The following is a 72,089-nucleotide window of genomic DNA, read 5'->3' on the forward strand; positions in this document are numbered from 1 at the left end:
CTTTCCTTATTACATAATGTCATCTCTCACCACACAAAACTGAGAAGTAGAAAGCCAAGTGTCACGAGTGTGCCAGAGGTCCTCGAGAATGCAAGGGCTTGAAGTTATATATGTCAATATGGCTTCAGATACAATGTGAGCGTGGTAAAAAGGAAGAAGACTGGTATTTTTCCACATTCTACTGCAATGGATTCTGTCCCATAGCTTCCACTTACTAATTTCTGTATTATGATGTGCCACTGGAACACGCTGACATGCCTAGTAAAAACAGTTGTTAAGGAATTATGTTTTACTCAACATATCCAAAAGTTTCGTATCTTCTGGAGTTTTTGCAGACAAATTAATTGCATCTTTATGTCACAGCGAAGGATAACTTCATATCCCTATTCTGTTGTCAATGCAAAATGTTCTACGATAATATATAATTATGTCTGAATTTGATGACTGAAAATATATCTTCACAGCAGTTCAGCTGTACGAAACAAAACTGGGACAACTCCTGAAAGGTCGGGAGGGACCACGTGTGTATTAGTTTTGGCAGGAATTAATAGTTAGGATAAGGAAGATCTTTTTAGGAGCTGGATGACTGCTTTTCCTAATTTGGAAACAAATAAACCCACAAAACAAACAAACAAAGATTTGTTATTTAGATTTTTACTCCTGTCAGAAATGGAAAAATAAGGAAGGATATGTGCATGTTCTCAGCAGATGAGTTGGAATTATATTTCCATGTATGCTGCCAACATAAGGAGATACAAAATGCCTTTTTCTTCTCCAGAACTTCTTCCTCTTCCTTCAGTGAAGCTTTACAGTCATTGCCTATGTATTTCAAAGGAGCATTCTTCTACCTGACTGCCCGGACACCCAGCATTGCCTGATGGTTACCTCAGGATGCCCAACTATCACCCTGCGTTGTCCCGATCGATTTTGCTCTCTCCTCACCAAGAGGAGATAACCATCATGTTTTCCTACTCAGCAGAAAGGTCCTCTCGGCAGTCCCAGCCACACCGACACCCACCCTGCGGTGGTTTCGGGGCTGTCCCGACGGCAGACCCGGCGCGGGGCTGTAACGAACGGCCGAACAGCCATGACGCACGCGCCACACCACCCGCCACTCCTTCAGCGCCTGCGCAGTGCCGGGAGAGCGGCGCGGCCGGTCGGGCTGAACGGCGCATGCGCGGCGGCAGCTGCTGAGGCGGGGAGGAGGCGCGGGTAGACGAGGCGGCCGCTTCCTCCCATTTAGCGGCGAGGGAGCGGCGGGAGCGAGTTCGGCTGGCTGCGCTGTGACGCCGGGCGGCCGGAGGGGACTGCCGGCGGGGGGCGGGGGGAGCCGTCTGCGCCGCGGCCGCCGCTGCTGCCTGCTCCTCCTCCTCCTCCTCCTGCTGCTCGGCGGAGCGCCCTCCACCCCGCCCTCTCCCCGCCCGGGACCGAGTGTGGTGGCCACAAAATGGCGGATGGGGAGCTGAACGTGGACAGCCTCATCACCCGGCTGCTGGAAGGTGAGCGCCGCGCTGGGCCGCCCCGCGGGAGAGCGGGGGGCGCCGGCGGGAGGCGGGCGGGCGGGGCGCGGCGGGAGCCGGGGCAGCCCCTCCCTCGGACCCGGGGGGCGCATGGGGGGCTCGGAGCTGCTCGGGGGGCTCCAGCGGCCGGGTCGTGCCCCTCGCGGCGAACAGGGGACGCTGCGGGGGTACCCGGCGGGGTTGGGAGGGGGGAAGCCCTGCCGGCTCCGGGTGGGGCGACCCCCCGCCTTTAAAGAAAGGCGGAAAAGCCGCGGAGGAGCCGTTCCCGCCGCCGCAGCTGCCCTCTGGGGGAGGCTCGGCTGAGAGCGGGGGGCCGGCCGGGTCGGCCGTAGCCTTCCGGGTCTGAAATCGCGTCGGGGAGCGGCGTTAGGTGTGGGGTTGTGTGGGAGCGGCGGGCTGGCGGCCCTCTGCCTGCGCTCTGTGCGGCGCTGCTCAGGGCTGCGGGGGGTTTTGTGCGGGTTTCCCTCCGAATGAGGAGGGAAGGTGAATCCGTCTTTGCGGAGAAGCTGCGATACTGTTATTAGCGTTTCTTGTAAGTTGTCTCGAGTGTTCGGTGTCCGCAGGCCTCTTCTCACGTAGCTCATCCATCCCGCACGCAGCCCGTGCCCGGTGTGCCGTACGTAGATACGCGCTCTTCTCTCTGGCTCGCCACAAATGGAAATAGAGCCTCGGGTACTTCAATCGCTTTGCAGAGGGCTTATATAAAGAAATATATGGAGTGCGTACTGTCCTGGAATGGAAATGAGTCTCCTAAGTGTGAAAATTCTTTTTAGCCAAGTTACTGCCAAGCAGAGTTTGTAGGGCTCCCAGTTTTTATTTGTAATTCTATCCCTTTTTGGAGGTGAAACTAGACATTAAAAACAATAAAACCCATGTTTTAAAAAACACGAAGGCGCTGGGCGGTTGTACTCGTGTTTGTGTTTCAAGATACACAGTGTAGTGTAGTATGGAAAGAACCTGCAGCTGTTATCAGTCGGAGTTTATCTCTGATCACTACTACAGATAAACTCCCTATTTTCTGCGTGTTGAAACCCAGATTAGTAAGTAGGCGTAAGGCAAGCTAAGCAGTAACCTACTAAACATTGACTTTTATTGTACTTTTATTTTTGTCCTTCGTAAGGTGTGTGCTGTGTGTATGTATGCTGTTGTGGTTTTTTAGTTGCTTTTTTTGGTCTTATTTATGGAAAGAGGCTCTTAAGAATAAAAACGAGAAGTACTTTTCCTCTCTGCCCATCTGGTTGTTGCTTACAAACAGAATGCTTTAAGGTGATCAAGACCTTTGAAATACTTACTTGTTACCTTTTGTATATACCATAAATGCTTGTGTTGCAACTCTCCAGCTCTTTGGGTTATGTTTGGCTGTGCTGAGACCAAGCAACCTTGTGCTTTTTGTTCCATGGCAGTTTAATTTCTAAGCATATGTATATGCAATTTCAGAAATAAGTTTTTGTGACGGTTTTGCATCTGTTTGTCAGCCAGCTCAACTCTTTGAGCAGAGATCAGGAAGGTTCTTCATGAAAACAGGGTAATTTTTCTTGGTTTGTTTCTTACTAACAGTAGAAGGAGCACTTTGTACAACATATTGCGTCTGAAAAGGAATCGTTTCTTCCAGGTTTTGTTTGAAAAAAACAAAAGCACATTGCAGGTGGATTTTCATGTACCATCTTTTGTTTTACTGTTAATATACAGTATTTCAAGCTGCAGTTGGAATAGTAGTGTTCCACAGCGAAGCCTTTTCATGCAGCTGGCAGCTTGTGTTACAGAGCTGACGCTGTTGCTTAGCTGACCTGCACCAACACACAGTGTGTGTCCCTCCTCACACTGCTTGCGCAGAGCAATTCCTATTGGCTTTTATCTCTGGAGCAGTCTGTAAAAAGTAAATTCTTTGTCCCTGTTCCTATGACTTCAGTTTTGACTGTAACAATGAGGAAATGTGGCTTTTGAGCTGTTAAACCAAAAACTGCATTAACATAATCAATAGTATCTGTAATGAAATGTAGGTGTGCAGCAGGCCTGTGGTCCTTTTGGTTACTTGAGGCGAAATGGGCAGTGTTCAGTTTCAGCAGCAGTCTGCAATTGTCTGAGGCTGCACATAAATTTTAAAGACAGTAAGTGCATATCAAAAGCTGCGGCCTGAATCTTCCCTAGTGACCTTGGCCTCCTGGTTTGTGACACCTGTTCCTGGGCTGTGAGGCTAGCTAGCCTGTGCTCTTAATTACATTTCTTGGGACTGTTTTCACTATGATTGCTCAAGACCACTTGTCTTCTGGATTATATAACACTTTAAACTTGCCTTTTGATTGCAGTAGATCATCTTACCCTGCATGTGATTCTTCTTGTTTGAGACGTCAGTATGAGGCGGCCTGTGGCTGGGCTGCTTGGGAGTTTTCCTCAAGGACAAAGTATTAACGCTCAGCAGATGTGCATGCATGCTTACTCTGAACTTGTAGATGGGATCCTCGGAGTGCTCGAGGCCAGACTGTTTTGCTCTGGAGTTAAATTGGGGATAGTTTTCAGAGAGGCTCAGCTGAGCCATAGTCTAATGCTTGATGATAGTATCCCAGGATGTTGGTTTATTTCCATGTTCTTGCATATACTGAATACTAATCCTTTTTAGTCCTGAATTCGTTGCTGGTTTAATGAATGGTAAGAGCTTGTTTTGCAGTGACTGTTAAAATATGTCTGGTACTTGTTTACTTGTTAGAGATGGTGCTTCTAGATATGTGCCTGATTGGTTTGGGGGATACTTTTGGCTGATTACAAGATAAATTTCGATAACAGAAATAGCTCATGAAAGATTCTGCAAACATTTAGAAGTCATTCAACCATAGTTCTTTAGCTTAGCTGAAACACTTTGCAACTGATGGGGAACCACAAAAATGAACACTGAATTAGTTTAGGGTTTCTCTTAAGCAGCTATTCAGAATTCTGGGCATGGATCAGGCTTAGTTACATTACAGCATACAAAAAAGATGGTTGTATATATATTTTTTAAATATGTGTTCTGTTTTCTTGGGTATTTTTGTTGCTTTTTCTTGCTTTCTCAGCTATGCCATCTGGTGGATGGATCTTTCCAGCCCATTCTATCTACAGTCAGTCCAGGATTAAGCATGCATAAGACTGTCATCTGTACAAAAGATGTGGAACATGCTGTATTGTGCACCATCTAGGTACACCATATGTCCCTTTGTGGGAAATGCCATGACATCTGGAAAAATACTGGGCTAGCTTGGTGTACCAGATTTACATTTAACCTAGGCTCTAAGTGAGCTTATGCTTTGGGTATGTACAGAGAAGCTCGTTCTGTGGCAAAACAGAGATGCTGGGGTAGCTGTGCCTGTTATAAGAGAGCTGTGGGTGGTGGTTATTAGGCCACCATGTTTATTGCTGTGTTGGGCTTCCTGTTTTTGTGCTGTAAGTGTATCTGTAGGTGACTCCAGTTGGGCTGGACTTCAGCAATTTCTGTTGCTGGATCACTGTAGAGGGCTTGCTTGTGAAATGATTGTACAAGACCAAGCCCCTTGCTTACCTAAGTCTAGCAACATATTAACAATTAAAATTCATTTAATGGAATTTAGCGTAAATTTGCTCTAAGACATATTTGTTTTTGATGAAGCTAGCTGGGCTGCTCTTTTGGATAGTACTTAGTCTGCTCTGAGGAATGGGACATATCTAGCCAAGAGGAGAGTTGTCAAACTTCATGTAGATGTGGGAACAGTTATAGCTTCAGTGCTCAGCTAAAAGCATGATTTTTACATCCACCTTAATAAAAGCTCTCTCGTGACCTCGTCATGTAAGGTGATGCCTTTAGGAAAGCTACAAGCTTTGGTTTCTTGTTATTTCAGAGATCATACAGATTGTGACAAAGACTGATATTTGAATGAGTCAGTTATTCAGGTGAAAGGTAAATTTAAATGCTTATGAAATAATTGGAGCATTCTTTATTACTGTTAAATGCTACGGAGTTGTTGGACTAATATGTTATAATCAATGAGCTTTGGTTAATGTCTTAGTAGTTTACCCTACACAGGCAGCCTGATGGGCAGATACAATACTGTAGTGGTGCCACAGTTCTGTGGGCTTCATTGCTGATACTGAAAGAAGCAATTGTAGAGAAGAAAAATGGGTATTAATGGTAAGATCACACCATGGAGGTGAGTCTTGAAGGGTCAAAGGTTATTGCCTGGTTTGCAGTGGGATCATTGGACAACTTGGTATTAGAAAAAATAAATGAGAACAACATGAGGAGTTCTTAGCAAAGGAATTATTTTTGAAATATTCTTTGTCTCTTTGGAGAGAGAAAATTGTTGGTTCTCATTGTGTGTTCCTTGGAGAATGTATATCCCATTAAATGGGAAGAAGGGATACAAGAAGAGTGGTGTTTGCTGCTGAGTTTGTACGGCAGTGCAGATATGAGCCAGCTCGTCCTTGTGAAGTGCAGGATAAATGAGATAGTTGACTTGAAAAATTGTACTGTAGGCCAAGAGCTTAGTGTCAAAAAAGGGATGTTGGTGCTCCTTTCTTCTGTCTGGTTATTTTCCTGTGTTAAACCTATATGATTCAGTAACTGTTTCATTTAACACTGCTGAAGAATGTTTGTCTTTGTCTTGTTCAGAGGTACAGCTAAATTATAGCATAAAAGAAGGAAGCAGTGCTTTATTTAATGCAAACAGGAGGATTTTTTAGCCTGAGTATTTTGTCAAATGCTTGTGAGTGGCCATTACAAAAGTAGGTTTGTAACTTAAAAGACAATAAGTAGTTTAGCAGCGTGAAGTCAAGCATACTATATTTGGCTACAGCTTGGTGAGGTCAGATGGTGTACTCAGGGAGCGGGGTGTGTGTGTGTAAGGAAATCTACTGTGAACTGCAGCCTGGAGTACTGCTGATGCCATCTGTATCTCGCTTGTGAATTTCATGTTGAAATGGCCCTGTTTACTGCCTTCACATAATGCCCAATGATTTGACTTTTAGCATATACTACTTTATCTTTGTTTTACAGCGCAGACTTCTGTCTTTTGGCAATATAATACCAAACTTACTTGATACAAAGCTTTTGTTTGTCTAGAATCATAGAATTGCCAAGGTTGGGAAAGATGGATCATCCAGTCCAACTGTCTGCCTACCACCAGTATTTCCTCATTAAGCCTGATCACTCAGTACAACATCTAAATGTTTCTTGAATGCCTCCAGGTACAGTGACAGGGAGGTACCACCTCCCTGGCAGCCTATTTCAGCATCTGACCACTCTTCATAATATCCAACCTGGTATAGCTTGAGGCCATTCCTTCTAGCCCTGTTCTACACAGCAATTGTGGAATTTAAGGATCTTGGGAGTGCAAAAGTCATCTTAAACTGTAGCTTTCTTAATGCATCTTCAGCCATTTTCTTCCTTGTTACTCATCAGGAGTTAGAAAGCAACTCTGTAATCTGCCCTCACCTGTCTCCAGTTAGTAATTTTGTTAACACTGCTTTAGAGGAAAAATTAAGTTCAACTTTGAGAAAGAATCTGATGTTCTGTGTTGCATGAGATTTTAATGCTAGTTTAACCTTGAAAGTGATGTGGAAAAAAACTTGCCACCCCTTTGTATGTTACTGCACAGTGAGAAGTTTCTACCTCACACTTTGCTGGTTAGGTGGGATTTTGGTTCAGGTGTAGCAAGTAAACATAGTAAATATAGAGCAATAACAAGTATTAGGGTTACATATTTTCCTTATGGAATGGAGTGACTGCTGTGATTTTTTTTCTTTACCTTTGGATCCAGTGATGATTGGGACTGTGCGTGATTAAGAATGACTGAGACCTTAAGCTGCATGGAACCTCTGTATAAATAGGTGGCCCATGAAGAGTGAATGCAGCTGGGAAGGGTTTTGGTGTAGGGTAAACTGTATATTGTGGTGGGCTGATTTGAGCATCCCCTGAAGCAATTGGAGATAGCTTCTAATGATGCTTCTCCTTGAGCGTTATTTGTGCTGGGTAGTATGAACTTCAGGAATGTAATTTCAACTTCTGGTGAAAGAGGAATGCTTGGTTGTTTGGTTATTTCCTTTGTTATAAATGGAAGGCTTTTACTTTTGAACTCTTTTACTCTGCATTGATTTTGTATTATGTTAAAGAAATCTTTTTAAAGTGAGCTCATGTCCAGTGCTGTGTTCTTCAGGAAAACTCTTCATCTGGAGGGCACCTAGTGAGGATGCACGTGATAGTGGTTTTAGACCTTTTGGACTGACAAGTCCAAGGTCTTGAGAAAAGACTCCCTCAAAAGCTAGTTCTTCTGTTGTTTGTGTAGAGTCAAGATGCTTCACCCTATGAAAGGTGCAGAGCTTTCTTCACTGTGTAACGTGCTCAGTAGCTCTTTGTTCAGCTGTGTGCTGCATACTCCACTGAGCAAAGCTGTGGCATTATTTTAACAGCATTACTGTTGTTCACAGGCTAGTATGGGAATGGAAGCCATTTGGACCTTGGGTTTGTTGCAGCAGTTTAGAATCATAGAATCACCAAGGTTGGAAAAGACCTCGAAGATGATGTCCAACTGTCTGTCTGCCATCAGTTTAACTCCCCTAAACCGTGTTCCTTAGTACGCTGTCTAAATGATTCATCATCACCTCCACGGACAGTGACTCCACCACCTTTCTGGGCAGCCTGTTCCAGTACCTGACCACTCTTTCAGATCATGTATCTTTTCCTGACATCCTGGCTGAATTTCCCCTAGCACAACTTGAGGCCATTCCCTCTTGTCCCTCTTGTCAAGTTGTGTGGGAGAAGACGCCTACATCCCTTTTTTACCACAGTCTCATTGCAAATAGTTGTAGAGAGCATTAAAGTTTCCCCTGAGCCTACTGTTCTCAAGACTAAACAGTTACAAAAACTTGTACTGTTGTCCTGACTCCATTTTGCTACAAAATAGGGAGTAGATGCTTCTGGCGACAGCTGTACAACTGAACTAAAGAAAATGTTTTGAGGGAATAGAAGCTTTGCTTTCCAAAGTGAAAGGTGTTCTAATCTAGGATTCTGGACATAAAAACCACAAAAACCTGTAACTTAGAATTGTAAGAATTAGCTGGCTGATGTTAGAGCATATTTCCAAAGCTGTTGGAACTTTTCTTTAACTAACAGTACTAGTACCTTTAGCTTCCAAATCCATTCTATTCCTGCTGTTCTGAAACTGTTCAGGGTTCATCAGATGTTCTAGAATACATTGTTGTGCAAGAGACAAGCAGTTGAGTGTTCAGTTGCTTGTTGTCAGTCACTAAATGTTCCAGAGGCTATCGTGAGAGAATATACGCTTGTGGGATATTGGTGGTTGCGTGCTTGCAGTTTTATGCTGTGCTTTTTGTTTGCTTCTTATTTAAGATACACTTTGGCAAATGGAACTTGCACATGGTAATTTTGGAAATACCTTGGCTGGAGCTTCTGCCAGAAGAACAGCTGGCTGCTTAATCCTTGGCTTATCCTCACCCAAGTTCACAGCGAATGCTTCTTCCAGCCCGGGGAGCTGTGTAGATTAAACTTGTTTGTTGTGTCTTTGTACTAGAAGGAAAAGGTGCACTCCCTAGTACAGTTTACTGTGGCCTTGCAAGTGTGCATGCAAAATGGATGTGCGGGGTAAGATGGAAGTTGCTTCATAACAGTGATGCTGGCACCAGTATTTTTTCAAACTTGGTAGAAGTGTGTACAAGATCTAATGATGTGCTGAAAGTGTGAGTGTTGTCTGATAAACAGGGTGTGTATGGTAGTAGAACACAGTCGTGTTAAGGACAGCTGTGTGTACTACAGCTGATTCAGTAGTTGAAGAAACTTCTATTAGTGATACCAGAAAATGAGAAGCTTGGTTACTTAAAGTGAGAGGCACATCAGAGACAGAGCGACAGTCTGACTTAAATGTGTTTGCTCAGCTCCATGGAATAGTATGTTAGTAGGGACAAAACTCACAGAACCTCCAGTACAGTTCTTAGACCACATTGCTTGGAGTTGTAATGCTAGAAATTGTGGCAGCCTTACAAAATCTGCTGGTCTCTGGCATGAGTTTGGAAGGGTGCTGGCAAACAAAACCAACAAACAACAAGAACCCTTCTTAGTGCGGAAGTTTCTTTCCTGGCACTGCAACTCGCATCTCAAATTACTGGCTTCTATTGTTAGACTTAATAAGGTTGCTTACCAACAGTTGTGTAGGTGCTGAGACACTTTAATAGTAATTAGAGTAGGTTTGGATTACTGTAGGAGCTATTGGGCTCAAACAGTAGCTTTGAAATACAATGTATATAGTGATATTTACTTCCTTGTTCTCCACTAGGTTAAGGCTTAAGCTCTCATCAGTAAAGTTTTATTCTGGCGCAGTGCTATGCATGCAGGATTGAGAGTTAGGAGAGGAGTGGTTGTCCCTGCCACAGATTTTTGTTTCAGTCAATGCTTGTTTACTGTGTCTGCATCATAGAGAGCTAATTGGTACCTAATGCTGAGGTACCGTTCTTCCTCTGGATAAACAGCAACCATTGGAAGTGATTGATTTTTTCCCAGTACTGTGAGGCCTTTTTGAGGTGCGTGCACTGTGAAATTTGTATCTGTGGCTAGCATATTTAACAGTGCTTTCCTAGCATAATTCGCGAAGAAGTCTGTGAAACACAACTTGTACTCTTGATCCAGTTCTCATAACTTCCTTTTAAATCAGTTCTTGAGGAGTTCTCTTTTGAAAAACTAAATATGGTGAGAGTTGCTCTTACTTACATTCCATACAATGCCTGGCTGAGCCAAGGAAACATAAACAGAATTCTAGTTGTAGTGTAAGTGGGTGAAATATGTGCTTAGTTTTGCTTGCCTGTTTGTGCCAGGCCAGTGGCCAAGCTCTTCCAGAAAGGGTAACCTTTCAGCACCTTTGAGTCGGAGTCCAGTGATGTGCTGAGGCTTCTGAGGTCACAGTAGCTTCTTATTTTTTGCTACTTCATTTGTCTTATTGACTATGGGGATTATGGGAGAAAACTTGCCTCTCTTGAATGTATTATTGATGATGATTTCTCCTGAATACCCAGGCTCTGCTTCTTCAAATGTAAGTGAGCTTGTTTGTTCTGCAGAGCTGCCAGTGATTCAGGTGGCCAGGCCTTTATAAAGGCCCAGTGGCTCAGGGCTGTTTCCTTCCCCGGAGCAGCCTGTAAGTGCATTCACCAGGCATTTTGTCTCCCAGTGACATGCTCAGCATAGTTTTAGAAGCTGGGTTTATTTGGAGAAGCAGCGTCTAATAACGAGTTGCCAATCTGTTGGCTTCCTTGTTAAGGAGCTGCAGCATGTGAGGCTGTATTGTAAAAGGTCAGGATCTAGCACTGTGACTCTGGACGTGCTGTGGCAGTTGGCTGATTTGGAAGTCACAAGCTGTGTGTTCAGTATGTGTTCTAGCTCAGAAATCCAGCAGCACTTAATGGCTTAATCCGGCAAAGCAATTGTTCCATGTTTAAACCTCTCTTTTTCAAAGGGAGTCAATGTTGCTGTTCTAGGAAATACTGATTGGATCAAAGTTAGTGGTATGAGTGCCCTCCTTGAACTACAGCCTCAGTTTTGGTCTCTGTGCTTTGTCTGGGGCTATTTGTGGAAACATTACTGTCATCTATGGTGGGATTTCCTGGGTTTGAGTTCCAAAACTAGACTGGGTGTAATAAGTGTGCAGTTAAGTCACTTCTTGGTTTTAATCCTTATTACATGGTTTCATTTTGGTGCTGCAAAATATTGGCAGCAGTTAAATACAGAAGAAAACTTAATTCTTACCAGAAGGGTTTAAAGGAAAGCAGATAGTGGAGTAGAATGTGGCAGACAAGCTAGTTAGGCTGAAGAAGCATGCAGTAGGACCTTGATGTTATAGGCATCAGGCAACCATGGCTTTAAAATGCAGCATAACTACCTCAGAAAGAGTAATGGGAACTGTTAAGACTGTGCTCTTCTCAGGTGGGAACTTTCTTAGGTATAGTGGCAGTTTGTTGTGTCTAGCACAGTGAGTTTCAGGTCTGCAAATGGGAGTTGTATAAGCTACTGGAGTGCAAGTATTTGAAAAGCATGGAGGTGTTGAGAGGATTTTGGTACCTGCAGATTGAGTAGTCAAGTCTTGTGAAAATCTGTCAAGATTTATTTCTTGCCAATAACCCCTTTGGGGATGAAGATGCATCAAAGTGCATCATGTTGTAGACATTTGAGATGCACTGCAACTGAGGCCTGTGTGCGTTTATTCTCTGATCACTTTGTGTCTTAAAAAATACAAGGGCAGACAATTAACTTGTCATTCTTCCTGCATTAAGATGTTAGATTATGAAGAGATTAGTAAAAGCTGTCTGCTTTCTCTAATGTAGTTAGAGGAAAGTGTGTGACTTACCGTATGGTAAATGTCACATGGAGTTGTTTAGAGTCACATTTCAAGTTTCGCTGAAAGAAGTCTCCTTATGGTGCTTCTACAAGCCTTGTTCTTGTGGGATTCTAGTGAGCAGTATATTATCACTGAAGATAAGCTGACCTTCCTTCTATTGTTGCACTCCCGCTGGCTGCCCCAAGATGTAGTTTCACGTCTTCTCTTCCCTACTTGAAGTACTAATTATTTTTTTTTTTGCCTCTTCATTTCTTCTGTGGCTGCTTAACCTTAGTTAAACAAGTGATCTGGTTTCTATTTATTTTAGTTAAAAGAAACAAGCAGCAGTGTTGAACTGATCAGATGCATTCTGGGGGAAGTATGCAATGATAGGCAGGACAGAGCTTTCTGATCTTAACTCTTTGGAATTCTAGTCTAGTACTTCTAGTACTAGTAGTTCTAGTTCTAGTAGACTTCTGGTACTAGGTGTCTTAGGACAGGTTGTTTCCCCTTATATCCTTTCTCCCCCATGTAGATGGCAGTGATTTACTCTGCCAAGTATGTTGGCTGAGAGCTGAGCTGCAATAAAAAGGAAGATGTATTCACTTTGCTCTTCTGTTAGCAAGTTTCGTAAGACTTACTGAAGCTGCAGCAAATATTTTTCAGTCAAGTCTTACTGTGTTAGAGTTTGAAAACATGATTTGAACTGCTAAAGGTTCATACCACTTTTTTTTATAGCTGCTACTGTTGTTTAAAGCTGAGTGTTGCTCCATGCAAAGCAGGGGGCAGAACACGATGCTAGCCTGTCATAGACACTGCTGTGTTCTGCTCTATTAGTTGCATCTGATTGTTAGTTTATACTGACATGTAAAACTGAATCACATCAGCCAGAGTGTAGACATTTGTTCTGCCTCATGTACACATTAGAGCCTGAGAGAAGAATCAGGTAGGTATTCATGGAAAGAAGCAGCTGCGGATAGGCTTGCCAGAGGATGTTAGTTGGAGTGCAGTGTGGATGTTTTTGGAAACTTCACTCCTAAGTATGGATTGGAATACTTGGCTTGTGGGTATAGGAATTCAGTTTCAAGCTCATTGAATGTCTGTTTGGTCGCTGAGGTTCCTGAAACTTGAGATTCATTATGTATGAATGAAGATTTTTATCTGCACAGACACGGTTTAATGTGATGTTCCTGATAGGACAATTTCAGCTGCAAAAAGTACAAATGTTCCTTTTTATTTAGCTTGCCTTGTTGAACTTAGTTGGCCTAGATCATTTTGTGTTAACGTATTTGAGATTTCCATTCTCAAGGGTTTTTTTGCCTGCTGCAAATTCTCTAGCATAATCTGATAATTCATTTAAACACTTTCTGAAGTTGCTATTTATCCAAATATAGACAAAAGCAAGATCTAAATTGCTGCTTTCTGGGACTGTGACTTAACAGGGATGCATTTGGAGCTTAAGCACAGGTTGTCAGTATATCAGAGTTTAACTTTAGAACTGGCTGGAATATGCAGTTCCCACGTTTTGTAGATAAGTTGATGTGCCAGATACAGACTTCAGACACAGCTCATCTGCACTTACCTGTTGATGGCTTCTGTGTGCCAGCTATCTTAATTGTTAAACTTCTCCTTTCAGTACGAGGATGTCGTCCTGGGAAGATTGTTCAGATGACAGAAGCAGAAGTTCGGGGCTTGTGCATAAAATCACGAGAAATATTTCTTAGCCAGCCTATTCTCCTGGAACTAGAGGCACCGCTGAAAATTTGTGGTATGTAAACTTAATTTGTGTGTCTATTATGTAGGTGTGTTGATTTAGTTGTATGCTAACTGGAATGAGAAGGAAAGTTGATGAAGAAGATGCTGAGATACACAAATGACCTTGATTTGAGCAATACAGATTAGTGATTGAGGTCTTCTCAGTCTTAAACATCATTTTCAACTTAGATTGGATTAAGTCAAGAGAAGGCAGCTAATGTTTGCTCTTGGTGCTATTTAGGAGCAAGTGCTGATGGCAGTAAGAGCTGCATGCACTTCTAGTGCAAATTTTGCAGCCTGTCTGTTGTCCTAAGGGCTTCTTGCACAGAGCTGCTACTGTTTGGATCATTATCTCAAAGCATTCTAAAAACACCTAAATAGTAAATGTTTGTTGTTGTTCCCTTTGTAGCAGAAACTGAAGAAAGATCTTCATATAAGATGAGATGGAGTACTTACTAGTCTGTTTGTAAATAGCATTGAAGAAAGCATTGTTATTCTTTCAACTTAAAAATAAATAAACTCATTAACATGGGAAATGTACCTCAAGCTGTATATCAAGTACCGTCAAACACTGCTATCAAATATAACTGCATCCTTTTCCTCCATAAGCCTTTAGAATATGCTAGACTCCTTCAAAAATACAGTTAATAGGTGTGCATGCATGTTTAACTGTTACTGAAGTATTGTAAATGCTAGCTTGTAATCATGCTTCAAGTTATTAACAGCAGGCATATGCTTGAATTTGACTGCTTGAAGTATTTGACTGCTTGAAGAACTAAAGCTTTCTGTCAGAGCAATTGTAGTGATATTGCCATGCACTTAGAATATCAGCAGTTATTAGTGTTATGTATGTTCTAAAGTAGCAAAGTCACTTTTAAATGAGTGATAACTTGCTTGAGTATGGAGGAGGGGATGAACAGGACCAGCTTGCCTGACAACATAAATTTGAAGGTAAAAATCTAGCTTTACTACATTTTATTTGTTCTGTGATGAGAAAGACTAGTGTCACCTAATTCCTAGAAAGAAGAAAATTGAAAGACTTGCATACATTCTTAATATTAAGTTCAATCTGCAAAGTATAATTAGACTCCTTCAAACAAAGTTAGTTTCTCACTTGTTTAAAACTAGATTGCTCAGAAGGCTCTTAGATGTACAATAGTAGGGGTAGCAAATGCACAGTTATGTAAGAGATTTGTTATTTTTAAATTACATGTTAAACAAAGCGGTAGCACCTGGAAGTGTCAGCTGTATCTAAATTAAACATTAGAGAAATTGTCAAAGTTGTATTTATTTAGAAGTGGAAGAGAGGTGATGGCTTTCACTGAGAGCACAATATGCTGCTGTACTCCTTTGAACTACTGTTTTAATGTGTTCAGGTAGTGCTTGAGAAATGGTTGTAGAACTGTCTTTTCTTGTAATCAGTTCAGTTCAAAATAAGCTTTTAAGTCTTGAACGGCTGTGTTCTAACATAAGATGGGAGATTTTCTTATGTAAATGTCCATTTTAAAATAGCTGTAGTTTTTACTCTGATAGGCTTCAACTTGTGCCTATATGAAGTTGTATTTTAAATTATCAGGTGCCTGCAAAGGAATAATTTGAAATGCTTTGGTCACTTCACAAAATAGTTTCTACAGAACGTTCCTTCATTCTTCTATGTCCGTTAATCCCTTTAGCTCATGTGTGTAACTGAAAGTAGTTTCAGACAATGAACATAAAGTATTTCCATAGTATATTTATTTTGGTGATGATTACTTCTGATGGTGATGAAGTTTGAGTACTAATTGAATAGTTCTGGAGTACTAGATTCAGCACCGTGGTGACGTGTTGATGAAACTTGTATGTTTTTTGATCTTAACCTGAAGATTTCTAAATACCAAGTGGAGTAGAAACTCTTCTTGTAGTGTATGCATAAATGATTTTAGCTGGTAGAACTTCAGAGGGCCTGCAGTTGGGTAGTGAATAATGTTCATCATTAAACAGATAGTGGTATGCAAGTCCCCTCCTTGAGCAAGAAATAGTTGAAAGCATTGTCTGCTGAAAGAAGGTAGTGGTGGTTTTCTCATGGAAAGATAAAGAGGAATAAGGCATGAAGTCACTGCTGGAGTATGTGACTCCACACAAGATGTGCAAGTCCTTTTGTTTGGTTTAAGGTTCTGAATCAAGTTGTAGGCATATGGGTGGGGACATTTTGTTTGTCAGTTTTGCTCCTTATAGTCAAGGAAGCTAGTTCTCTACTGGAGAATTACTAGGCTTAATAAAGACAGGTATTTTGCCACAGAACAAACAGCACAGTTGAAAATGTATTCATGACATGCTTAGTGTAAGGGATCAAGAAGTAGTCTGTATTATCATCATACAGCTTTTACCAAAGGTTTCTTAGGTATAGTTTTGCATTCAGTCACTTTGTTAATGAATTCTACAGTCAACTGAAATATATCACAGCTACTGTACAAGTTACTGTAGAGCTTTGGTATCACCTTTGACCTTCTGGGCAGCTCAAGGGTAATGACTTCAGCCTAATCTGAAAGGATGTGCTGTGGTGTTTTAGTTGCTGCACAGAGCTATTGCGTGGATGGAAAGCCATCTTAGTTTTAAAACTGGCAGTGTGATGAGTAACATGATCATTACTGTTCCTAAGATACTTCTGCAGTTTTGAGTAGTGTGTAAGAGCTATCAGTCTTTGAGTCTCTGTATTATTTACAATAAACAATTGCGTCCAGGGAGTCATCCTAAATGCTGGAGAATGAGAAGCTTAGTACAGTGATGTCATGGAGAGGAGAAGCAGTTGACTTTTGAAAGTGCCACTGCCAGCACAGTGTTCAGTTTCTCTCCAGTGAATGTAGGTCCAGTACTGATGTGCTTTCACAGTACAGTGTGTGACTTAATCCATTGGCTCCCTGGCCGTGTAACTGTTACATTAATGATTGTCTTTCTGACTTCATTGTAATATGACCAGATGAGAGCATGTTTAGAAAGCATAAGCATAGTTTGAAGTCTTTAGCTTTGGTTTTTCAGATTTTCATTGATTGTCCTAACCACTTAGCAGTTCTGTGAATAGCAAGTTGTATTTACTAAGCCCTTGGTTTTGTTATGTAAAATAGTTTTCACTTTTCTGATACCTATTGTCAGTTTGTTTTTAAGGGAGAATTATTATTATTATTATTATTTTTACTATCCCATAGTAAGTAATTGATATAAGCTCTTGATATGTCTACTCCTTACATTGTTGCACTCATCCGTGATAAACCTTTTTTTATTCAGGTGATATTCATGGTCAGTATACAGATTTGCTTCGACTATTTGAATATGGAGGATTCCCACCAGAAGCAAATTATCTTTTCCTTGGAGATTATGTAGACAGAGGCAAGCAGTCTCTGGAAACAATTTGCCTACTTCTGGCATATAAAATAAAGTACCCGGAAAACTTCTTTCTCTTAAGAGGAAATCATGAGTGTGCTAGCATCAACCGGATCTACGGATTCTATGATGAATGTAAGTTAAACCTATTTCTTCTGAAAGACAGATATTAATACTGCATTTTGGAAGTACTTCTGGTAATGACTCACGATTCATGTGCTGTAAGAATTTCAGTGTTCTGCAAACCTGCTTTGAAACCTTCTGAAAGAGCATATCAAAAGAAGGTTAAACTTAGAATTATTTTCTGTTCTGTTGTCCCTGAAATGGTATTGTAGGAGTCTCTAAGTGTACTCAGGTTTGAGAAATAAAGCTGTGTGAAGACAGTTAGCTTACATCCTCCATCAGGTTGTGATATATGTTGTAGGTTGGCTTTAAGAAAATAGTCATCTTTTCCTAATCTCTCACACTGTTTTGTAGGTAAGCGGAGGTTTAACATTAAGCTCTGGAAGACCTTCACAGACTGCTTTAATTGTCTGCCTATTGCAGCCATTGTGGATGAGAAGATCTTCTGCTGTCATGGAGGTAAATGGCTGACTGCTTTTAAAGGATGTGTCTAAGCTGTTATTTGGATTAATGTTATATTGAATTGAGAGGATGTGCATACACGATGTTCAGCTCACGATGTATATTGTCCGCAAAGGTCGTTGTTGTCTTGCATTTTTCAGTACGTCTGGCTGCTAAGAGATGTTATGCTTTCCAGTCATAAATGACCACTTGTGTCAGAGGGGCAATTACATCTAAGTATTCCTGTCAATATGTATCCCTCCTTGGAGGATTCTGAGTGTGAGAATTCAGCCTAATTTTTGCTTCAAGTCTTGTTGCCAAAGTTATTTACTGATGCATAGCAGATACTGGAATCTCTAGCTGTGAAATGAAAGAAAAAGCTTCACAAGTAACCCCAGTTCTGTGGTCTTGGCTTCTTTAGCTGGTTTTGTAAGATGTTGGTGGAAGAGACCCCTGAGACCACACAGTCATAGTCAAGCCTGATGCTTGAGTTTAGGCATTTGACATCAGATCAGTCATGGCTCCATCTGACTCCAAAGGATCCTGACTGTTGGAAAACATGCATTCTGGGTACCTGTCCCTGTGCTGCACAATTTCTGTGGCAGAAGAAAAGGATTTGATTTGCAAGAAGGCTGTGACTTCTTCCTGTACTGGGACTTACTCAGGCACTCTTCTTTGTCACATGAAACACCTCAGTGTTTTCCTGGGAGGTGATACTTAGAAGATTCTGGGACCTTGTAGAGTACTGTTGCAACAATTTAAGCAGTTGACAACGCTTTCAAATTACTTCTGTAGTAGCAAGAGCTATCCCACTGTCTTCCATCTATCTTTGTAACTACCTTCTTTACCTAGCAGCTTAATCCAGAAATGGTGTGGTAGGTATCATGTCTGCACTGCCAAGGAGGTGATTAGAAACTACTGGAATCGAGAGCTCTGCAGAAACTTACAGTTTGATTGAACAGCGCCACTCGGATTTGGGCATAACATATACCTAAAATTCCTGTGCGGATTTCTCTGAAATGTGTATTGATGACTGCTGCCCTGCCTTTATTTGAGTACCTCTATGAGGGTTGTGCCTGTATGGAATGATCCATTGTATCATAAGTGATACTGCACTTGTATCGTGTATTGACAGGTTCTGCCTTCAGTTCCTGCTACTGTAAGCTTATCAGTCTTAAGCATAGCATGCTTTTAGGTATTAGCTTTCCTTTGTAAATCCAAAACTAATACAGTGTTAGACAGCTGAGTCTATAGCAGCTTCCACATGGCACTGATGTGTTAGAGAAATTGTTTTCTCTGTTGAAGGGTGGGGATCTTTTGTTGTTTTGTTTTTGTTTTTTTTTAAACTGGTGCTTACCTTAGAAGCTAAAGCTTGTAATTACAAGGAAGATTTATTGGTTGCTCTGAAAGTAATGCCTCCTATTTATTTCCATGGAAACTACAGCGGATACAAAGAGCACAATGGCAGTATTTGATAGAGCAAGTTCTCAGCTATGAAACACTATTTTTCTACACAGCACCATCAGCTACACATTTTTTCCAGCAATGAACGAAAGCCTGCATGCTGCACTTGTTTAAAATAAATGAAAATTTGCACCAGTGGAGGTGACCCAGTGTTGCACAGCAGCAATGATGCTGTCATAACAAAGAAAATGTCCATGCAGTCCATCTTTCATTGGCCCAAACAGATGGGAGTCGGAAGGTGTCAACTCTGGGGTACATAGTGGGTGTTGTAGGGCAGTCCAGCCAAGATTGCCAGTGTGCTCCACAGTGTTGAAAATAGTGTGGGGCCTGGCATGGTTGTGTTGCAAGAGAAAGTTTTTCTTTGCTTACCTGACTTTAGAAGTTGGAACCTTCAGTTTAGTCTACATTGTGATGCAGTAGAGTTTATGTTGGCTTCACCAGTTTCCAGGAAATCCAGGAGGGTCACCTCTTTCCTATTCTTAAGAAAAACAAAACAAAAAACCAAAAACCAGTGTACTTCACCTACTGAGAGCTGCATTTCAAACTTTTTCTTTAATGGAGAATTCATGTCACCACTCCATGGACTGTCATTTTGACTGCTGCTGCTGCTGATAGTGGTGACACCACAACTTGTAATGACATGATCCAGGAAACTGTCACCTTCAGCCTAGTATTTGTTCACTATGTCCTGATGAGTTTGTTCTTTCTGTTCCTGTGAGAGCATTCATGGAAGCCACCTGGTGCGTATTTTGCAATATTCCAGTGTTCCCACAACAGTTTCCAATGCACTGAAGCCAATATTCAGCTCTGTACCTATTTTCACTGGCTTTAATACATGAATTCACGTCGATGAGTTGATCAAGATACTCTTCATTTTTGTGGTGTGACAGCTGTGTGTGACTGTCTGGAATGTGCCTCGTCTTTCATGACACTGTTGCCACTGCTGAAACACACCACTTGTTGCCTTGCTGTGCTAACATCTGTTCTTTGGTCTCCATATGGAGGAATTCAGTGACGCACCTTTGCTTCACATGTGAAATTGACCAACTGCACCCTCAAGAAGCTTGCAGATGCCACTAAATTGAGTGGTACATTTGACAAACCAGAGGGAAGGGATGCCATCCAAAGGGATCTAGGCAGGCTTGAGAGGTTGCCAGTGTCAGCTGCATGAAGTTCAGCAAGGTCAAGTGCAAGGTCCTGTACCTAGGTTGAGGCAATCCCAAGCACAAATAGAGGTTGGGTGGAGAATGGCTTGAGAACAACCCTGAAGAGAGAAAGATTTAGGAGTGTCAGTTGATGAAAGATCCAACATGAGTCAGCAACATGCACTTGAAGATCAGGAGATCAGCTGTATTCTGGCATCAAGAGAAGCATGACTAGCAGATTGAGGGAAGTGATTCTGCCCCTCTTCTCTGCTCTTGTGAGATCCCATCTGCAGTACTGTGTCCAGTTCTGGGGCCCTCAACAGATTAAGGACTTTGGGCTGTTGGAGCAGCTCCAGAGGAAGGCCACAAAGATGATCAGAGGGCTAGAGCACCTTCCCTGTGAGGGCAGGCTGAGAGTCAGGCTCTTCAGCCTCAAGGAGAGAAGGCTTTGAGGGGATCTTGTAGCAGCCTCCTCCTAGTACCTGAAGGGGGCATGTAGGAAAGCTGGTTACAGACTTCTAAGGACATGTAGTGGCTGGATGAGGGGAAATGTCTTTAAACTGGAAGAAGGTAGCTTTATCCTATATAGTAGGAAGTAGTCCTTTACTGTGAGGGTGGAGAGACTCTGGAACGGGTTGCCCAGAGAGGTTGTAAATGTCCCCCTACAGCCCCTGCCTCCAAAGGAAAACGAACAAACAAAAAAAACATTCAAGGCCAGGCTCTGATCATGCTCACCTAGTGAGAGGTGAGGGAGGAGCTGCAGGAGGGTTGGAACTAGGTGATCTTAAGGATCCCTAAGAATTCAAGCCATTTTATGATATGCAATTCCATATGATATGCCACTTTGTCAGACTGCCCCCCCTGCTGCCACATATCACATGGCAACAAAATCTAACTGTTAGTGGAAAGGTTCAACCTCTACTGCTGTACTAGCAACATCTGCCTCTTAAATCTTAGACCAGCATAATAACTATACTTCCTTAACATATATATATATATATATATATATATATATAGCTTTTGGAGCAGCCCTTGTACAGAATCTCTTATGCACCAAGGAAGCCATTGTAAGTCATAATGTTTTGGAAGGTATTTCTTTACCATCCACGTATGTTCTATTTTATTTTGGAACAGTGAAAAAAGAATGGTGATGAAGTATTCAGATGTTTCGAGTAAATATTTAAGCTTAAATAGCAGAAAGTCACCCAGGATCCTTAGCAGGTCAAGTAGGATACTATACTCTATGATGAAACTATATATGCACGCAAAGCATCAGACTTGAATTATGAGCAAGAAGCCTGGCAAGTTATTGTCAAGAAAAAGAAATATTAGTGTGCAGAGGGGGTTCACTGCTTCTCTAAAGAAACTGGAAAACTTTTGTTAGGTATATGCTTTAAGGATTCCCTTATTCAGTAAAACAGTAAATACTGTTTCTCATCTTAATTGTCCCTTAAACTTTTACAGGTTTCACCTGTACCTGAAATATTTAATACTGTCAATGGCAATGGATTTTTGACTATGAAATGAAGTGTAAAGCTCACAAAATGTGCTGTGTGCTCCTAATGAATGAAAATGGACATTCAGCACTTAAGTTTTGCCCTTTTTCCGGTCTTTTCCAACCCTGTCCAAAATACGTTCCAGATTCCCCCGAAGTCATGGACTGTCAGCGCCTTTTCATGATGTTACTACTGTAGTTAACACTGAGTCAACAACAGTGACTCTGCTGGAGTTTGAAGCTAGCAGGTAGATATAAGGTATGTGCCTTTTTTACTATATTGCGCATTTTTGCATAGTTGATTTTAAAAATATTGTCCTATGGGATGTATAATAAAACTTTGCAAAACCGCATAACATAGTAAATAAAGGCACCTAATTTATCCCAGTAGTCTGTCAACAATAGTTTGAAATCCTAAGTCAGCTGTTTCTCCTAGACATCACAATGTAAATCAAACCTTTCCTGCCATCCTTGTCTCCAGATGTTTTCTAAGGGTCTTTCCAATTGTTCTTTCAACTTGCCTCCTTCCCTCTCTTGAAACTTTCTTGTCTTTCTATTTAGTGTTTTATCTTTATTTTTCAAAGCTGTCCTCACAGCCTACTTCTGACTTTGATCTCTATCTCACCTTATTAAAGCTCATGCCATAACCATTCCCAGCTTCTTCCTTTTACTCTCCTTCGTGTGGTATACAGTATTGTCTTGACACCATATTCTAGTTCTGATCTTTGGAGAGTGTTTGCCATTATATCCTTTTGTGATTACATCCCATGCTGTATATTTATGTTGACTGAACACATTTGGCTGACCATTTAAGCTTTAAGATGTTACTCCTGTTAGTTTGGTAGATATACGTAAGTTTATACAGTAGATAAGAATGCGACATTACTTACATGATGCAAGGAGACTTTTTGATTCTCATATATAGTGTCCAAAGAGCAGAGGAGCTTTCTGGATTTTTATGTAAATGTGTAACGATCAGTCTTACCTTACTAGATATACCTGATGAGCAGTTCTAAATCTGCGGTCTGGATTTGATGAGTCTGCCATGAGTGATAACTCACTTCTGTTTTCTATTAGGAAAGGTGTGCTCTTACACTTCAAGAAGACTGTATGCTGAATGCCTAGCTGTCATTCGGACAGGAGGGCCTAATTCAGTTGTATACTGCTTAGTTTATTTTCAGTGGGTGGTTTGCAGCAATCACTGTAGAAGCAGCAGCTTGACCTGGGTTTCAGCAACTTGTTTGCCTTTGTAATGCCTTCATTTGATGCTAATCATGCACAGTTTTTTGTCTATAGATGTGAATTTCAGGCACGAGCTATTCATGTTTGTGCAGAGGGAATAGTTGGTGAAAAACAGCCTCTTGATAAGTTATGAAGAGGTCTACAAACATTCAGGTAGTTTCATGGGGTTTTGGGATTTTGCAGCAGTGTGAAATAATGCAGAACTACATTACAAAACTAACAGCTACAGTGTTGAGACATGACTTAGGTTTTTTCTTTTGAAGAACTGCCATGTTTTGGGTGTAACCTGAGGTGCTTAGAGCTGTAACACCAAAGGAGGTCACAAACTGGCTGTACTTAGCTGAGCTTGCCCATTACTATCTCAGGGTGTGGCGATGCCTGGAACCCACACACCTTTGTGCTAATGTAATCTACATGCAAATGGATCGGATTTGGGGAGGGAGAAGTGGGTCAAAGTTTAAAAGCTGATTGGATGCGAAGTGGACTTGAATTTGTTTTTCTCCCTATATTGTTTTGTAATAGACTAAAACTCTTTTGATATGTTATCTAACATAAGATTTCTGCCATCCTTCACAACCTGAAGAGATTATCATGAAGGTGGTTTTGGCAAGCTGATATGGATAGAAAACCACTTTAATAAAAATAATCTAAAATCTTAATATTGGAAAAGTTTCTCAAATCCTTCCTTACATCAAATATGTTGAAGTTGCTGTTCATCCAATGCATTTATTGCTATTGTATGTAGCAATTTCTTTCCAGTGACAGATTTCTTGTTATGTGCAAAATTCTGCACTGAGAAAATGGATATGACTTGTTAGTATAAAATAATGCTTTATCACGTCAGAACTAAATGCTCTTTCCAAATTTACGGCTTCCTTAATGAGGTGGTCTTAGCCTAAATGATTTAAATGTTTCACTCACTTTCGAGCCTTTAGTTAATATCTTATTAAGATACTGGTACATCCATTCAGTTGTCTTTCGTTATGCCCGTATGCCTTAAATATAAGCAGTTCTGGAGGGAGTGTGTACCCAGAGAGTTCAGAGCAACTTGGTAACCCCATCGTTTGCTGCAATTAGGTATTAATATGGAGAAACTATAAAAAAGAGGTGTGTTCTTTGTGATCAGTGACTTGGATAATCAACATTGTGGTTTTATGAATGACTAAGCAGCTGAGCTGTTGTAGATGACTACCTTTTGTGCTCGTGATTTATTGCAGTTGCAAAATCTATTATTCACTTACAGTGTCCAATGGCTGCAGCTCAACTGATGCAATCATAGAGTGGTTTGGATTGGAAGGGACTTTTAAGATCATGTAGTTCCAACTCCCCACTGTAGGCAGGGATACCTCCCTCTAGACTAGGTTGCTCAAAGCCCCATCCAGCCTGGCACTGACCACCTCCAGGGAGGGGGAATCCACTGCCTTGCTGAGCAGCCTGTTCCAGTGTCTCACCACTCTCACAGTAAAGAATTTCTTCCTACTATTGAGGGTAAACCTGCTCTTCAGTTTAAAGCCATTTCGCGTTGTCCTGTCACTGCATGCCCTTAGGAGTCCCCCACTAGCTTTCCTGCAGTCCTAAGGTACTGAAAGGCAACAATAAGGTCCCCCCAGTGCCTTCTCTAGGCTGAAGAGCTTCAGCTCTCTCAGCCAGCCCTCATAGGGGAGGTGTTCCAGCCTTCAGTGTGTGGTAACATTTTGAAATAGTGTTGTCAGTTGCGTTATAATGTAGATTATACCTGCTGGCTGCTTTTCCTCATGGTGTTTTAAAGCTGGATGTGTTATACTTTAGCTTTTTGAAAGTAAATTGGTTACAAAGATCTGCATCCATTGTAGCTGATAATGGGAAAGTTGTCCTTCACTGGTTTTCTGTCTAATGGGCTATTGAAGTGAATCTACTTACCTGTAGAATTTTGTGTATGGCTGAAATCACAGTTGGAAAACAATTAAAGCTCCTTACTAATTTCACTTGTGTTACTGTGTTCTTCTGTTTGGGAGCCTAATGTTTTTACTGAGAACAATTCTTTGTTAATTATAAAGTGGAAACAATGAATGACCTGTTGTCTTTAAACCTGTTTGTTCTCTGGAGTCCTTTGTAACAGGTAAAATATGTTTATATAAATCACTTGGATTTTTTTTTCCCTACTTACAGGACTGTCTCCAGATCTCCAGTCGATGGAGCAGATCCGGAGAATTATGAGACCTACAGATGTTCCTGACACAGGTGAGTGGCATGGAATTCACTGGAAATGGGTGTTTGAGATGAAATAGGTTTAATCAGTTTCTGTACAGGCAACGCAGTAGCCGAAGTCATTAACTCTGTTCCAGTACAGTATTGCTTTAGTTCTGTGCAGAGCATGGATCTTGCTCCTTCTGATGACTCACTGATACTGTTAGAGGTTACTGCCCACGTTGTTATTGCTTGTCATAACAAACTATCCACGCCTGCCCTAAAACAAACTTAGATGATCAAATAAAACTAAACAACTCATTCTTTTTCTTGCCTTGGCTAGGCACACCCGAACTTTTTAATATATCAATGTAACTGTTTAAAGGGTGCAGAGTATTTGAGATGTTCAAGCCTCTCTGTGCCAGAGCCTGATGGGAACACGTCTTCTTCCCCATCAAATTTGTAGAATCTCCTTCAACTTCACTGTCACTGGAATTGCTTTGCTTATATCATTGGGTAGTTTTGAAGCTTTCTTTTGCTAATACATTATATTTTGCTTCTAGATAGTGAATGCAAATTGCTATTGCTTTCTGTACAGTGCTCTTTTTGAATGGTATTAAACATCTTCAGTGTCCCATTTATTACTAGAGGGTTGAAAAGGCTGTCAAGCAGTATAGTGAGATTTTGCATGTTGTTTTCAACAATAGCCTGAAGTTAACTTTGAGGAAATATCACGTTCAAAGCTTTTTTTGCTTTCCTCTTTGTTTGAAATAATGTTGTAGTTAAACCTTGGAAAAGAAGAATCCTACTTCCTGTAATGCTTAGAAGTAATTCAGGGTCTGATTTATGTCTGCTGTCCCTCGATCAACTACATTTCTATGCAAGATGGTAAATGCACACTCGAAACAGATGCGTTACTAGACTGGTAAATGAGTGTTTCTGTAGTATAAATGACACTTGAAGTTCTTCCTCTTATGCTATTTGTAATTCACTCCATATCAACATAAATGTCATTGTAAATGAGTCAAGCTTTACATTTATCAGAGCTTTCAGAAAAGATAGTTTTATTTAACAGGCTGCTGCTTGAGCCACCCCCGCTTCAGGAATGCCCTTGCCCCTGTAGTTCCAGTTTCCATGGACACTCATCTAGAATGATGTATTCTTAGTACCTCCTAAAAATAAGCAGAGAGAGTTTAAAGGAAAAAGAGAAAAAGGCTGTGGGGGGAGCTATGAAGTTTTTGTTCCACTGATTTACTGTCTTCATTTGGCTTTCAGAAGTAGACAGATGTTTTCCAGTAGAGCTAAAATGACAGTGATGTTGAAGGATTTGGTCTTTTAGGCCTACTGATGGAAAACATATATGACTGAATGGAAACAAACCTTGCAGCAAGTAAACTGAAGTGGTCTCACTGTAAAAGTTGAGGTCCTTGAAAGCTGCCTGTCTGTAGAGGGATGCTGTTGTGAATACTCACATTGATGCAAAAATTGTTATGCTTGTGGCTTGTGCTGGTAAGATTAGGTCATTATGATGGTTTATTCTAGTCTGATATAAAAAGCCATTCCAACCTCAACTGCAGTTTAAAGACCTTTTATTTTCATGTCTTTTTCATGGTATTTAGAAGCTATTTACCCAAATTTAACTCCTTATGGTGGCTTAAATCACTTGCCTCCAAGAGTAAGACTTAACCCTCACAAAATGCAACTACTTATGAGGGTGTGTGTGTATGTATATGTACACATATTATATAGATATATGTCATATCTATTACATATATTTGTATATGTGAATATATGTGTATATATATAATATAAAATATATATTTTATTTTGGTTGTCATTGCTGGCTGTTCACATACTGGGAATCTGTAGCTCCCTCTTTTGTGTAAAATTGAATATCTTATGTCTACTGTGTTACATTCTGCAGCCAACCTAAGCTATTGTAATGGTAGGTGTTGCTCATTAAAAATAAACCCGTCTGACTGTTGTAGTTGTGTACGTGAGACTTACTTTTTGCAGGGTTCTGTTACACAGCTATTAAAGACCTATAGGACAGATTTATATTTTCCTGTGTGTGACTCTAAGGATTATTTGGGATCGTGTGAGGCAGTAGAAGAGGAAGTACTTCTGAGTAGCTCAGACAAGCAGCTTCTGCCACTTTTTGGAATTTCCTGCTAAGAAAACATTAGATGCTGCAGGGAAACTTCTTCGAAAGATATATTCAGCATAGGACTAAATGTCAGTAAAATTATTGTCACACACAGTCTGTATTCAGTAGATTGTTTTGAGTTAGATACCCAATTTAAAATGTAGTTGTGCCTACTCAGATTTGTCTTCTAAAAACAAAGTGCTGGCCTCTGTTAGAGATGTCTCTGTGTCGCCGTAGACCACTTAATAGCTGTATATAAAAGAAAGTAGTAACACAGTAGGTTTGTATTGATAGCTGTGCTTGATCACAACTTGCAGATCTTGCTGTGTAAAGTGTCTTCAATATTTTGTGTAGCTTATAACTTTGTTTAATCAATCAGAAATCAAGTTTTGAACTATAAGTAGCAAAGCCGTCTGGCCCTCCTTTTGGTTGTGAAACAGTGCACTTAAGTACTTGAATACCTAAGGGTTAGTCATCAGAGGTAGAGCGAGAACAATTTTGTGTCAACTGAGATAAGTTTGAATGCTTTTTGGCTTGTTTGTATTGTGGTTTAATGGTCGGAGGCATTGCAACTGGACTGAAGGGATCATCTTCAGTACACAATTTAATTCCAGTGTTAGTTGACCTCTTGTTGGCAGCTGAAAAAAGGCATTCACCAGCGTTAAAATAATAAAGATTTAATTACTCGAATTTAGGTTCCAGACTGTTTCGCGTGAGACTTCTTAAAAAAAAAGTCATGGTAGTTCAACCAAGCTGAAAGTGAAATTAAATTTTGACTTAGTCAGTCAAGGTTCTTCGTGTATGGTAAGAAAGGTTTCATGTTCAGAAGTTTCTGGTACAAATTTATGTTGTTTTTCTGATAGGTCCTGCATAGGATTTGACAGTTTCCTGTGGCTTTCAAACTCAGCTTGCTTGGCAAGCTGTGAAAGTGATGGTTGTCTTTGAAAATGTGCTGCACTGCATTGTTTGTGAAATTCCTCAAATGCTCTGTGTAAATATGCTGAATATTACAAGTAAATATTATTTCAGAGTTGTTTGGTTTTGATTTGTTTCATCTCAAGGTACCATCATTTTTAAAGGGAAGCAAATCTTGCCATATTCTCCAGACTTGGGCAGGCCGTCTTGTCAGAATCAAAATTCAGATGCTGCTGAATTTGTTGCTAGGGTGTGTTTTGTTTTCTAGGGAAGCTGCTCTGGCAGTTACAGTAAATCAATTTTATTTGTGTTTTACCTCCTAAGACTAATATCTTCACTTGTGTTATTTTTCAAAGGCTTACTATGTGACCTGCTGTGGTCTGACCCAGACAAAGATGTGCAAGGTTGGGGTGAAAATGATCGTGGGGTCTCTTTCACTTTTGGTGCTGATGTGGTCAGTAAATTTCTGAATCGTCATGATTTGGATTTGATCTGTCGAGCTCACCAGGTATGAGTGATCCTATTACTTCTTATAACTTCTCCTAAACTTCCTCCATTTTTGGTGCTGGTTATCTGTACGTGTATTTAAAACCTACTTTTTATTGCCGTACTTCTAGGAAAAACAAAATGTTCCTAATAAAGGAACTGTAAGTCTGCATCCTGTTTACTCACTGAACCGAGTATCTAATGTCAATTAAGTCAGCTAAGTAAACACTACAGTTTTTTACACTACTAAACAGTTAACACTAGGTTTCCTCAGGTCTGTGTATCATCTGTTTACTGTTAAGCTATTGTATGTCTATATTAGAAATGTGTAGGTTAAAAGGGGCAAAGTAAATTCAAGAATGGCACTGAAGTTTGAGTTGAGTATTACTGAATATTACTTCAGTACTATGCGGTTTAAACCACGGCTACTAGATAACCATCTCTGCTTGACTTCATGAAAGTATTTAGTAATTTTTGAATGTTTCTACAAACAGGTCTGAACATAAACATTGCCTGCAATTTACTTATAGAGTACTTTGACATAGACTTGTATTACTTGCTGAAATACCAGAAAACAGAACTGGTTTTTCATGGACAGTCTTTACAGTAATTTGTTTGCAGTTTTTATGAAGTGATATTAAGCAAGCGTCCTGCTCAAGTTGGCATCGGGTTTCAATTTTGTGTGTGATGTTCCAGTTCTATTTAGTTGATCTTAAAAGCTTTGGCATTCTATGAAGGAAAAATAGGTTTTTAATTTTGCTCGAGTTAAACTCAGGTGCTCTGTCAGATCACTTGCGTTCTTCTTAGGGTTTTACTGCTAAAAACACTACTAAATATTAATGTGTAGAACTAAGCTAAGATGTCTCAACTGCACAATGATTACGATTAGTGTTTTTGTATTCATACACATACTTCAGTTCTTTGACATCTTTCAAAAGACTGTGGCAGTTGGACTGAAGTCAGCAGTTTTTTGTTGCGTATCATTTTCATTCTATTATGTGAGGTTTCTATTCTGGGAAAGAGGAAATATCCTTAGCTGATGTGTTGTGTTACTTTGCAGTATTTTCAGGGTGCTTTCTGCTCTTAGTGAAAGCACAGCCAAACCAGCTTGCTTTTAGACCATCAAAGTTGTCAGAAAGCCTACATTGGCTGCTCTTAAGTTTTGTAGGACCTACACTGTACTGTAAGAGAAACTTAGTGGTTGCAGTTAAGATGACATGTGGACCCTTTGTGCTCCAAACTAGTAGGTCAAATGTATCCAAGCTTGCGTATAAACCGATTACTGGGAATCCTTAAACTGATGGTGTATAACTGACTAACAAGTACAATTATACCAACAGTGAAACTGTTGCTTGTCTAACGTTAGCATTGTCAGACAGTTAAATCTACTTGATTTGGCATTCATCACTGTTCAGATGGAGTGAATCTGCCCTCAAAGATAAAATGCTTTTTTATTAAATTCTTGTTTTAAAAGAAGAACCATTTGCCTTAAATCTAGCCTTTTTCTTCAAAATGTATCTTTTGCTTTATGCGGGCTGAGTTAATTTCTCTGATGTTGACAGGTGGTTGAAGATGGATATGAATTCTTTGCTAAGCGACAGTTGGTCACCCTATTCTCAGCTCCAAATTATTGTGGAGAGTTTGACAATGCAGGTGGCATGATGAGTGTGGACGAAACTCTGATGTGTTCCTTTCAGGTATGATGTATTTGTACGCTAAGTGTTCCTTTAAATGTTGGTCTGTGTATGTGGTATTAGTCTACTTGTTCAGGCTAGGTTAATATACTTGAGCTACAGAAATGGTGTCATGGCAGTCTGGTCTATGAGAAGTAGAACTGCAAACCAACTATTCTCTAAAGAATTATGTGGGATTTGTTTTCTGGGTTCTAGAGTATTGTTGCTTCTGTTTGCATGCTCATTTCAATGTTATTTGAGTAATTTGTCGTACCTGGTGATCAGAGAAAGTAGTTAGGTGGATGGCACTTGTTCAGTGCGGTAATTCTGCTCGAGTTTTATTCCTTATTCCTCTTTGGATGCAATATTTTGAGCTCCTTTTCTTTCCTCCCTCCCACCTCAGTAAAATGGTTGGAACTAGAGGTTAGAAACAGCTTGCTTAGTTGTCTGTAGCATTCAGGAACTTGTACGATCCTGTTGTGATTTCTAGTCTTCCCCCCACCCTGTTCCTTCTGTATGAGATCTCCTGTTGATTGACTTAAGGGTATTTGGAATATTCTCAGCTGCCACTGTCTCAAAAGAACTTCTTTATTTTCTCTAAGATATTGAAGCCATCTGAAAAGAAAGCCAAGTACCAGTATGGTGGACTGAATTCTGGGCGTCCAGTCACTCCACCTCGCACAGCTAATCCACCGAAGAAGAGGTGAAGACAGGAATAATGTAGAAAAACCATCAGATCTGTCAAGGACAAAACTCCATATTACAGTATATAATAAGTGTGCACTGTAAAACCATCCAGCCATTTTGACACCCTTTATGATGTCACACGTTTAACTTAAAGAGACGGGTAAAGGATCTTTATTAATTTTTCTAGTAGAAAGATGTGCGACACTGTATTGTAACAAGTATAGCTCCAACTTCTAATATCCAGCATAGAGTAAAAAAATAAAATAAAAAATTAAACCTATTGCAACTGCATATTCACACTTACCACAGTTTTTAAAGTTGACCAACATCCCAGTTAAAACTTGATGTAATAGTTAAACCAGATGAGAGCATGATGTTCCATTTGTGTAATGTGGTCTTATTGTTGCTTGATTGCTTTTACTTTGGTTATTTTGTAGCTAGAATGATGCGAATATGGTATCTAGTCATATTCCCTGGCTCTCTTTGAAATTGAAATACGGAAGGGAATTAGAACATCCACGGATCTCTTACCCTCCCTCAATCCTCATGTTATTCATAGTAATGCCGCGCAAATGTGTGTCCCATTATAATGCAAAGTTGATAGTATGGTAGAGTGATTAAAAGGCAAATTATTACCAACGTGCCCAGACTGGACAGCTTGACAGCCAACATAAATTGAGACAGGAAAACCTGCCCTGACTTTTTAACTTAAACTGCCACACAATTAATTTGTACACTACACTATTTTAAATTATTGACATTACACTGTGCTATGGCACATCATTTAACTTAGGACAAAAATGGTATTGCCTATTAGTTGGTAACTTGATTATGTGGTACCTTGGCTTTAGTTTTATTAGCATGAAACACCTTTGGCATGCTTAGCTTCCAGGTAACTGGTAACTCCCTACCTGTATCAGAATTCATTTTATGTAGTTCCACAGAACATGAAGGTCCTTATTTGCTAAGCCTTTGAAAGTTGACATTCTTTTTCATAAGAGGGTGTATTTAAATGGATGTTCACCAATGGACAATAGGTTAGCTTACTGGTGGTGAGCTAAAACTGCTAAATGAATGTCCTACATGATTGTAAGGCTTATGTCACTAAAGATTTTATCGTTTGGATTTTCATGATCAAATTTCATATACTATTGTATAGACTTCTGCTTTGTAGTGTACTATAGTAGCAATAATTTCTGTACATGATTGAGAGTTATGCAGTATTTCTTTTCAGTTCTCTCCTTCCTCAAAGGGGTAAACATTGGCAAATAGCAAGAGACAGAGAAGAGGCAAAGCATAGTGGGATAAGCGAAAGGCACAGATCTGTGATGCTTTAGGATGCAATACTTATTGGATATAAACACAAAAGCTTTTACTGAATAGTGTTGAATTTGTGAGATTCTTTGGGGGAAGGCTTCAGATTTATACCATCCTAAGTGTGCATCAATGGTTGTGAAAATCTCGACTTCAGTATTGTCTTTGAAAACATTAAATTGAGAATTCTGGTAACTTGCATTTTATGAACTGGCACATTATATAATGCAAGAGTTATATTGATTCCTGACACAGTGAGCAAGTTCTTCAAAATGGATTTAAGTCTTTTCTAATTCCATTTTTGTTTTAAATGCATATTTTAAATGTAGTTTTTTCATTTAGTAAAAGTTGTCTAATTCATTTGAATGAAGTCTGTCTGGTTATTTTACTACTATTTGCTCTTAAGTGTGGAATTTATGTTTTTTTTTTGTTTTTTTTTTTTTTTTTAATGCAGCATATATATTCTGATACATATTGGATTGCTCTGGTTTTGAAAAATGGTTTAAGTTACCGTGCCTTGAAGCATGCGTCAGTTTAATGCAATACGAAATAGAGAGGAAGATTATATGCAGTACTGCTCAGATGCTTCTTCATCCTGATGACAGGAGAGTGAGTGAGTGCAGTGTTGGTGTGTGATGAGGTAATGGAAATCTGTAAGCCTCAATGAGGTAACTTCATGCTCTGAAGTCATGGCTTACTTCAGATTTAGGTTTATAAGTTTTGAAAATGCTGTCTTTTGCCAGTGTTTTGCCAGAACATTACCCATCAACTGAATTAATTTGTCTTTGCCTTAGTTTCTGGAATAATATCTTCTGTATCATGAAAAGTCTAGGTGTAAGGCTCTATATCTGTGAGTACCTGACATGCTCACTTATAGCATAGATGTTGCTGCAAGAGGAATATGATTTTCAGACCTTATTAAGGATCTTAAGGAAATAAGATACACTTGGTTTGTTAAACTGTTACCATGCCTAGGGGTATTATCCTGAAAGAATTACTTGCCTTACATGGTAGCAATCACTGGTCAAGAGTTTGAGCGCTTTTTCCACACCACATGGCTGGGATGTCTGCTGACATCTTTCAATCTATGTGGGGAGAAAACTTATAGGCTTTGAATATATTTAATTCTACAGATAGGGTTGAAGTTTCCATGTTGGAAACAAGTTAGGAACATCAGAACAAAACCTACAATCCCATTTCTGCTTTCATGTGCATCGTTCATGTAGATCTTGAGTATTTCTACAGTGGCTTATTAATGCTACATAATGCTGACGCACTACTATTAGTGTCTACACTAGTGAGTAAACTAATAGTGTAATTCTTGTTACAGGGACTGTATAATTGAAAACATGGGTGCTGTGATAGTGTTGGTACATGTAACCAGTTCATGAAAATGTTTTACTGTCATGAAATATCAGTGAGATCTTGTTTTCTTATCATACGGTGCATTTCAGGTATAGAGCAGTCAGCAAGTTGTGCCAGAAGGGAACTGACCAGAAAGCTGAGGGTGAGAGTGAGGGGTGCTGATGACTGGCATAACCCATTTTTGAGCAGCATTCCAGCCCTCAAACCAGTTGCTGCAAGAACACCGACAGTATTTTTAAAGTCCCTTCAGAGTGAAATGAGTTGCTAGATTCACGAGTTCAGTACGGTGAGATGCTCTTTGAAGATGAACTTATTTGGAAATAGGGGCTGCAATTGCTTTGTCTGCAAGCTAGAGAAACAATCTTGTGCCTTCAGTGGGAACTTCTATTGCATGAATATTCTGTAGGGTTTGGAGCCAAGGTTGTCAGGATTGTTGAGCTGAGGGCTGGGAGAGAAGCAAGAAGTTACACTGCTGTCTGCAATTTTTTATTGCCTTGATCAGTGTCCAGGAGACTCAGACTGCCAACACTGCGTGGGTTCAAAAACGTAGTTCCATGGAAATTGCTGATGGACTAATGGCTGGCCTTCTTTTTCCATGTAAACATCTTATGTGTGGTTTTAACATGCCGCTAAGTAGCACAGCATCAGTGATCAGTTACAGGAGACTTCTCAAATGAGCTTTTAAGAGGTATATAAAACTTTATACCATCTTTATCTGACAGTAATACCCATCCTTGATTTCGTAATAGCACACAACACAACATATGAACCCTGTTGTCTTTGCCCTTGACTGACAGGTGTTCTGTGTTACCTAAACACGAGAGAAAAATCTATTTCACAATACGGCTGTAGAGGAATTCTTTGGTTTTTCATGTTGATCAGCTGCTGAACTGAGATTCTTATTCCTTTTTGTCCATTCTTGTATGCTTCTTAGTGGCATTTCTTATGCCTAGAATAGATTCTGATAATTATAAATAATTATTTGCTGCTTTAAAGGAGGAAAAATATATAATCATTACTTGCAGTTGTGTTTGCACTGATCTGATGGTGTAGGAAATAATTTAACTGAAAAGGATGTAACAGACCTTATATTAGTGGGTTGTATTATTTGCTTAGCTCTTGACACAAGTACTTCTGGACACTGAGGTTTGAGTTGGTCTTGTTGCTTCTCAACAATTAACTGCAGATCTGTTAGTAGGTGTCAGTAAGCTTCATGATCCTATTGATGATGAATGTGTAGTCTTGCAGAAGTGAAGTTAATAGGTATGTGTGAAGTTGGTAGATATGTCTGTAGTATTGGTGCATTGACTTTTTTCTTATTTGTCTGGAAAACTATGTCCAGAAAGTCTTCAAATTTGACAGAGGAAGTTACTCTTACTACTACTAATAAGCAACACCGCTGTTTTAAGGTTGTTTGAAGACAGAGATCCTGCTTGTCTGTGTAGCTGACTCTGAGAACTCCTAGGGACTGTGGAGTTGTATGTTGTGTTTCTGCCAAGCTGCCAAATGGTAGAAATGGAAGCTGGTGAGCAGTAAGATGCTCTTTAAAAAGAGATCTGTTTGTGGCTTACCTTTTGATAAGTCCATGGGGATATTGCTGTCATGCTGTGTAAGTTGTGAGCTGAAAATACTGGAGCCAGGAGGTACTTAAAGGCTGATAGACGCATTTTTATCTCTGTAATAATGGAAATATGTAAAATACATTTCTGCAGTCAAACACATATAAACTGAAATCAAAGCAACTCAATTTTGAATAGCTGGAATTTCTAGAAAATGCATGTTTTGGACATGAACATCCTATGTGTGGCCTTTGATGTGAAGCTCAAAGGTTAACACAAAAAGGGTACCCTCTAGAGGCTTATATACCTAATAGTTGTAAAAGCCTGGCCTTTATACTGGTGCTTCATTTCTGCTTCACAAACTGTTAGAATTATATCTGTGGCTGGTATGTCTGGAGTGTTCCTTGCTGTCAGGTTTGTGGAAGAGGAAGACATCTTCTCTAGACTTGGTGGGTAGCGTTACAGTTTAGCAAAGCACAGAAGCAGAATGATACAGTCAGTACTGTGTTGCTTTCAGAATCCTTCAGTTGTAACTTGACTCATGATTGGCATGTCTGATTTTTATGAAGATAAACATGAGCATTTGGCTTCAAATAGGCTTGTGAGAAATCAAGGGCAAGAGAACATCTTATTTTGAGCAGAGGTGACTACAGCACAACATGGTGGATGTCTGAGTCATCGTGGGCTAATATGCTTTAGAGGGAAGCGTAGTTGACGAATCAAAATTGAGCTGAAGTTCAAGTTTTGGAGCACACTGAAATTCCACTTCTTTGTGCATCTGTGAAGAGCCCGGACTGTTAGAAGAACTGAATACTGAGTTTTCAGTCCTGCTTATAGATAGGAAAAAAAAACAAAACAGCTCAGAGAATCTGTGCCAAGCTTGAAATGTCAAGGCATAGACCTGGATACTTTTTTCTCTGCTGTAATCAGTTTACTCCTGTTAATTAGCATTAGCAATTTTCAAACATACTCTCAGTGTATCTGTACACTTATCTTGTGAATTGATTTTGTTTGCTTTATTCCCAAAGCTAACCAAGATTTTGATGACAGTATCTTAACCAGGTGGCTGCATATGTAACTCTCAGGTCTATAACCAAGCATTCTTACAGCTTATATCTGATGATCACTGCTGAAGGAACCTCAAACCGTACTGGACTGAACACTGTAAAAGCACATGACAGTTGGTGTTGGGACAGTAAATAACAAGATAAGCCATAAATGAAGGTAGCTGTCTGTAGTGGGTCTGCTGGGTTCTCATCTGCCATGGGTTTCTGAAACTGGCACTGCTTGAGCATATCTCAAGCTGCTGGGAGACATACAAAGCTGACTGCTTGCTTGTTCTGTATCTCAGTGTGCCTTGTTGAGATGTTGTTATATTATTATTATTTATTTTAACACGTTAATTGTTGATAAGGACAAAGTTTCATTCTGTTCTCTGCTGTCCTGTTTTGACTCAAATTTATCCCTATGCTGTTATGTCCCATGGCATGAGAATGAAACAGCAATTCAAAATAAGTGTTCTAGAAGCCCTTACCAGTATGTAGTTAGAATAATCCTTTCTAAGGAAGACTCTTGTTGCTATCTTGTATCAGAGTCTGTGGCCTAGCAGTCCCATTCTTGCTGCTTTTCTGCTGATTAAACAGTTATCTGCAGATGAAGCTTCATGTTTAGCTTTCTGTAGACTGATTTTTGGGAGCAACCTTATCAGAATGTGTGAACTGGTTCCAGCTGCTAAAATAATCAGCAAAACCTATTCTGTATCTTCAGGTGGAGATGAGCTTTCTTAAAGAGAGACTAGAATAGGGCAGTATTCCAAGGGAGAGCTCTAGAAACAAGCATTGCTTGAAAATTCTATTGAAATATGATAGATGTGCCTGGGTAATAAGTTTCATGTTCTGACTTCATCTGAGTTACTGTCAAATGCAGGAAGGAAAGCAAAAAGGCAGGATTTGTTTTCTAGGCTTAGTGATAACTTATTCAGTAAAAAGTAAATTATGTTTGCAGAGACCAGAATAATTAAGTTAGTGGGTTTTTGTTCTAGCTTTGATAGCAAGTTCTGCCTGCTCAGGTTGCTTTAAAGGTTTCAATCATAGGGGGTGCAAAAGAACACTCTAGATGCATATAGTTATTGCTAAGACTTAGCTAGGGAGGAAAGATACATTGCAAACAGACCGGTGCAGCTGATGATGTGAAGCAGGGGAACACACAACTTTGCTAAAATGCAAAAGACGTTAACCTTGGAAAGTAAATATTTTGCAGTGTAATGTTTTTTTTTCATCATTTTGCTTTGAAGTCTCAGCAAACTAATGAATTAGAAGAGTTTCACATTGTTCTCTCTGGATACTTTCTAGCAGTATTTCTACAGTTATCCTGCTTGAATTTCTGGACATCTCTAAATCAGTAAGTTTCAGTTACCCTCAGTATATTTTGTTTATATACTTCAGATCACTATTCCTTAGTGTACCTCCCACAGAGATAGGATGCATTATTTCTGTGAAATGCTGGGAAGGGGAATATGTTACGAGAATTACAGTTTAATGGACATCTTAATTACATAAATATGACCAGATCTCTTGAAAATTAGGTCTTATGAAGAGAATGGGCTGTAAGACCAGATGCTCCGTTCTGTTAAGTGAGGATGAAAAGTACCTTTGTCTTTCCTTCTCAGGGTTCTTAGCTGAAGGTACAGCAACAAACAACTGGTATATAGTCTTAGAGGATTTTGTCTTGCCTTGCCTTTACCATCTAGGGTGAAAAGACATTCTTTTCCTTGAATTTACTTTATATGAATGCTGTATGAGAATAGAAAAGCAATTATATAAAGTAGCCAATCCAGTTGATGTAATTGTTTGCTAAAATTGATGTAATGTGCAGGTGCCATCTAGTGGTTGGAGGCCAGTGCCTGAAAAGCTTTTATCGCAGAACTGATATTTTATGGCATATTTACCCTTTTGTGATGTGCAGGCATTCTCTCTTGATCACTACTGGAATATATCCACAGTGCTTGGCTTTGTAATAACTTGGAGCTTGCTGCATTGAACCTAGGTTTACCTTGGCAAGAAATACAAATTTACTTCCCATAAATTTGGCAGATTTCATGAAGTCTGTTAAGTCTTTTTCCTTAAGAATCTGAGGAAGCTGTCATGGAAATCATAGAAAAGAATGATGCACAAGGCTATGCTTTGCTATATGGGGGTTTGTTCTGTATGCAGTCCTGACTGGTCTTCTAGTCTGACGAGTATGATTCTCACTCCATTAGCTTGACCACACTGATAACTTTGGATTTGTAGTTCTTAGTAGACCATGTTGATTACTAGGAGCTTGTATTAGCCCACTTCTTCCTATCTCTTTCCTGCTCCTAAAGATATAGGTCCCATTGATTCCCCAGGAGCCTCTGGGGAGTCTCTGCTTATCTCTGTGTGGCTTGTGGGCCACTTCACAGCTTTGGACAGCTAATGAGTTGTTCAAGTTTTCTGACTACTCAGACTTGGGCTCTTCACTTGGTTTCCCAATATGTGCTTTTCTAGAGCACAGACCATGAGGTATGTGTAAAGCTATAGAAAGATTTGGAAACTCTCAAAATAAGTTCTTCAGCAGAGGCTAGGCTTAGAATTAATGGGTTGTTTAAATCTACTGAAATGAACATCTCTAAACATCTGCATGGGATGTGTAGCATGAGTCCATTACAAAATGTGTTCATTTCTTGTAGTTATATCTGGTAGTTGAGGTCAAGTAATGGCTCGTGTCCTCAAGGTTCTGACACGTTCACCTGAGGGAGTGAAGCAGGCTGGAAGGAAATGAATTCTGAAGGTTGTGGCCAAACTTCAGAGACAGGATTGGGTACTTCAGGCACTTCTGGCAAACGTGGAAGACCTCATTTGTCAGGTACTTAGACCTGGTAGGCATGAAGTATTTGTTTGGTACTGCATATTCTTTTTTCCAGTTTGTAACAGGGCAATTCTAAAGATATAATCTGTCAGCTTGTAAATTTACTGCTACCTCTGTGAAAAATACTCTATGTACCAAAATGGCCAGCAGGTGGCATCCATGTACCACAGATTAGAAAAGTATTTGTGCATCGGGCTGTACCACCTGAAGGAGGTAGGTTTGCTGTCAACACTTTTTGCAGTGCTTGCTTAGTGACCCGCATCAGTAGAAATAGGCTTCATTAGGTGAAGTGCAGTATTTTTATGGAACTGCTCTAATTTGGGAGTTAGTAAGCAGGTAATTATAGTGGGGAGGGGGGTGTTAGGGTGGTTGGACATGAATTTTCATACACACTTACTCAAACAGTTGGTGGTGATGATTTTTGCATGTAGGATTTTTGTTGATCACTTACCTCCCAGTCAATTTTAGTTTTCTAGTCTTTAAACAGAAGAAAACTTGGGTGCTGGAATCACTGATAGTGCTTTATATGTAAGAATTGTTTGCTCGCTGCAAATACAACGTACTCCTACTTCCTTCTCATGTCAAAGGGGCCTGTAACCAGCCATCACTTAAGTGCAATCACGATCTTACAGTAGGTAAGTGTCACAGTAGAATACACAAATAGCAAAGGACTGACTAAGTGTTTGTGAGGATTGGAGAGGAAATGTGAATTCCTGGCAGAGGCCTGTGGTCAGGATTAATTTGGCCTACTTAAAGGTAGTAATCAATATGACTTGTATGCAATATGGGCAGCAGTGCCCATCATTTCCTAATAAAAATTTCTATTGTTTTCTTTTGCTTTGAGTTCTTCTAGAACTTGGTTCTTGGTTGGGCTGTTTTATCCTAGATTCTCTTCCTTCATTTTTAACCTTTTCAGAGAATAAAGAAAACCAAAAATGTCCACCCATTTCGGAGATGCTGATTTGTTCATGTTTGTGATCCATGAATAGCACTTAGAAGCAGGGAAGGCTGCAATCCCTCCTTCACAAGTGTTGTCATGAGTTGGATTCCTTAAACTTCACACAGTGGTTTCAGCTATTCCTGTCAACAAATGTCAAAGTGACCGTAATTCTGTAGAATCTTTAAGCCTCCGTTTCTTAGAATACCAACTTAGGATCATATTATCATGAAGGTTGAAATAGATCTTTGAGATTGTCCAGTTAAACCGTCCATCTGCCACCAATATCACCTCACTAGACCACGTTCCTTAGCACATCTAGAAATTTCTTGAACAGCTCCAGGGGTGGTGACTGCCCCACCACCTTAGTGGGCAGCCTGCTCCAGGGCCTGACTGCCCTTCCAGAGAAGAAATTTTTTCCATGCCCAACCTTGTATAACTTCTGTGACAGCAGCCTGTATTATTGGCTTATTTTGCGTCCTTCTCTTTCAGAAATTGTTCATGCTGCATGATGCCGATTACTGGGGTGAGGGGAAAGATCTTGAAAGTAGGGAACATGGGAATGATATATGTTTTCCAGAAATAGGTATCTGAGCCTGATGCTAGCTTTTACTGGAGAACCCTCCAAATTCTTTGAGACAACATGTGAAATTTTGTTGTTTTTAGTTTCATTTTCCCTATAGGGAAACTTACAGTGGTATGATGCAGTTGGCAGTTACCTCTTCTCTTGCTTCAGTAAGACTGACTGACTTTGCAGGGAAATTGGTCATATGGCTTCAACCGGCTTTAGTATTTCTGTTTTGGGAGTGCTACACTTTGTAGGCCTGGTGGGAAGTAAGCTGCTTGTTTAGCTCCTTGTCCACTTAGGGTCATGTTTTTTGTTTTTATGTACCTTCTTCCTGAAAAATCAGGTGTATTTCTGTTACCTCTACTCGGTGTTCATTGGTCTGTAGCTGCTGGTGATACCCTCCCTTTACATGCAATATGCGTGTACGGATGCAATTTGCAAGTAGAATTTTGGACTCCTTTCTTTGGGGGTGAAAACTGAGATAGCTGGTTTGAGAATCAGTCACCCTCTGAATCTCACTAGACACCCGAGCTTCTTAAAAACACATGTATCATGCAGTTCAAATGCAGTGATGTAAGGTAAAGGTAGCTTATCCTGCTGAGATGTTTGCATGTTCGGTAGTGCTTTAGCAAATGTTTTACTGGTATCCAAGCTACAGTTTTACAGCTCTTCAGCAAGAGGTGATTATGATTGGTATTGTTTATAAAACAATAGAACAGTGTGAACAATGCCAAGAACAAATGTCTTTGAAATGTGATGCCGTGCATTCTGGCAAAAGAAGTGGATAAAGTGACCTTTAATAAGAAGAGGTAAAAGGATATGCCTTAGCTCCTTTAAATTTGAGCTGCAGTGATTTAGGAAAATAGCATGCAGAAACTTTGTTGCTGCTTGAAAGAAATTCATCAGTGGAGCCCTGTGGTCTGTATCAAAGTTGTATTGCTACCTGATATAATTTAGATCAGGTAATTTGTATTTTATATGTTTTATAGTTTATATCTGGATTTCTTTCCCAAGGTGTTCTCAGTTGCTGATCACCTGTGTACCAGGCACCTCTCATCCCCTCAGTTATTTTTCCTAAGAAAGTGCTGGGATGCTGCAGTGAGAGGTTTGAGCAACAGGTCCAAACATGTGAACAGTTCAGTCTACGTACCCTGAACTAGTAGTTTTCTGAACCTCCTTGACTTCCTCTTTCAATGAATATAGTTCTGGATTAACATGCTACATCTTCTGTTGGTGAATAATGGCATGAGCAGTCTCTGCTTCTTCCCCTGTGACACTTTACACCCTGTTTCTGATACTGGGTGATGCACAACTTAAGAACCTTAACTTCAGTTGCGTACCATCCATATTGCTTCTTGGACACACAATCATGCTCCTCTTTATCCTGTCTCTATTTCATCTAAGATACATTTAACCATGATTTGACAAGCATGTGTGCTGAGTTTTAAGCAGGTGATGTCTTGCGTTAGGTTATTGTCCCACGTCACATGCTGTTAACTCAAACCATTTACTTTGCAGGTATTTCAGAGCAGGAATCTGATAATCTGTCAGGGATACTAAATGTTCACCGATTTCAAAGTATAAAGCCCTTGTGTAGTTAGAGACCATGCAGCTGTATCCAAAACCTGTATTTTTTGGTAGTTGTCAATACTTTCAAAGTAGTATTTCACTAATAAATGTACAGGTTATTCCTGAAAAAGCAAGGAACTTCTGTTGATCCCTGTGATTACTTTTTAAGGAGATGGAATGTATATGTCTCTTTTCAGAAACCCAAGGCACAGCAGCCTTGCTTCTATGAACCGGTTTTGTTTCCATGAAAAGGAATGACATTAATGATACATTTCGAGCTCCATTGCTACCACTGTAGCAAGTGTACCCTTGAATGGATGTGGGAAGCCTTCAAGTAGCTAAATAGAAGTGAATGATGCACAAAGTGCCCTGGGCTCTGAGAAGTGTTCATTTGCAATGTTAAGTGTTCCCAGTGTGAAGCTTTCAGTGCTGTGATGGTCATATTTTGAGGCAGGTCAGACTAATGAGTCAACTTTCTGGCCAGAATACCCCCCCGGGTCCTAAACATAATGGTATGCAAAAAATCAGAAGGGCAAAGCCATCTATTTGGCTTAAGGCTTATCCACAGCAGCATGGAATCAACTCTTTACTGAGCTTGAATATCATTTAGAGCTTGTCTGATCATTAGAATCTGCAAACTTGTATTGAATCACAACAGCAACAAAATATTGTGTATTTACTGAAGCATGCCAAACAACTTAATTCTTTTATTTTTTTATATGGATAATGGCAAAACAAAACCCCGGCAAATAAAAGGAGTACAGCTGTTTGCTTGGAAAAAAACAAACCTAAAGGATGAAATCTGTATTTCTTCCTTTTGGCTTATACTTCATCCCTGGAATTTCTGAAAACAGCTGGAACTTCTGCTAAAGAGAAACAGAGTCTGGCTGACTTGAGCTGAGATGTCTTGTACAGCCTGTGCCAGCTGAGCCCTCTTTCCCAGGGGGAGAGTTCACCTTGTGGGACTCCTGTCGTGTAACTTCTTATACATAAAGGGGTCTCTCTTGTATTATACCAAGGATGCATATAGAGGTCTGATAAATGGCTTTTTGACTTGCATGGAAGACTGTGTCAAGGTATGTGCTAAAAGTTGAGTAGCACAGCAGCTATATAGTAATGCCTGACTCCATTCTTAGTTACTAAAATGGATGTGGCTGGGAGGCCTGCAAGACTAATATATGCTTTTAGAAGGAAAGTGCATGTTGTGACTTATGCAACTTACTGTTAGCAGGGATTTGATTGTTTCTTGTACTGTAATCATCCTGTTCTGCATCTAATAGCTGTACAAGATGAATTCTAGGAAAGTTGCCCCAAAGCCTAATCCTGTGCTTAAGAGAAAAGGTTGCCTGGAAACCTCAACAACCTGAAGATAAATCTGGGTTTGTCTTGAGATGTTTACAAAGAAAGAGAACTTTCTAGCAAGATAGCAACTAACTGTGGCATCCAGTAGAGCTGATGTGTAGTAGGCCTGAGCTAGTGGAAGTAGGAACTGCATTTATAGACTGTGCACATGGTATTCTGTAACCCTGCAGTGGCATGAGCAGGCTCTGCTTCTTCACCTGTCAGTTAAATGGTTTGAAAGCATCTGAGATAAGCTTATCACATTCCGTGAGGGCTATATTAGTTGTTGGAACCTCTGTAAGGTAAATGAGGAAGAGGAAGACAATTACGGACAGCCATGTGGGTTTAGTCTCAACACAACCTTGAAAAGTCGAATTCTTACTCAAGCAGGCAGCTGGCTACTCTCCTGTGAGACTGTTCTGTAAAGAAGAGGAAGGTAGCCTTAAGATAAGCCTGCCTACCTTCAAGGTGCAGTGCTGTCCTATAAAGATACTCCTCACACTGAAGAGAGCAGAATCTTTCTTCAGTCTTTCACCCATCACTACGTGGGCACTTAATAATTACTGATGAGGAAGCATTTTCCATGTGTGGGCTTGCACTTTTGCAGAGCCTGCGGACAGTAGTAGCTATCAGTTTCAGAGGTGCATTTGTTCAAATGGATTAGCTTGTAAAAGGAAGGAGCCGAGCCTTTTGCTTGGGTAGTAAACCTCTATGATATAATTGTGTGCCAGGAGGAATAGCATATAATTTAAAATGTGAAATGTTTTGCTATACATATGTATTTTTCTACATGGTGAAATAGATATCAGAGGAGGCTAGTACTTACTGAGGGTACACCCAACTGCATTAGCTTTCAGCAGTTTTTTTGGTGGTGCAAATTGGTGTAGAACAGTACTCCAGATTAGACTTGTAGATCAATTAGATCATGTTCTTCAGGTAGTTAAGGTAGAGGGGAGTTTTGCTAATCCATTTAAGACCTTAATCCTTCCAACACTGACTCGGTGGGATGCTTAAGCGTGTACTGAATTTTAAGCATGAAAGTAGTCCCTTTCAATCATGAGGATGATTTGCATACTGGAGTGTTCAAGCACTTAACCAAATCAGTATCATAAATAGGGATTCTTTGACATGGCAGCAAAGTACATTAATGCCAGTCCTAATCTTTTTCCTCTTTCTCATCTTTATTGTCTGTTCATGCTTTCTCCAGTCAGTAACTTGAGCCTGTACCTGCCTGAAGCTTTCTTGAAAAGCTTGTTGGTCCACTTGAGTCAAGCAAAGCAGTGCTTTGTCAACATTCCACGCATCTGTCTTTAAAATAAACCAACTGTTGGCTCTTTCCTCCAGTGTTCTTTGACCTCAGTAAAATTATATGGTTGCAGTTAGAAGCAGGTGGCCTTGGCATCCTAGTTCATCCCTAAATTTTTCCATTGGTTTTAGGATCAGCTACGTACATACATAGTCGGACTAAGGCATGGTAGGCTCTTCTATCATATGCACTACTGTTTAAGAGTTAATGTCAAAACAAGAGTCAGATTCTCTCCAAAAGTTTATGACTCCTGTGTCTTATAGGCAATTGGTTGCATCCATTCCCAGTACATTCTATGTATTACTGATCTTGCTAACATTGATGCAGTTGCCTGCAGGCTCAGTAATGTGCTCTGTCCTCAGGATTTCCTGTAACTCAAATACCTGGTTGTGGTTGAAAGCTGAATGCTACCTTTGAAAAGAAGTATAAGCTTTGAGCCATTTGAAAGTTGTATGGTTGTCCGTTCTTCGAAGGTGTAACAGCTCACACAGGAAATCTGATCCACAGCTCGGGATGGTAGAAAGGCAAGGTATCCTGTTAGCTTTATATGAAGGTGTAGATATGTACAAGTGTGGAATTTTCTGTGGGTCATCCCTTGCCTATGCAGCGTCCGTGTGTCGCAGCCTTGGCCATAGAGTTCTTGCACTTAAATGTAGGTTCTTGTACAGGCATTGAAAAAAAAAGATTAGGAAAGAAATTACAAGAGTAAAATTTTGGCATTCCAAACTGCTTAGAAGACTTCTAGATCTTTCATTTGAGTTCTCAGATCCTTTTGCTTCTAAATGGCAAGTACTTATATATCCAAATGGCACTGGAAATCTCAGCTACTCTTTACATGTTGCCTCTGTACGTGTGCCTTATGCATACATTCTTTTAGACATGTGTGTTTCTGAGCTATAGTTTCTGAGTTTTGTTAGTGCTCCCATCACTGTGATGTCCATTTTATTTCAGGGAGGAAAAAAGAAATCAAACCAAGAAGCTGTATCTTGTTTATTACCCCCTAAATATAACTTCTGCCTGATCAGTAAAGAGAAAAAAACACGACACCTGCTTCAGAAATCTAATTCCTGCTGTGCAAGTTGTCAAGGGAAGGAACTGAAGAAAATGTGAGGAAATAAAAGCTGTTTGAGTTTTTCTATGCAACTCTCCATAAGTTACAAAGCCTTGAAGAAACATGAGCTACCCGAAAAAGAGCTGAAGGGGGTCCCCTATACAGTGTGAACTTGAGACACAGTAATTGCATAATGACCAGCATCCTTTCTGATCTGTAATGTAAGTACAGACAGTGGTACTGCTGTCGTATTTTTAAGGCAGGGAATTTCACTGTAAGTTCTTCAGGTGAGGGTGGGTGGTTTTTTTTTTTGCCTTTTGTATGCAAACTATTTAATATGAAGCTTTTTTCTGAACAGCCTTGCTGCTGTGGGAATTTGGTATGGTTTTGGCACTGTGCTGACTGTAGTGCAGAGAAGTTTCCAGCCATCTTCACTGGTGCACTTTATGTTAGAGACTGCTTGGTAACTTGGTACTCTGTGTCAACACCTACTAAGTCCTTAAAGCAGAATGGAGCGTGTAGATGATACAGATCAGGCTGTATTTGTCTTTTCAATAGTCTGTAAGGTGTGAGTGTTACAAAAATCCAAAAGACACAACCTTATAAGCAAAAATGTAGCAGGGAGGAATCAGCCTATGGTCAGTTTTCTGTGTGTGTACAGAAAATGCATGTATGCTTAAAGAATCAGAAAGGAAAAAAAAAGAAACCAAAGCTTATTATTTCTAGCAGCCTTGTTCCATTTACCACAGTTTAAATTTAAGCTGCTGCTGTGCAGTGTGTTATACCATCTTGCTTGATTCTTCCATCTCACGAGTTTTATAAGCACGTTACACCAGAGGGCAGTAGGAACCTATCACTGCTTGAAGTTGTTCCATATCACAAGCGCCAGTACATGTTTTTCCCCTCTGCTCCTCCTCCCTGCTATGATGACACCCGAAGGCTGGATGAGGCCGATAGAGGGGGGCTGCCACAACTGCTGTCACAGTGCTACTGGATGCGAGGTCTGTGCCTATGGATCCGTTTCTAGACACTGAGCTGATTCTGTAGGTTTGATGTACGCTGCGGAGAATTCAGGCCCAAGCTGATAGCTGAAACCAAGTAATTTCTATTTCTGTGCAGAATCCTGTAACAGTAGAAGGGGAAGTGGAGTGACGAGCCGTACGGTTTATCCTGCACCATGTTCTTCTGCTAGTTGCTGAAGTCTTTTAATCCTCTACCAAAAGGCTACTTTTTGTTTAATTTCACAGTATGATAGCTAGGGCCAGAGAAACAGACTTGGTAAGTTCACACGTTTAAAGAAGAAAGATCAATGCTGTGAAGCAGCTTCAGCTGGGCACTGTTTAGACCCACACATCATGGCGACGTCAGCAGTGCCAGGGTTACCTCCGCTCTGTGCGTCTCCTCTCTGTATTCCCTGCTCACCCTCGGCATCTTGGCAGTGTTAAGGAGCCACAGCACTTCACTTGGGTTTGGTTGTCACTGCCTCCTGTCAGTTCAAATTAGCGTTCCAGTGCTGCAAGCCATCTCAGCAGGTCTGGGGATTCCCTCCCATCCCGTTCTTTATTTCCTGATGAGGGATATGGGAATACACCCTCTTCTCTGGTTCAGTGGGCTCCAGTCTCTACAGTGCGTGCAGTCGTCTCAGAGCGTAGCGCCGGCTCACAGCCAAGCTCAGCAGAGCCTTTGGAACTTGCTCCCTTCCTCTGCTTGGAAGTAGCCTGGGTCTGATGAGCTTCCAGACAACATTGCAAAGCTCAGCTTTCCCCCGCCCCCTGCTTCCCTGGGCGTGCGAGTGCGTGTGTGGGAAGGAGGGAGTTGTCACTGTGAAGGATTGTTCAGAAGAATGGGGGATTTACTCGTGTCCTAGTTTACTGGTGAGGATCTGTCTCATGTTTTGCTGCACCTAGGGGTGTATTTTCAACTTCCCTCTGATAGCTGTAGGGTATGTACTGCCAAGTAAAGGTAGAACATACTATTAATTGCTTGGATTGTGCATAGGGGTACTATGGACGTGGCTGTCTGTACAAGCTCCTAGCTTTTGCAGTGATGTTTGTCAAACTGAGACACTGCTAGATGGTCTGCTTTTTCTTTTATCTAATTTATTTCCCTTCTTTCCTTACCTATGTGCTTGTAAAAGTATATAGAATAAGTTCAGGACCTGCGTAGTGAAATGATTCATAAAGCAGAGTGCTCCTGAGGCTCCGTGTACAAAAGGACAAAGGCAGGCTGTCCTGTAGGTTTGCCCAGAGCTGTTCAACAGTGGAAAAGTGCAAAAAATAAAGAGGTGAGCTGCATCTTCCAAAATCCCCACGTATCTCGTTCTGTCAAATTCTTTTCATATTATTGAGGTTAAGCACACACCAAATGAAGTCCCGTTTTGGGTAGACAACAGACTTGTAGGGCAAGCACCAGGAGAGGAGCCAGGGAAATGAATTATTAAAAGCTCTTACTTTGGTAGTCTGCAGCTTGTCACACTGTCGCAGTGTCATAACTCCAGCATTGCATTATTGCAGCTCTCTGTGTTCAGCTGACCCCTCCCTTTGTGCCATGCCGTTGTGCTCATGGGGTCAGGGAACGTGTGAGTGTCTGCATCATTCTCTGAGGGTTGTGCCCAGGATGCTCTGATGTAGACCTGCCCAGTAGGTACTGTGCAGAGAATACGTGCCTCTATATTTTCAAAGCTAAATATCCCCACAAAATTCCTTTTAGAAACCACTTTCACTTTGTATAGCTATAAAGATTCATTTAGCAAAACTATATATATATATGTTATAAACCTCTATACTGACCATTTGACCGATCAGTGACATGACCATAAGATAGGAAGTTAGCGATGCAAAAAATAAAATGTAGCTGTGTAGACAGGCAGGTGTTTACCAAAGGTACATTTAAGCCTGAATTTCATGATTCATTAAATCATTAAGATTGGAATAGACCTCTAAGATCTTAGAGGTCAGATAGTGCTCTTGCTTAGCTGTCAACATATCACCACCCTGCCCACTAACCACTTGTCTGGGATCTCCCCAGTTGACCGGAACTGCTGATAAATGATGGTAAGTGGTTTGAATGTGAGCAAACAGCAAATGGAATATAACAGATCCATAAAGTTTTAAAAATCCTTAAATGTGCGTTGTATGATACTTTATCACAGTTTCACCATGACATGAGAAGAATGCATTTTGAAATGAACCTCTGTTCTCAGCCCAGCCTACTGGGCAGATGGGTGTCAAAGCTCTGTAGGTCATCAGAAGACTGAATGATTCGTCAAGTAAATGTACTGGGATTACAAAAACAAAAAGCATAGCTGATTAAGGGGAAATTTTATATTTCAATTTCAGTTTTATTTTATCAGTATGGGTCATTTTTATGTGAATACTTGCCATTTCTCTGTCCTTTTAAGGGAGTCCAGAATCACTAGAACTGTGGAGCAAAAACTAATCCACACTATCCAATTCAGAGCACCGTGTTTGGTACCCAGTAAGCCTCTCTTGTGCAGTGGTAACCTTGCTTATGATTAAGTCCCACTTATTGGCAGAAAAGGAGGAAAATAATCATCAGCTCTTGAAAGGAAGAGCAACATTACTGAAGAAAAAGAAATGAAAACGTTTAGGTGAAGAGGTTTGGAACTGTAAATTGCTGATTGAATAAAATGGAATCATTTCACATGAGCAGGCGCATTGTTTAAAATGCAAAGGAAAGCTTCTTAATGTTCTTAATTTTGACAAGCCAAAAGCTTTTCATTCCAGTTACGATCTTACATGTTTGCATATAGCACAAGTCAGAAAAAAAAGCACTTTGAAAGGTAATAGCAACACTTTTTTTTGCCATTTTTTGTTTGCAATTATAAAGTTAATTGGAGCATTTTGACTTCTTCTGGAGAGGTTTAAAAGTCTTCTTTTGAATCAATATACCTGGAGTTGGTTGACATCTTTTGTGAGCGTGAGGTCAGCACTCTACATAGTTTGGTGGATGAGTTATATTGCAGGAGTTAGAGTACAGAGAAACAAATATTCACCCTGGGGCATCACAATGCAGGTCTAACCTTGCTTGGAGTTTTAAAGGATAGCTGCTTTGATGTGCCTAACTGTAGTGTGATTTGGAACCGGAGACTGTTTAGACCCCAGTGCAGGGTCTTGGGACTTGACTGTGACTGGAATTCCCCATGTTATGGAAGTTTTGTGTTTTGATCACGCGTCACCGATAGACATATTTTAGGGAAGAAATAGGATTCAAGAAAGACAGTATTTATCCAAACACACTGAAAAATTCAGTAGTAGAGCATCCAGCTGTTGAGGACTGGAAATACAGTGGTGTCGGCTCTACTGTATATGCTTAGAATACAGACAGTAGCCTAGAAATAACAATACTATCCTTGTTAAAGAAGAGAGGTGCTACATTATCTGATAGGTCTTCTGGTTTTCAGCATCTGTGATCGATACTCAGCCTGCTTTAGAGTGGTAGATGATGAGGCAATGGGAGGAGCTGGAGTGTTTACCTGATTCCACTCGTTGGGCAGGAATTAAGGGGAATTTGGGTTCTGTATCTGTGTCATTCATTGTTCAGGAACTGAACTGTCTGTCCTAGTTCGCTCTGGTCTGCTCCTGCTGGTGCTGAAATGTCACTGTAATGTTCCTAGCAGCATTTGTGACAGAATGACTGTAGCAGTGCCTGCAAGAAAAAGTATTCAAGCAGTATTTTGTCCCACAAATCACTTGAATGTCCTTAAGAAGCTTGTAGTATGTGATTAAGGAAGAAGAGAGTAGCAGTTCAATTGCTTCTTTATCTTCAAGAAACGTTTCCCCAACTAAGTAGTAAACTCAAGGTCTACACCACGATCTAATCTTCTGTGGAGTAACACCCTCTAATATCCCAGAACAGTTATGATTGTTGCTATTACATAAATACCCGGGCACTCCAGGGATTGTGAGTTGGTTGTTTCAGGGTGTGTAGTACAAGGGAGGCACTCTGTGTGGAGAGGTTCAGGCCTGATGGAAAAGATAGACAAAGGAAGCACTGCAATATGCTTAAGTCCTGTATTATCTCACTGGCCTTTGTTTAACAGGCCTTACTCTGAAATGCAGCCTTCACTTTGTCCTGCATTCAAATTCTTTAAAAATCTTTTTTAGAAGAAATTAGGCAGAGGTTAATAGTAGCTTTTCTTTGAAATCTGCTTATGCTTTACATAACGTAAAAGCTTGCCTGCCTAGGTTAGATGTCTGCTTAGTGCTGAGCCACCTTGTGTGAACGTAACAAGTAAGATTCGGCCTTAAACTAAGGAAGGTCAACTGAATTCCCATTAATCCTTTTCTTTCAACTCTCAAGAAAGAAAAGAAAAACGGAAATCATTACAGGATAGAATGGTGCTCCAGTGGTGAACTTACCGTGTAATTTCACAGAGGTAAGTCTGGCCTGCTCATGCAGTGTCTACCTGGGGACTGAGTACAGATTTTTCCTATTTCAAATGAGAGTTTACCTCACTGGGAATGCTACTGCTGCAAGCAAGTAAGTGTCCGGGACTTCCTCTAGCAGCTACAATGATCACTATAGCTGTTGAAGTCAGTGCAGTCAGCCATGGCAGCCTGTGTAGATAAGTGATTCTGTAACGATGATTTCTTTTTCCACAGCCCTTCTTTCAACAGCTGGAAAAACACTGATGGGTTTGAGGCCTGCACTGTAGCTGAATATTAGTCAGCCTGGGTTCTGTCAGTCTGCAGCCCTGCTGGTGTGCTGCTCTATCACTACCTGCTGCTGAGATTACATGTCCTGCTCCTTTAAGACTGAATGGGGTATCAAGCTGATGTGGACACAGGAGCTTTGGTAACACAAATACCTCATTCATGTCTGCCCTGTGCATCTTGGCACAGCCACTGGTACGTATGTGTTTGCAGCCCAAAATGCACCAGTTTACCTAACTGCCAGACTGCATGGTGTGTTGATGCCTCGGTGGCTCCCTCCTTTCACTTCTAGAATTTTCTAGTCCTTTCATTATTGGTTCTTTTCACATCTGTCTTTCAGGACTATCCGTGGCTTCATTTGTTTCCTGCAAAATGAAAAAAATGCTGGATTGAATTCTCAGTTAAGAAAGACGTGAAGTATCATTGCATCCGGGGTTTTGTGCCCCAGACCAATTCAGTAGGTCCCGAACCTGTGTGAGTTATGCCTTCCTTCTGCTTTAACCAGACTTATTGTTTCCCCTGTAATATATCTCAGCCCTTGGTAGCACTTGAGAAGTTAGAGTTTAATACTGTACATGACTGTTGTTAATGTGCCAATTACTCTCCTCCGTATCACTGAGGGTGCTGGGAAAGAGATGCCTGGAGACTTCCCATTTTTTTGTATTTCAAATCCATATTTATTCTGACTCCGTTTACAGTGGTTAGGGATAGCTTAGTTTGCATGACCTGGTTCATATCTGAGACAATTTGAATCAATTTTAGAGGAAGCTGTGTGTAAATTCTCTTCTATAATCTATATCTGATGCTTCCTTTTCGTCTCTTGGTGGTATGTCTAAACTGAAACAAATAACAGCAATATCAGCAACTGAAATTAACCAAAGATTTGTGCTTTAGAGACCCAGGCAGCAAATTACTCTTTGTTTATCCTCTGTACGCCTATAGATATTTTTCCCTCTCTCAGAATTTCTTCCTCTCCATTTTATTGGCAATAGATGTAGTCATTACTGCCACGTAGCAAAGCTGAGCAATTTTTCAAGGATGCTTTGCTATATTGTGTTTTGTGTCCCAGGATGGAAGTCCAATGTGTTGGCAGAAACATAGCAGAACCCAAGAGACATTTCTTCCTCATGAAGAAATAAGATGCAGCCAGATGGGCCAGCAGAAGCATTCTTGCAGCTCCGGCTGCTGCCTTTCACTGAGGCTTCCATAGGTGCTGTAGCTCCTGGTTCACAATTTGTCCATATTATGTTTGGTATCTAAGTGTGGTGGGATGGCCCCAGTTGGTAGCAAAAATCCCACCCAGCTACTTTCTTACTACTCAGTGCCTCAGCAGGGTAGGGGATAAAACAGGAAAAACAAGAATGAGAAAGCTTGTGGGTCAAGATGAGGATAGATCAGTTGGCATCATGGCAAAACAGACTCAGTCTGGGGGAAATTAAGTTGATATATTGCTAACGAATGCATACGTATTTAATCACAGATTTGGGTATTGGGAAGCGAAAAGACAAATGCTATAATATTATATAGCAAATGCTATATAGACAAATGTTATAATATAATATGCTAAGGGGATAACACCTTCCTCCCCCACCTTTTCTGGTACCTCCGCAGGCTGCCATCCATACAGCTTCCTCAGATCACTAACACAGACAGCACTCAGGACTCTGAGCACCATTGGCAGCCCAGTGCCTGCTGTTGGATCAGGTCTCCCAGCAGTGGAAGCACACAGAGCAGCCAGAGCAGACCTGAGAGTGTCTGGCGTTTGGGAGCTTCTGCTCCAACCCTCATCTCTCTGGGTGTCCATGGGTGGAAGTGAAGATGCTCAGCACTTTCCAGGATCAGGCTATCAATAATATACCATTTTAAATATCTCAAAAGCAGTACTGTGATGACAACCCAAGTAATTAATCGCATTGCTTTTAATAGACCTTTCAGATAGTGCCAAGTTGGTGACATCTGCCACAGTGAGGTAATACCTTCAGGCAAGAACATTTATAACATGGCAGTACCTCAAAAGGCAGTCTGTAGATAGGCTGCAAATGGCTGTGCAGGGGGTAAGATGTTTTATCAGACTGTTAGGCTCTCCAGCTCACTGCACAATCAAGAGAAGTCCATTCATCCACTTACAGGTGGAAGATTTAATTAGGAACTACTTCTAAAACGGTACGGCTGCCTGCCTCAGGTGCACTCTGCATTTCTTGGAGATGGTCAAGTTCTCCTGCAACTTATTCTTGTTTGGTGTCAGTATTATTATTGCTCTTTTAGCATAGTTGTCTTTGATACCCAGTTGCGAATCAAATCTAGCAGAGGCCTCATCCTCAGCTGATACAAACAGGCTTGCCCCAGAGCAATTAAGCATGCTGATTAACAGCAGTAGAATAAGTGGAGATAGAGTTTTCATACAAACACATTTACTAGCTGCTCTCTTTCTCCTGGGGGGAAAAAAAAAAAGATGTTATTAAAATAGAGTTTGTTTATTGACCTTTTCTAATTTGTGTTCGTAGCATCATCTTGTTTATTAACAAGTCATCCTTTAGCTGAGATGCAGTGTTCCCTGAAACAGTTTGTGCAGAATCCATGAATTGAAGCTGGACAAACTGAGTACCAGGGAATTAATTTTGGAGGATATGATCTCATTATCACACTAACTGTTCATCTGTTGAGATGGATAGATTTTTGGCTGGCAGCTGCAACCTTGGAGATAAGTATATCTATATATTTGATGAAAGTGGAACCTCTTTAAAAAGATATTTTCTATTCCATTTTCATGCCTGTGTCAAGCCTCAAGATGTGGATTGAAGGCTGGGCTTATTGCTGCATTAGTCCTCATGCCAGCCCACTCCTATACAGTGAATTTAATGTGGAAGTGAAGTGACCTAACTTGTAGTCTTTCTGCAGCCCATCTTGGGAGAGCAGGCAGAAATGCAGCCTTCTCTGATCTTGCTTTAAGTCTTGGTGACTTTCCTGCACCAAGATCGATGTGCTGCAGTGCCGGTACAGATGGTAGAATTGGCTTTGCATTGCAAAGTAGTGGAGTCCTATGCTCAGTGTTTATTTGTTTTTATGTGGAGCTGCTCTGCATCCCCTTTGAGCGCTGTGCATGTGGCAACGGCAAATCACAGGTCCTGCAGTGCTTTGGAAGTGGAGGGGAGGAGAGGGACTGTGCCACGCCAGACGGAATTGTCTTCTCATTTGAAAATGGCACCACTTTGAGAGTAGTGGAAAAGTTGCCTTAAACCAACGTGGAAGAAGGGAGAGCTGTTCAGTCATCTTTGTGGGCACGGATATAGCTGGCAATAGTGCTTCAGTGACTGTATATCCCTATGGTCATTTCCAAGACTCACTGATAGCTCACATGGAAATCGGGCAAATAATTCTACAAAAGAGTGCTTCCCAGTTGATTCTTCCTCTCTGCATGCTGTTTCCTCAGTAAATGACTGTTTTATTGCCAAAATTTACTTATTTGGCTGCATTGTTTGTACAATCTTCCTTAGTACATGATGTGCCTGCATTTCAGAGATTTCCAGAGGACTCATGATTTCCCCTGACGTTAGCTAAGCCTTCTGGAGTTCAGTATCTCTGAAAAAGGAGGCTCACAGCGAGTGAAAACTCTAGAACCAAAGCTAGGTCACACCAACTGATGCAGCAAAGCGTCTAAGTTGGTGAGTAGGCAATGTTACAAATGCAGCTCCTTGGGGCAGACCTGTATCAAGTTAAACACACCTGTCTGCTTTGCTGACCTGCAGCCTGTGTCCCAAAAGCTCAGGTGAAAAGAGGACTTGATGCTGAAGGGCCAAATCAATCTGTGCAAACATCTACCTTCAGAATTGTGCTGTATGGAGAGCTAGATCCTTCTGGGGAACAGGGGCTCGATCCTCAGTTTTACTTTAGGTGAAGGGAAGCAGGATCGCTATGAGATACAGGACACCTGTATGAATTAGGACTGAAGATCTGACACTGAGTGCTCATGTTAATTAAGCAAGGTCATTTTGTAATGCCCCAAACCCTCAGGCTGAGCTTGCAGATGGTGTCTGGGAAGAGACACTGGGATTAGCATGAGGTTGGGAGTGGTGAGACTGCTGCTTTAGAAACAATGGGAATCGCATGATACTGTACCTGAAGAAAACGATAGTGTTTTCCTTGCCAGGAAGGAGGAAAGGGGATGAATGAAGAAGATGAGGTTTTCGAGGCTTTTTTCTTCTGCTTGGACTTTAGTTCTGGAAACTGTAGAGCAACTTAAGCTCAGCTGAGTTATGATCCCACCATTAAAACAAGTGGTAAGAATGAGCCTGAGGCTAGACCAAACAATCCCCTGCTCAAGGAGGGCTTGGCTCTGCTCAGTATAGCAGTAGCTGTGCTTTACTGTGTAGTCACCTTGCTCTGTGCTCGCTGATATGCAAGCAGTCCTAGCATGTAATGCTTCTGAAGTTATGGTATGCTCACAGGGAACAAAAGGACTTTTATGATGTGATGAGGAAATCGCTTTAAAAATAATAATAATAATTAAGTGATCCATCTTGAAATGCTGATCCTCTGCTGAGGTATTTTGAGTATTGCAAATAGCAGCTAGGTAGTGGGTTTTTCCTATTCCACACCCTTTTCCATGGGCTTTCACCTGACCAAGACTTCATCCTGTGAGCCATGTACTTCTGGTACACTGTAGCTGAAATGCTGCACTTGTCCTCAGAACAGATTAACAAGTGAACAACTGTGAGCTGTCACCTAAGTCTGGAGAGGTGAGCAAGGACTGGAGCCTCCAACAGCCAACACCAGAGTGCTCACTGCTAAGACTGGCTTCTCACTGGCCTCCCAGCTGGCGGCTCACCAGTGAGTTGAACGTGCTTAAAGATTTTGGGTGGCAGCCACTAAGGTGTTGAGCCTGACAAACACTTTCCCATTTGGGTTGTAGAAGACTGAGGGATACCGGTCTTGAGAAGTGCAGGCAAGGCTTCAGTGAGCGTTTCCATTTATTTTCACTTCAGCAGCTGTGGGCCTACGGCTTGTTCTGTGTCTTACATAATAGATGTGAGTATTAAAATCTTTCCTTCAAAAGACCTCCTAATATAAAGTACAGATTTTAGTAAAACTACACACGTTGGTTTTTCTAAGAGCTTATTTCAATACCCATTGGAATCCATAGAATCATTTCAACTGACTTTGGTGACCACTGATGAGATGAAGCATGCTGTTCCTTCAAAAACCTGGACGAGAATGGGGATGTTGCTATATAAGGACTATGAACAAAAGCCATTACTCTCACTGGCATCAGTAAACGTGGGGGGGAGGAAGGGGGGTAGGATTTTTTTTCTCAGAGTCTTTCTTAAAGAGAGAGAATAGAAAGGTTAGGAAGAAAGAAGGGCCCCAGAGCAAAAAGGAATATGAGTCAGAGCTTTCAGCAGGCCCTGACTGACTGGGGTTTTCATCTTTGAACACAAAATGAATACAGAATACTGAACAACCGAAGGAATCAAGACCTACATGCAAAATAGCTGAAGAGGATGAATTTGGTATGCGTGATGGCATAATTTTTAAATCTGTGAAATAAAATGTGACAAACCTCCGAAGAAACGCAGTCATCCTTGTTTCAGTACTAAATACTCTGTGGGAGTTGCAGAACTGATTAACTTATAGCCTGTGGATTTCAAGGGCCCTTTTCTGAGTGTGACAGTGAGAGCTGTTGATAATGAGGTTAAACTTCACCAGGTGATTCAAGAAAGCTGAACTACAGCACTACCTTCTGCACTATGATCTGCCCCATTCAAGGTCAATGGGAACAGGCGGACCTAGAGGAAAAGCAGCAAGCATAAGCCTGCTTTTCCTTGCCCTGATACAGAGCAGGAAAGCAAACTTTGCCCTCTTTGTTACAGTTTTTTGACGCTGGCATTGCTTAGGCGAGGAAGGTACATAGAAATCTCTTGTTGTTTATTGGCAACCTGCAAACCTTTATTGATGGTTTTTGCTGATGTGGACTCTGTGTGCAGCAAGCTCCGTATCTTTCCAGAGCCACGGTGAAGCCAGGAAGCTCTGCACAAGTGGGGAAGCGCCCTGTGCAGAGATCTCTGTCATTGTAGGGTCCGAGACACTGCATGGAGTAGAGATTACTGGCTGCACGAGGGATACTGCGTTCAAACATATTTTGGCAATATGACAAAGCCTTGAAAAACAACTGGTTCCAACTGTAAAGAGGTAACTGCTAAGAAGAAAAGAAAGGGGTGACTTCTATGTGTTAGCTGGCACAGCTCCAGAATGAGCCGATCCAGAGACAAATATGCATTTTTGGAGAAAGCTGTGGGTAATCCAAATCATACACTCAGCTGCGCACTCCCACTCTGCTCTCAGATTCCTTTCTGAAGCCATGAGCATGCAAGGAACTTGAATACACTGTGGAGGAATAAATGCTGCAATCATTTAGAAGGGGGAAGAAAACCCACGGAGCGTGCTGAGCTGCTGTTCTCCAGCTTCTATGTGCTTATTTTTTCTCTGAAGCTGTTGCATTGGTTTCCTCTGTTTTCTTCCTTTCCATTCCCTGCCTGTCAAAGGATGAAATGAGCCCTAGTGAAAAGTCAATCTTTTAAGGCTCAATTTTTGGTCTGAAGTGAGTTGTCATTTCTGCTTAGTCTTTGTGGCAACCCTCTCTTAAGTTAATGTCATTCATTAAAAAAAATACAATTTCATTTCTGCTTATTGAGTTTGTGTAATGTTCAGTCTCAACTACTATTTAGCTCAACAAAGATAAGTTTTGTTTCCCATGATCACTGATTAGGTGTTTGTGGATACATCATCTTTGATTTCCCTTGAGCTTCGTTTTAGCCCACCTGTACTGGATGTGTGATTTTTCCATTTCCCTTGCTAAGCTCTCGCAGTTTTCCTGCCAAGCACAGTGATGTGCGCATATGACAGAGCAGAATGGAGTTGCCAAGCACAGTACTGTGGCAAAAAAAATCCAACCCAGTTCCCTGCCTTTCTCTTAACCAGTAGGAAACCTTTTAAACAGATCTTTAAGTATTTTTTCCTTGTTTTCTTTCTTTAAGTAACTCTTGTAGGTGGCAAACGAAGTCCTTGTTTCTATGAGGATCAGTTTTGAGAGAGGATGAAAATCCCCATGGGCTCAGGGGCTGTCCTCCATCTATGGGCCTAGCACCTTGTTCTCAAATGTGCATGACACACAAAGACCCAAATATGATTTGAGCTTCTTCCTTGTTGTCTAGCCCAGATGCTGCTTCCTGACAGCTCGAGGTTAAAAAGTGGAATGCAGTTTGTAGCCAAGACAAGTACAGTCAAGTAGAGAAAAATCAAAGGTCTTCTGTGCAGGAAATGTGAAATGCTGCGTGTTTCCTTTCCTAATTATAAATAATTATTTCTGTGACCCCAGGTGCATGATCTCTTCTGAGTTATATAAATAACACTTCTCAGCAGAAGTGAGGAAATGCTTGCTTTCAGGGTGTGGGCAGGCCTCCAACACGGGCAGGAGGAGCATCGCAGTAATGTGGATGAAAGCCAGCTTTCAGAATGGGTGTTAGAAGCCCCTCAACCTGCAGGAGCTCGGCTTTTTCTGAAACAGGTTTTGAGGCCACAGCTGGAGTATCTGCTCACTTCTGGGCTCCTCAGTTCAAGGAAGACAGGGAACTTACAGAGTGAGTCGAGGAGAAAGTAACAGAGATGATGAGGGGCCTGAAGCACCTCCCTTATGAGGAAAGGCTGAGAGCCCTGGGGCTGTTCAGCCTGGAGAAATACATGAGAGGGGGGTCTTATCAATGCCTATAAATACCTAAAGGATGGGAGTCAAGTGGATGGGGCCAGGCTCTTTTCAGCAGTGTGCAGCAACAAGACAAGAGGCACTTTGCACAGACTGGAACGTGGAAAGCTCTATCTGGACATGAGGGAAAACTTCTTTACCACGAGGGTGACGGAGCACTGGAACAGGCTGCACATAGAAACTGTGGAGTCTCCTCCAGAGCTCCTCAGAACGCAGCTCTCAGCAATCCTTAGTAACATGCTCAGTGGTGGCGTGAAAGCATTTGTTTCTAGAAGAGATCCTGGTAACCAGTGAGGCTGAGGAGTGGTGCCTGACCTTTGGGCATTGGTGCTCAGCCTGGCTGGCTGCCTGGCCGGGGGAGGAAGGGAAAGTTCTTCCCTGTAAACGCCAATTTCATGTCAGTGCCTTCTGTTAGCATTTAGTTTGTTTGGCTAGAAACACACAGCTCCAAAGCTCCCTTTGGCTCCTTTTCCCTACGACACTTATAGCTCAGAATCAACACGTGACTTCCATTTCATGGATAATGCAGCTGCCGCATTTCGAAGTTTGCCTAACTCCCAGATTTCCCCTTGTTTAACCTCGGGACTGCCTTGGGATTTTCCTCAAGGCTGCCAAAGTCAGCTTCTCTTCCTCCTCTTCAGAACTTCCTCAGCTCCACTGCTTAGGGACAGAACCTCTCAATGGATGCAACCCACATGCTGCAGCTGTGCTTCCTGAGGGCCGCAGAGGGAGGAGCGCAGTGCTGGTAGGCGTCTGGGAGCACCGGGGCTCTCGCAGCTCATTCAGGATCCTCCTCGGGTGCTGTGTCTGATCATTTTTCATGGCAGGAGGGTCAACTGACACCTGTTCAAATCTAGGTTTTAGGTTGCCGTTTGCTACATGACCTGGTTCCTCCTGTGACTTTGGAGTAATGTATGCAACCTGAGCTTGACTCCATGCTTTTCTCTAAAACTGCTCTGATGATACAAAGACCCTTCAGCCCGTGTTACTGCTAATGTAGTTCCTAATCAGCAGGATCAACAGCAGATAGACAGGCATCTTTGGTTTCCACCACACCACGTGCCAAAACAAAAATGAAAACCTACTGGCACCCAGCAAGGCAAGCTTAAAAAATGAAATGCAGAAAGGGGAGAAAAAAGGTCACAACTTTTGAAGGAAGATGTGAACTGAGCACACAAAATGAATGAGAGGCTGAAATCTAAATCTGCCGTGGCAGCTGCCCACTTTGAACTGCATTTTTTCATGGTGCACTGCTCCATTACACAGTAGGTTAAATAACCACAATATAAGGTCAATGGCCCATCCAGGCGTGTGCTGATTTCACACCCTACCATTATTAATAGCCAAGATTTAATGGAAATTACTCTTGTTGGTATCTAGTCCCCCAAACAACCTTTGGATCATTTTGATCTGCCTTGTTAGAAGATGATGTTTGTTGTTTCTGGTGATTTTTTTTGTTGGAAACGATTCTCATCTTTAAACACTAAGAGATGTGTGCTGCTATTTCTGTTGGTGTTCCTCTCCTTCATGTTTTCTGGTGTTTGACAAGGTCTGCACAAGCAGATGTGCAGGAAGGGGAAAGGAATAGATCCATGAATGGGTTGAACTCAATGCTGGGTTATAAACGTAATCGCTTTCCATTCTCACTAATATTTTTGTTATCATTCCTAATGGTATGCGCTGAATTGGCTTTGTTGTGACAGGTCATAGGTCACCTCACATTTTTCCCGACCCGTCAAGTCTTTGGAACCTTGTGTTGGTGTCTTCAGCCAATCCATATATCACCGTTACACTGTTTGCTACAGAGGGCCAAAAGCAAGCACCGCTGCTTGCTAGTAGCAAACCTAAGGGAAAATTTGCATTGTAAATATGAGAAGAGGCTTGAATGGACACCTTCCTGGGTATCTCACCACTTCTACAGTCCTTTGGATTTTGCATGTTGGAGATTTGATGTACCACAGCAATAGCAACTACACTGTGAGGCTGGGAGAGTGTGATTCCCCCCAAAAAAAGGAAGAGTGAAGGAAGACATTCGAGTATTACATTTAGAAGCATGTAAGTAGTAGGCCAGTGTGCCTGTCAGAATCTGAGTGACAGAACTGTGTATTCTGATGAATCTGCCTTTCAAATTTGGTCTCCCACCGACATTGCTCTGTAGCCCGTGAAGTTTCTGTAGAGAGGGAGAATTCAGCCATGTGCAGCTCTTGCTTAAGTGGAGGGTGGGGTCTGGATTTTGATGGCATAAGTTATGGTGAGTCTGTGGGCTGAGAACCTCTTCTTTTTCAGCAGGTAAGCATATTTTGAAGGTCTCCACTAAGAGAGCATTTAACAAGCCTCTGCTGGAATGAGCACCAACAGATTGTAAATTGCAAAGTGCAATGTAATTGAATCTGATCTCTGGCTTTTACCCAGCGTAGTAATTGGAAATTGCCTTTCTTTCAACTATATGCCATTCCTAGGATGGTTACCTCTTTTCAAGACAGAATAATGTCAAGAAGTGGTTTACGGTCCCCTTGGTACTGGTGGAGAATGAGAAAGTGAAGCCTTTCTTCTTACTTCCTGCTGTGTCAGTGGTATTACACTAAGTCCTGCACAGTAATTAACAGCTTAGCAAACATGAACTCAGTCCCTGAATAGCCACAGCCTGAAGCCCAAATATCAGCACTCTGTTCCAGCTCAAAACAGGTGACCCACAGAAGGGCTGGGTGGAAGCAGTCCCAGTTCACTCTTGGCAGTGGGATGCATGGTGCTGCCCAGCCACCCCTCCAGCCAGCCCATGGGTTGCATCTCTGGCCTGGCTGTGCTCCTTACACCACTGCAGCCACAGCCTTTGTCTGAGTGCTGTCCTGTGCAGCTGCTGAGCAGTCCTATGTACAACACAAGGGGTCTAAAATCTTCGTTCAGATACAGAAATACAGCGGTTTCCCTTGTTTTTTTTGTTTTTTCCCATGGTGCTACAAGGTAAAGTTTGAACTTAGGTCAACAAAGACAGATGAATTCTAATGCTGAGTGATGTCTTTTGTGATGTTGCAGACTTGCTGATTAGGTCACACACTCTTTTTCCTCCTTCTCTGTTTCTATATCTGCATGTAAAAAAAACAAACACCAAAACACAACATTGAATGTTTGTGACTGACACATTGGTTGCCCGGGTATTGCTAAGAGTTGTGCTGAAAGCCACAAACAGATTCATAGCCTGGAATCTCTCTATTTAGTTTTAAAAGGAAGACCAAGAGTTGTTTACTTAGTGTAAAGTTGTTTCATGGTAATACTGTGCTGGTCACAAATACATAAATAAATCAATCTGAATGGCTCAAGAATGTGTGGCAAAGTGGTGGAGAGCAACTCAACCATCTGCAACTCATGGATAAGCACACTCATACCAGAAATCAAACCAGAAAAAGCTTACAGTTTGAGGCGGCACATTGCTAAAGAAAAACTGCCTATTTAGTTCATAGTTTTGTTCTATACAGGGTTCCGGAATGAAATTAAAAGAGCCGTGATATGTGCATTAGGATGTAATAGTCCTTGCTTGACTTATAGACTTATAGACTCTGTGAGTCTATAAGAGACCAAGTTCTCAACTGCATGTGCCTTGAAAGGGTACACAAAAATGGGTGTAGGTCTTGGCAAACAGCCATAAAAAACTTGGGACATGAAAGGTAGGAGCTTCTATGGAACTTCCTCCATATCTACCTACACAATTTCCATGGTGGAAAAAAAACCATTTGGTGCTCTTAGGTCATGGTGCTCAGTAGAAGTTGATCTACACATTCTCCTTAAAAAATGTGTTTTGTTGTTATCCTTGTTGATGAGAAGAGGGCGTAGAACCACTTCTCTTGTTGTCATGCATAGTAAGTAGCAGGAAACTAAGCAGAGGCTTTTGAGGATCATTGTGGCACCTTCTTACTGTTCTGAAGGCTGAATCTCTCCTCTAGTTTCCATGTTGTTCAAAACTGCCATCTATCTGTTCTATCTGCCAGCCAAGTTAATCACGTTCTCAACTTTCCATCTCACGGGCACTGAAGTAGATGAGAAATTGGACTGTGAAGATGATTAGTATCTGCAACTGTACAGCACCGAGATGTCATTACAAGTTCAGTTTGTTTCATGTTTCCTCTTCTCTAGCTATTTGGGTCTGGCATTTTGGGTAGCATTTTTTCTTCAAGGAATCTCTATGTTGGTATCTTCTTACCTAAAAAAAACCCATATCGTTGATGTATGTTCCCCAAATATCCAATGCTTTCTTAACTCCCAGTTCTAAAGGAAATACAGCTTGAGTTGGCTTAGCTGCAGTTTTTGGAAGGGTGGGAATGCTATTACTGTGACTGCAGGGAACAAGATGGGATTATGTACGCACTGCCCACTGCTTCCATTATTTCAGCTGGAGTTTGGTGTGCCATATTTCTAACAGTTGGGTGACTTAAGTGAGGCACCAGAAATTAGAAACCACTTTTAAACTGAGTCCTTAGTAAACACTGGATAAATAACATTAGTAAGAGGGATTAAAGGAAGAGCACTGAAGGAATTTAAGGTCCGTAGGGTTGACGGTTCTTCTTACAGCGTTCTTTTGAACATGTTACCAAAACCCACTGTTCACCCTGCAGTATTACTTACTCTACAATGCCAGGGCAGTTGTCTGTTTTGGAAGAGGTAACAGTTCCACATATGTACCATATTTTAAGAATGACTGATTGGATTCAAGGAATGAGACTTGTGGATACAGCTAGGTAAATCTGCTAACTGATTGAGCACTATCTAGCACTAACCTCATTGTGGCTATTCAGGAGTATCTGCTATTCAGACACAGTCTGAAGGATTCCTTCTGCTTTTAACTTTTATTTTCCCCACTCTAAATGTCAGTGTTGGGATCCTTCTGCTGCTAAGAGTAGAAGTGGAATTGTTCCTCTATTTCTAGGACATCAGTATGATGCCTGCACATTTTTACCTCAAAATTCACGGCTATTCTTCACCTAGAAGGTACTCAAGTGAATTATTTACATTTTTCTTCTTGAAAATTCATTCTGGTCGTATAAAATAGGTTCTATTGAAAAGTGTTTTTCTTGATCAATTTTTTCTGTCAGCATTTGATCCAAATTCACGTGCTGAATGCACTTGGACATAGCATATCCCTTCAAGTCATTTTTGTGTTGAGAACTTTAAAACATACCTGCTGAATGATTGTCCAGTGAGCACATTCTTGGCTGTTCCTGTGGTAGAGCAGTGTTGTGGTATTTGTACAGAAAGGCAAACCACAAGCAGTTTGGTCCTGAGGAGCAATTAGTAGTGTGTGACACACAAGTCAGGGGCTCTGCTGTGAATTCCTCTACCAATCTGTTATGTGATCCCGAGGAAGCTGCATTGCCTGTCCATTCCTGCCTCTTCCCCATGGCTGTCTCATCTGTTGACAGAACTCTACTACATTGCAAAGGAAAAACGTTAGTCACTATAGCATTGTAGGGTCCAAGACTGTAAATCTGTCACCTCATCTTAGAGATACCATTCCACTTGGGTTGGATAAGACAGATGAAGAAGAATTTGGTCTTCATCTGTTGGAGCAATACCTCTTGAGCCAGGCTTTCAAAGATACTGCCTTCTGCATAAGCAAGCTGCAGACATATATCCGTATAAAAGTATTTGTTCAACAACGTGCTTTTGAAAATCCAGCTCTCTGTGTACAGGAACGGTGTTAAACGTGCCCTGTTTCAGATCAACAAACACATTTGAGCTGACAATTACAAATTCCCATGAGAATATACAATGTTGCATCTTAGAGGGAAAAAACCAACTCAACCACCACAAAACTCCCACATTCAATACTGATACCACACACCGAAGTATTTCATAGTGGGCTACTGACCAGTTTTGCTAAGCAAGTTAAAAGTGCTGCTTGTTTATACCTTCCGTTTGCCTGCATGGTGGGAGGCAGTAACAGTTTCATTTTGACTGACTGCACCACGTACGTCCCTGCTGCAAAGAAGCAATTGTTTTCAGCTGATAAATTTCTCTCGAAAAATTCTGCTTCTGAGAGCAACTTTAAAAATGCAGAAGTTTGCTTTCCCTCAAGTTTAATTATAGATGCCATTTATCTACCTTGATCTCCCCCAGTGCCACTCTTCCCTAATGCCATAGAAAAAAATCTACTCAGTATCCATACGCTGCATACTTATACATGGATATATATATGTAGGTGTGAATACAAATACGCATTTTCATTGTGTAAGCTGACCTGAAATATGGTCACCAGCACACCTCTTTGTCAGCAGTCTGTGCACTGGAGGCAAAGGAATGATAGCTGTTCAGCTTTCCCTGTGAATCGTGGGTGGCATGCACTATGCTAGTCTATATGTAGCTAATGCATGCAGACTCCACCAGAGAGCACAGAGAGCTACATCTTCAAAATGTATTTTACAGAGACGTCAGTGGGGAAGGAAGGAAACCTAAATCATTTAGTAGCTCTGGAGTCAAATATATGGCAATTCTGCTATTTTTCAAACAGCTCTGTTGTATTTACTTCCTTTTGGAAACATGTCTGTGCTGAACTTTCAGCTGCTCTGCTGTTCTGTTGTACGCTGCTGATCATCCTAATGAAGTCTCAGTGCACGGCTCCCAGTTCAGTAAGCTCTGCCATGGCAGGCCGTGCCTTCTGTCTTCCAGTCAATGCGGTCCCACTAAGAAAAAAGAAATGCAATATACTTAGGGAGGAGCAGAGTGAGCATGGAGCAGGAATGCGGATGCCTGAAATCTGGTCCACTTTCTCCTTTAGGTGTGGTCCAAAATGCCACGCCTGGCCCCGCAGCTAACAGAGAAGAGGAAATCTCTTTGCAGCTTTCAGATCCCATATTTAGAAATCAGCATCAAGTCCTATTTCTGTGCCAAGTAGCTCCTGATTAGCAGCAGAAGCTATCTCACTACTCCCACCTGTGGATCTCACATGATGAGACGAGGTACAGATTTCTTTAATGGTCTTTTTACACACAAAAGCCATCTGCTGAGTCTCCTACAAAGATTTTGGTAGGTCAAATGTAATTTTTTCAGGTGGGATTTGGCCAGCACACTTAAGCTACTGTCTACAAAGCAGTGAAAGCTTTGGGGCCTTAAAATGGCCTCTAGATAGTATCTATAAACCTCTATTTTTGTCTCAGGTAAGCGTGCTGCTGCCATTTAGCAGCAGTGGTTAAGCACTGTCTCAGAATTTTACTGTTGCATCATCTCCACTCAGCTGCAGCTGCAGTTATATGAGAAGGAAAGCAAAGCTTCCTGTGTGTTTTCTGCAGCTAGTGTGCTACAGGCTTTACAAGGATAAAATAAACAGTGGGAGGGGCAGAAATAAGTATAGCTGCAAATCTGCTACGTGTGTTCATTTTGATGGAAATCATCCACTAGGCTGTGGCATATGTATGGCTGAGTAATAGCTTCTTCTGTGCTGATCTGGCCGCAGCTCATCGTTTGCTGCACACTCACTCAGTGTTAAAGGCCAGACCCTGCTTCATTACACAGTGTCTTAACCTTGTTTTGCCCTTCTATCCAATGACAGCTGCTTTGTTTCCTTTCGCAAGCAGTCAAACATCACAAATTCCTTCTCTGTAAAGCCATTAAAAGAGAACCGACACCACCCCAAGTGGTTTCAGGACTAACTGATTTAGATGCTGGAGTCTGTTGCAGGGCCAAAAATAACTCCCCATTTCTTTCTCCTTCATTGGTGAAAGGAGAAGAGAAAGTGGCCAATGACAGAGACACAACTTCCCCGTAGGCATCAGAGACAAATCTATTTCATAGCGGGGAAAAAAAACAATAATGCTCTTGAAAAACGTTTATTTGCTTGGGCCAATAGACACCGAACTGCTGCATGTAATTCTGCTGAACTGATGGTATCACTTGAATGGCTCGCGGACTACATAAAATGCATGACATAATTATATTTTTAAACACTGTCCCCAGCTGTGCTGATGCACACAAAAGCTGTGTTTACAATGGACTCTGCACATGTAATTATTTTGTGGCACTAGCTCCGCGCATTTCCTTGATGGATGCTCCACGGTGCATAAAATTGTAGCTTTTATCAAAGATTCTTGAATATATTCTTCGGCTGTTTCTGCTTTAAACACCCAGCTGTCCTCACATGGGTGCACAGGCCTGATGCCTGGGAGGGATAAGTTATAGCGTCTGGGGAACACCTTGCCCTGGGAGCGGCAGGAGGGGATGGCAGTTGGCTGCAAGCATGCTGAGCAGCAGAGCCTGCTGCTCCTCTCGGAGTTTTGCTGCACTGTTCCTTGGGATACAGTACCTGCTCTGCTCCTATTTGTCCTGCACATCTTCATCCTGGCCTGTTAATGCTGCAGCAACCCAACCCAGCCTCTTTGCAGCACAGGGAGGCGAGGTGGTGCCTTGCATCTGTGCAAATACAGGAGAGAAGGAGCTGCAGGCTGTGGCTGCAAAGTCAGACAGTGTGTGTTACAGGGCACCAGACCCAAAGATCAGCTTTGGTTTCTATTCTGTTCCGTTTGCATACAGAAAGCTCCCTTGGCTGTTCTCCATCCTGTTCTGGAATACCGAGTGTTTCTCCATCTGAACGCGGTGGCTGATGTGTAGGACTCAGCGAAGAGGACAGTGGGATATTTATCTTAGATCTGTTCCAGTCCTCTTGAGTATTAATATCACTGTGAAAACCTAGATGCTGGAAGGATCGGTACACATCACGGTCCAAGAGTTTTGCCTGCCAAGCAATAACGCTTGGAAATAAATAAAGACAAAAAGTAATAGTCCTGAGCATCGGTTTCAAAGTAATGGGATAGCAGCATTGCTGGTAGCGACCTTTTTATTACTATCACTGCAGAGAACTGGCGGATTTTTCTTGTCAATAAGCAAGATGGCTTGGCACCGTGTCTCTCATCTCTTGGGTATGAGACTCCACAGAGGAAATGCTGATGTTGTCGTGAGCCAATTTTTAATAGCAGGTGTTTGGTTGGAACTCGGGCCTGCTTTGTGGCAGCAGGGAGTGCGAGTCCTTCTGTTACCATTCCTTGCTCATTTCAGCCTTGCATTGGGTCACGGTAGCTGCGAGCCCGGGGGAAGTTGCGCCATGTAAAGTAGTCATTGCTCAATAGTGAATGAGTTATTCCACAGCAAATGGTCTGGCTGCTGGTACACCAAGTTTTCCACTCTCACATGAATACAGTCATTTCCCATCATGGAAAATGTGGCTATGGACGGCCTTAGCATTCTCCCTGTCTGGCATGTTAAGTTTACATACCAGCTTTGAGGCTGCTGGTGCATTTTGCACCAAAGGGTCAGGCGATGGAGGAAGAATCTCTGGAGTGGAAAAAATGTGGAACTGCAGAAGTTTATTGTATGTTTGTTTGCATAGCCTGCCTTTCAGATAAATCACATCTCTCCAAGTACAGCAGTGCTGGAAAAAGAGCCCTTGGATGACCCACTTGGAGTCTGAGACATCAGAGTTGCTACTTCAGAAAAGAAATCAGAGGAAGGCATCAGAAGCCATGCAGAAGAAACACATCTGGAGTAAGCACTGCTTTGTGTTGTGTGTGCACGTGCTGCATCTGGATCATGAGCCATTGTTATTTTATTGGGTATTATAATGTATATTGGGTATAATGTATATGGGTATTATATGTATATTGTACTTATACAGGGTGCACTTTTCATCCTGCATGCTTCTTACTAAATCATAGCGTATTGCTTTCTAAAGGGCCCATTTCCAACTGCTCCCTTTATCTACCCCTAGAGAGCCCCACTGGAGTCCATCAGCCACCTAGGCCAAAATATGTTTTTCAAATACATGGTCATCTAATACAAATCAGCATAATTCCACTTGCTTTGATAAAGCTGAGACTTAAGCCAGTGGCAGATCAAACTCCTTGGTATTTTATGTAACATAGATAAGCTCAAAAAATCTGTGAGCAAAGAATATTTCTAGGTATAACACGTTTCTGCCATTACTCCACCATATTAGCTGCAGTCTCTTGCTGCAGATGCTTGTGCAAGGCTTATGCTTATCTTTAGGGAAGATGGAGGTAGGAGTTGCCAGTCTTCTGCAAAATGCTGGTGCTGTGTACAAGCAGAAGTAAGAATTCACGCAGAACTTAAGACAAGTCTTGCAGTTCAGCAGGAGGAAAACAGATGTCTTTAGACTGCTGTTTGAACCTTGACCATCGCCCTTTTGTACCTCTGAGTCACCAGAAGCTTCTGTTTCCAAAAGCAAGATAGTGCCTTGAAAAGCTAAAGTTCAGTGCAAATTATGTCACGACCATAGGAGCTGAGGTGTCATCTTTGCTGCAGCAAGTCCCTCCTGGAAATGTCCAATAAAGCGTGGAAGAAAGTGGCACTGACTTTCTATATTTCTGGAGCACTGCAATTCCATTCCTGCCATACTACTAAGTGGGGGAAGCGTCTTCTTTTTTTAATTCCACAAAGCTCTATAACTATAACTGTATTATTCGAGCAGCTAAGCACTCAGATTACGTAAGCTGAACATAATAGGATGTCTGTAAAACTTTGCTGCTCACAGTCTTGGAAATTTCTGCATTGCTTTTTAATGGTGACTCAGCTGCAGATCTCCCAGATGATCTCGGAGACACATGATGGGGAGGGACTTCCGTCCTTTGGAAGAGCAGAACGTGGCCCTCAAGTATGGCTGCGGCTGGGGCCTTGCTCTCCTGTGCACCCTCAGCTGCTCTGAGAGGTCTTGAGCTGCTGGTCAGCAGGTACTCACTGCCACACCTTCCAGTTCTGTCCTTCTAGGAATATTTACCTTGTGTTTTCAAAGCAGTCCACCTCCTGATTTGCACAGCAGGAGAATTTAACCGTTGTGCCAGATAGCAACCTCAAAGTGTACCTTGACAGTTTGCTTCTTCTAGAGGATATTTTTGGCCCTATAAGTGATGTCTTAAGAATAATTTGACTAAGTACTATTTTTATGACATGTATAACTTCACAGTGCATTACTAACCATATGGCCAAACACAGTGCCTGCAGTTACATGGCAGGGTTTACTGCCCAGTAGAAATGAAAAGCATCTATTTGGAACGGCTGTGTACAGGGGGGGGAAAACATGAGTCTTATGGGAAGCAGCAGAAGGAATCGGGATCATTCAGTCTACAGAAGAGGAGGCTCAGGGGAGATCTGATTGCTCTCTACAGCTGCCTGGAAGGAAGTTGTGATGAGGTGGATGTTGGCCTCTTCTCCCAGGTAATAGTGAGCAACAGGACAAGAGAGAATGGCTTCAAGTTGAGCCAGGGGAGTTTCAGCTTCCGGATTAGGAAAAATTTCTTCTCAGAAAGAGTGGTCAAGCCTTGGAACAGACTGTCTGGGGAGGTGGAGCAGTCACTGGCCCGGGAGGTATTTAAGGAAAGGGAAGATGTTGCTCTAAAAAACATGGTTTAGTGGGCCATATTGGTGGAAGGTAGACTAGATGATCTTAGAGGTCTTTTCCAGCTCTAATGATTCTGTGATTCTATGATTATACTTAAAAGTCACAACCTTGTGACCTTTCCTGGTTTTCTTGGTTTTCCCTTGGTCCTGAATGAGGATCATTATCATATCTTACCAAGATCTTATCAGGTGGTGGTAGGAGCTCATGAGGCTCGATGGCTCATGGAATGACTAGTGAGGGCTTTATGGTGAGATTTTTGTCTAATTATGTCAACTGTGAATGAAGATTATCATTGGCATTATTTGACGGCGTAGGGTAAGTGAGCCCAGCTTGCTGTAGAGATGTGTCTTCAATGTAAAATCCACTGACTCAGTTTGTATCAGCTAGTGTTGGGGGGAAAACCCAAGCACTGATGAGGCACAGTAATGAACTGCGCTCAGCCCTCACCTCACGTGCTCTGGATTAGAGCAGGGCTGTTTCATGAGGCCAACGCTGTTTCCATTATTTTGTGTTTTCCTCTTCTGCGGACAAATCATTCCAGCCAGATGCCTGCACACGTTGGGATGTTCATGCATAAACACAGACTCCAGTTCTCCCAGGAGCAGGCCCAACTACTCACTTGGGACTACATTACTGATTGAAGCCTAACAGTAGTTAGGCGGGCCTCGATGCAAATGTCACAGGGGGTTCCCCTGTATGTTTCCAATATATGTCTCTACTGAAATATCCTCCTTCAGCTTGATCGGTCACTGTCCCTGGCATTTGCAATGCTTTGTGGGTAGCTTTGCTGTTCTTGTGACGCCAGCATCTCTTGTACAATCCCAAATCAGCAGCCATTCACTTAAATCCACACAGGTTTCACCTACCATACTGACTCAGTAGTACACTGCAAAATTTACCTACTCCTCTATTCTGCCAATGATCACATCCTATTACCAGTAAAGCAATGTCCATCTTCCCCATTTCTGCCATAAAACATGATTTCCTGTGAGAAAGAACAAGCTCCACCTTCAGAGGGTTGCAAATGAAACAGGGTGTGCTGAGGGGGCAGGAAGGGGATGTTTGCTGGTTGTGTTCTTAGGAGCCAGGAGACAAAGTGGGGATCAGGGAAGTCAAGAGCCTGGCTCTGGTAATGGTTTTATGTGTGGCCTTTTGTGAGCTCTTTCACATCTCCACCTCGTTCTACCCATGCTGAAAATGGAGCTCAAAATCGTCACTTTTCTAACACCTCCCCCTCCCCACAAACAGGGAGTTGCGAGCAGGTTTAATGTTTATCTCCAAGGCTTTGAATGGTATCATCCATCCAAGAAATGTATGCAGGCATTCAGACCCCACAATGAGCTTTATAAAATCGTCAAGAAATAAAAAGGCATCTATATTAATCATAAATCGAGGACTGGAACAGAACACTTGGTTAACAAACCTGCGAAACAA

General features: G+C 41.4%; 1 protein-coding gene across 1 annotated transcript; it reads left to right on the plus strand.

Annotated features, from left to right (window-relative positions):
* The first annotated feature begins 1,245 nt into the window (after positions 1–1,245).
* Positions 1,246–32,614, plus strand: PPP1CB (protein phosphatase 1 catalytic subunit beta). Its single transcript, XM_072332132.1, has 8 exons — positions 1,246–1,499; positions 13,476–13,607; positions 16,856–17,086; positions 17,429–17,533; positions 25,010–25,081; positions 28,445–28,596; positions 30,137–30,271; positions 30,850–32,614. Exons 1-8 carry the CDS (start codon positions 1,448–1,450, stop codon positions 30,952–30,954), a joined length of 984 nt encoding a protein of 327 aa, XP_072188233.1. The 5' UTR covers positions 1,246–1,447; the 3' UTR covers positions 30,955–32,614.
* Positions 32,615–72,089: the final 39,475 nt, after the last annotated feature.

The sequence above is a fragment of the Excalfactoria chinensis genome, chromosome 3 (assembly GCF_039878825.1).
Source record: "Excalfactoria chinensis isolate bCotChi1 chromosome 3, bCotChi1.hap2, whole genome shotgun sequence".
NCBI lineage: Eukaryota > Metazoa > Chordata > Aves > Galliformes > Phasianidae > Excalfactoria > Excalfactoria chinensis.

Bases quoted from the DNA above. Each gene is read 5' to 3' on its own strand.
- PPP1CB (XM_072332132.1), top strand. From the start codon at position 1,448: ATGGCGGATGGGGAGCTGAACGTGGACAGCCTCATCACCCGGCTGCTG. The intron at 1,500-13,475 runs GTGAGCGCCGCG...TTCTCCTTTCAG, and splicing joins CATCACCCGGCTGCTGGAAG to TACGAGGATGTCGTCCTGGG. The intron at 17,534-25,009 runs GTAAATGGCTGA...CCCTACTTACAG, and splicing joins GATCTTCTGCTGTCATGGAG to GACTGTCTCCAGATCTCCAG.